At 42.0% G+C, this 72089-nt stretch overlaps 1 protein-coding gene across 1 annotated transcript; it reads left to right on the top strand.

The window, feature by feature from the left end:
* The first annotated feature begins 37782 nt into the window (after window positions 1-37782).
* ABCG7 (ABC-2 type transporter family protein) lies at window positions 37783-71058 on the top strand. Its single transcript, XM_087391511.1, has 11 exons — window positions 37783-38189; window positions 43241-43431; window positions 43540-43690; window positions 43852-43984; window positions 44421-44622; window positions 54618-54900; window positions 55117-55248; window positions 69333-69553; window positions 70093-70305; window positions 70462-70546; window positions 70700-71058. Exons 1-11 carry the CDS (start codon window positions 37980-37982, stop codon window positions 70883-70885), a joined length of 2007 nt encoding a protein of 668 aa, XP_087247637.1. The 5' UTR covers window positions 37783-37979; the 3' UTR covers window positions 70886-71058.
* Window positions 71059-72089: the final 1031 nt, after the last annotated feature.

Genomic DNA, 72089 nt, shown 5'->3' with positions numbered 1-72089 from the left:
GGAGAAAATAATTTTTATTTATTGTTAATGAAAGATAGAGGCCAATAGACCCCTTTTGGAGAAAATAATTCAATATAGAGGCCAATAGACCCCTTTCATCAACGAAAGGGGTCTATTAGCCTCTATATTTAATTAATGGTTCATGAAAGATAGAGGCCCATAGACCCCTTTCATCGATGAAAGGGGTCTATTGGCCTCTACCTTTCATTAATAATTGATGAAAGATAGAGTCCAATAGACCCCTTTCATCGATGAAATAGTTTTTTGGCATATTTTTAACATCATAATTTATATTCAAAAGGTTAGAGATGTGTTGACCAACCATTTCTTGTTCACCACAATTATAATTTATATCTATCTATCAACTTTAAAATACTTATATCAAATTGTCGGAATGAATATGTAGCAATTATAAAATGTCATTGCTAGCGAGAATGGCTTGCAATAACTCCCATATGTGTCAAAGACAGGTTGGGTATTAAAAGGTCTAAGAGTCCATGGTATTATAGTATTGTTATTAACAAATGATGGCTAAAATTTACATCATGGTTCAGTACCATTGTCACACTTGTGCGGACTTTCACAAGACCTATCTTACAAAGTTGTGAGTATAAACTATGGGCAATGTGTGCAAAGCATTTGTGAGCAACTTTTCTTGCGGCACACTCTTGTTTCAAATGAGTTCTTGAAATGAACACTCTGCTCTTGATCTCACCCTTTGGACTTCATCTCATTGAGTTGCACAGCTCAACCATTCCGTTCTTATGGAATCTGTCACAATTCAGAATGAGGATAGATCTTTGCTAATGTTTGTTCACACTTTCGTAGGTAGAGGAGTGTTGTCAGAGATGGTGCTTGCTAGCCATTTTCAATTCACACTTGGTTCCATATCTGTCCATCAGCACTTTGGTGATAATGGGTCTGATTTGACAATGGAGCTGCAATACGAAGTCCATGACGATGGATACAAAATGTTTCACCTTGATGCACAGTTGGGTGATTTTTTAACCCTAAAGGGAGAAAGATTCAAGCTTGATGACAATGAACTTCAGAAGACTCTAGTGCATGAAAACAAAAAAGATTTCTACTCTGTTTGCAACAAAAATGATGAGGCAAGGAAACATGATTTAGCTAGCAACATTGAGAATGACAAACAACATAGTGTCATTGAGATTATTATGCAACTACCTATAAAGAACAGATTGCGTGAGGCCTATGAGAAGGTTGAAATGCACATCACTGTGGATGAGTTGCCTTCTACTTATGACAGTGATGTTTTCTTTGAGTTACTAGCTACTTCATTGAAACATTGGACTAAAGGTACGGAGTCAAAATTTGATGGTCATGTTTGGAGTGATCCTATTACAACAAATATAGTATTTCCTGGTGTGGTTCATAGAAAGGAATGTGGAGGTCACCTCTATTGTGTATAAATGCAAGTTGTGGTTATAAAAAAATAATTGGGATAGAGAATGAGACACAATGGGATGGGAGATTGATTAGAGTGGCCCCAGCAAATGTGTCAATTGAATCATATGGCTCCTTATCATGTATACATTGTGGTCGTCTACCAATTTGCTTGGAGAGATGTTACTGTGAAATGTTACTCTACATGCCAGAATATAGAGATGGTGTGAATCTTACTCATGCAATCATACACCATGGCCATCATAATCATCCCGTTGGAGATGGTTTGACTAGGAGAACAAAGGATGCCATTAAAACCAAAGTTTCTGAAATGGTGAGGGCTAGTGGTGCTGTATGCCCTAAAGGGATACAAAATATAATTTTCTAAGACATTATTATGGAAACTTTATTGTCTAAAAAAGTGCAAGATGGGATTAAGATGTCAGATGTTGAGCTACAAGATTTGCTAAAACAATGTGAACCTTTGCTCGACAAAAGAAGGTAGTTACCATAATATTTGTTATTGCATTGGTTTATTAAATTATGTTATTGACAATGAATATAGACCAACTTTATGTCTATGTATAGATTATCAAGATGGATTGAGGAGGGTCGACGTGACTCTCAACCTATGTCAGATGGGCTAGATGGAATTTTATACTTGAAAAGACATTGTAGATATAATTATTTCCAAAGTGTAGTGTTTCCTAGACAATTGGAACATAGTTCATTTAGAAGGTGTCATGTATTTAAAATGTCTACCCAAGGTTCTAGTTTAGGGGTTGATTTGGTAAATAAAATGAGACCTAGAGGAGAACTGGGTCATTGTTGGGTGTTGTTTGACTTTGTGAAGTGAATGAAAGATTGGACTACCATGGCTTGCCATGTGTATAATCCTTTTATCCAAGAGTTGCAAACAATTGCAACTTGTGACTTCAAGGTGGAAGATACTGACACACAAATTTTATTTTGGGATACTCTCAACAAAGTAATGGTTTCAGAAGGGTTTGACAATGCTGAATTCAAAGGGTTCATGGTAGATGAGGCCTAAGCCAACTGGAGAGTTGTACGTGCCACTTTCAATGGTGGCCCCGATAATATAATGGAAGGGAAAGAGCGTTCTTGCCTTTTCCATTGGGAGAAAAGTCTTCATTCCCATGCAAAGGCATGTATAAAAGCTAGTAGCCAAGAGGAATTTAAAATCCGATGTAGATGCTGGAAGGATGCCTCTACAGAGCAAGCTGCAGAAGTCGAAATGAGAAGCATAAGGGCATGGTGGAATGCAGGCCATGCAAGTGATTCAGACTTGCCACGACTTGAAACTTGGTTTGCATGGTGACATGCTAGGATTTCCCATTGGGGCCACTATATTATAAAGGTTGGTTTTGTATTTCTCTTGAATTTTTTTTTATCATGTTAATAATGTAATTTTGCCATTACAATACCTCTGCAATGCTTGGTTTGCAGAGTATGTTAGATAACGAGAAGTACTTGATACCTCGAACAAATCTAGCAGAGTCTATTCATGGTAGTTAGAGGGCTGGATTGAACCATGTCAAATATGTTGGTCTCTACAATGCCTCTATTAGTGACCTCTCATATGCAATTTTACAAAGCTCTAGATACACATCTTTTTTGAAGGGCCAGTTTATCGAAAGTGGGCTGAGTCTAGAGACCTTTAAAAAAAGATCTTCAAAATCTTAGATTGACATTAGTGCCAAAACAGTTGTTGATCTAACAAGTAATGTTGCAAAGGAAATGGGTGTTGTATCTGAAGTATGTTTTAGTGATGGAGATGGCAAGACTGTGCGAAGGAAAAGGCCAAAGTCAATGCCTTCAAATATATGTGAGGATGATAGTCACCGCCCTGAGTACAGTTATGCAAATAAGAAAAGATACTCCATGTCTCCAAAATTTAGTACTATATTTGCAACAGAGAGTTTTGAGGATGATGATTCCAAGAGTGTACAAGAATATGAAGTGCATGATGCAAATTGGGCATTACGAAGATTTCCTGTAACAAGCCAAGTCCGTTGCCAGGCTTGGCTTGGACAAGGAGGAAAATGTAACAAGCTTGTCAATATAAAGGATCGTGAAAATCGACGTGGAGTTGTTGCACCATCATTCTTTGGGAGGATTCAAACACCAATTGGAGTGCACTCCCAAATGATTTGGTTTTGTGGAAATGATATAACCCACACGTGGAAGCCATCAACTAGCATTATAGGTATTCCAGGACCATCACCAAGAAGGTGGAAGGTTCAATCAGGAACATCCTTGACAAGTGTAGAGATTGCCAGGTTGACAAGCTCGGGGTTTGTCATATTAGGAGTGTCAACTCCGATGGTGGGTGCAAGTTGTGCTTCACCAATTCAAGCCCATGATGAAACAATAGTATTGCATGAAGATCGACCTCGGCGTCGAGATGGCAAAGCAATCAGATGGCGAAACAAAATCTCCAAAGAAATGGAAGATAGAATTCAGAGGTCATTGGTCATGAAATGCATTGTTAAGGATGCAATAGTCGTGAAGGCCATGGAGCATGCTGAGCTCATTGTTTCTACAAAATGATCAATGCAAAAAGATATTGAATACAAGGTTGATATTTCTCCATTTCCTTCTTGCAATTGTGAAGATTTCATTGGACGATCATGCAAATTGGATGCCTATAATCCATGCAAACATATTTATTACATCTTCCTTTCATACCTTGGATTAGATAGCAGAAATAATATGTTTGTTCACCAAGCCACCTTGAGTAAAAAAGAGATATTCGAGGCATTGTCCCGCATGCCTTGAGGTTTAGTTTTTGGAGACTGTACTTTCATGATGGTCAACAGAAAATGGAAGGGCTATTATAATAATCCTTTTTCCATGAGGATTTTGAACCACAAAAATAGTTTTTTTTTGAAGACTGAATCTTCATGATGTTGAATACAAAATGAAAATATATCTATAATAATCCTTTTTTCCATTAAGATTTTGAACCACAAGAACAATGTCTTTCGAGCCTTTTGCATTTCTCCTTGTTTAAATTTTTGGTTTGTTTCTCTACTTGTTGATAATTGTGGTAGGACGCTTTGTAGGAAAATTATTTGAAATAACATGAACTCAACACATCTAGTAGCAAAATACCAAACTATGAGTGTAAAATATTGACTTAAAATTTGGCTATATTTGTTACATTTCCTTTTGTACCTTGGATTGGATATAAGAAATCCTTTTTTCCATAAGTAATTTGAACCACAAGGATAGTGTGCTAATGATTCTCCACTTGATAATTGTGGTAGGACATTTTGAAGGATGATTTTACATCACAAAAGTTTGAACATCTTCTATGTGATAAATCATGTCTTCATTTTCATTTGCATAGGTTGAAAACTTATTTGAAATAATATGAACATGTATTGGAATATACAACAAATAACAAAATAGAAAATATTATGAGTGTATTTGACTTAAAATTGGGCTATATTATTTACATATTACTTCTATGGATAGAAAAGATAATATTTTTGGTCACCAAGCTAACTTGAGTACAAAAGAGATCTTCACAGCATTATCTTGCATGCCTCAAGGCCTGGTTTTTGCAGATTGCACACCTTCATGATGTTGAACAAAATTTGAAAGGACTATTATAGTAATACTTTTTACGATGGAGATTTTGAACCACCAAAATAATGTTTTGGAGTCTTTTTCATTACTCCTTATGGAAACTTTGGGCTATTTCTATACTTGATACTTGATAATTGTGATAATTATGATGGGATGCCTTGTAGGATGATTTTACAATCACAAAACTTTGAACGTGTCTTTTACGTGATAAATCATATCTTCATTTGTAGTGATGTAGGTTGGAAACATATTAAAATTATCAAAATAAAATAATTAGAAAACTATGAGTGGAAAATATTTTGACTTAAAATTAAGCTAGTGTAACAAAGATGCAGAATACTGGATTTTGCTAAGGTCGAACGTAATCTTTTTTTTTTTTGTGGATTATACATCCCTTTTAATCAAAAAAGGGGTCTAGCAACTTCAAGATTTGTTTTTTGGTTATTGGTTGTTGTGGTTTATTAGTTTACAAGTATAACCACTTCTTTTATTGAGCAATATGGACCCTTCATTTACAAAATGGTTTCATAATCATGGCCTCATTTCACGAACTTCAAGAGTTAGAAAACTTGTTTAGTCAGAAATGAGGATATCCATTTCTTTTCTTAAGCAATATGACCCCTTTATTCACAAAAGGGGTCCATACACTTGGATTGTTTTCATAAACTTTGACACAAAAAACCTACATTCTAATCCAATTTGCTCAAATGCTCAAATGTTTTTGCTCAAAAATTAGAAATCCCCGCAAGAGTGCATGTATGCACAAAAGCACTGACTTTTGCTAAAATACCACCTAATATAGAAATGTACACTATAGGAGACTTCAATATTAACTACCAATGTAATGACATGAACATATCAAACCTCTTATAGCTCATGAAGCACAATAAAATGAATCAACTCATCATAGTACCCACAACAATTCATGGATCCATTATAGACCACATATGGACTAGGTCGACAACACCCAATAGTACACATGGAACATATTTCCTATACTGGTCTAACCATTCACTCATAGATACTTCATTATGGGAACAAAAAAAAATGCAAACAAGCAAAAAATAAACCAATGTGACATCATCCTACCCAAAAAAGCCTTGTACCTAGCAACATCAACCCCCACACAAAAAAAGGCAAGTGATTTGAACTCTTTGAAGATTGATCTCACACAGACACAACTTTTTGTAATATAATACTCTCTCTCTCTCTCTGTCTCTCTCTCTCTCCCTCTCTCTCTCTCTCTCTCTCTCTCTCTCTCTCTCTCTCTCACACACACACACACACACACTTTTTTTGTTGTGAAGACACACACCCGCACAAACATACTGCTTAGTAGGTAACTTAGGAAGGATAAGGGGATGGGCTTGGGCAAGTCACCAAGATCATGAGGATCCAAACTAGTGATGCAAGATTTGAAGGAACCTCCAAAAGCAAAAGGAAATAGCTAAATGCATGACATTCAGGTAGACTTTTTCCATATAGATCTTTAGAATCTCAAGCTATATTCTGTTTCTTTAGGCTGTTCATTTTGGAATTGAAAACGTGATATTCAATTTCTTTAGGCCGAGTTGGCAACGTAAGAGTCGATTTTGGAGCAAAGAGTGCTCTCTAAGCATACCGAGAAGGGAAGCAGAAAGAATATGGTGGTTGCTACATGTTTTCATAGATAGCAGTAGGGATTTTCTAAATCTTTTACATGAAGGAGTAGAAAGAATACTGCGGTTGCTAGAAATGTTCATAGATAGGAGCACTTATTTTCTACATGTCTTGTACAAGAAGCTGCAAAAATGTACATGTGTTCATCGTACATCTTTTGAAATAGCAAAGAAAAAGAAAACTTGAAAACATCCTCAGGTCAGTGATCACGCCTGGAAAACCAAGCAGAGATCTAGATGGACACACTTTGTGAGACTTAATCAAAAATTTTAGCTATTAGATGGCAACAATTCATACTCGCAATGTAGCAAGTCAGTTGTGAAAATTGCTCCGCAACAAACATAGCACAATAAGCAACAATTTGTGCATCATCTCGATGTTGATCTCCGTCTTGAAACTAAATGTTAATGGTTCATGAGACTGATAAGTTCACTATCATAAAATAGGTGCTAACTATTATCAAAGAGTGCTAATTACCATAAAACAAAATGCTAACCATCATAAAATAGGTGCTAACTATCATAAAAATGAATGCTAATGATCATAAAACAAGTGCTTACTATCATGAAATTGAATGTTAACAGTCATAAAACTGATAGGTTCACTATCATAAAACATGTGCTAACTGTCATGAGCACACTAAAGGCTAACTACCATAAAACAGATGCTAGCTCAAGTACTAACTATCAAAAAGCTAAAGGCTAACTATCATAAAATAGGGACTAACTATCACTAAAAGTGAATGCTAACAATGATAGAACATGTGCTAATTAGCCTAGTAATGTTAGGCAATAATTTTTCCTAACCAAATCACTTTGTGTGGTAGATAACACCTCAAACTAGTGCTTAGACAACATATAGGTGCTTGATGTAACTTCTTTTTCCCAATCTCTTTTACAAACGCCCTTCGTGTTAAGGGAAGCACATGATTCAAGTTTGAAAAAAATAGTAAATAATTTATTTCATCTCATCCAGTAGTGTACCTCTACGTTGATGCTTCCAACAACACCTATAATTGTATGAGCAATAAATGGTCAAGGCACACTAACACTGGGGCATGTCAGAGTACCAATTTAGGTGAATAACCATAGGGTAGTGGCAAGAAGATTCTATATGATGCATGTAGGTGCCATTGATGAACAGGTAATCCTTGGGAGGACCTAGTGTTGCATCATCAATTTTCAAATTGACTGGTGAGAATGAATAGTGACCTTGACAATTGGTGGTCTACATCTCCCTCTTTGGGGTTTTATTTATGACCTCACTCACTTTAGGAGTCTCAGAGTTGAAGACCTCCCCAACATAACAAGTCCACCTAGGTCTACAAGAAAACCAAAGACACAGTCATCAAGGTTCAAGTTTTATCATCCGCCCCTACCATAGCCATTACTCTACAGGAAAGCCTACACCATGATGATACTTCCATCCCTCAAGGACATCACTACTAAGGCACCCAAAGCAAAAAAAAGGAAGCCACCAACCACTATATCCACAACATTGACGGTCCAAACCTTTGCTCTTCAAGTCACCAGTGCAACCGATGGGAGGAAGGACATTGGTGGCTTCCCAGAGTTACTATCCAAGTCGCCACTACTCAAAGTGTAGGGAGAGAGCCTCAACATCTGGCTTCTCTTCCACCCTTACTTCCCATGCCAAATCTAGTTCAAGCTCCTAGATGAATAAAACCAAATAAGGGAGACATGCAATTAAGTCCACGAACCAAAGAAGTCACCCCTCACCCAATGTGGATCCCTAAGAAATTATTAAAATCTCAAGGCTACTACAAGGAATATATCTACCACATAGCTACTCTACCTTCCATTAATCCCCCCAAGGGCATAAGGAAATCTCTCCCTTCATCAAGCAGCATGGCAACAATAGTACCACAAAAAGCTACCTCTAAAATGGAGGTAGTCTCGCAAGAACCTGCCTGTAAAATGGAGGTAGTCCCACAAGAACCTATTTCTTGCCCATTGAAGGAAAAAACCACTCAAGCAAGGTCACTGATGACCCCTTTATACCCTAAAATCCTTATGTTACAAGGGAGAACTTTGTTAACAACCATGGTAGTCTCACAAGAACCTACTTCTAGAAAGGGGGAAGAGACACAAGAACATGTTACATTGAGAGGCAAGTTGGAAGCCAAAGTAATTGGCAAACCCCAATGGGTTTCCACCGTTCACTATGTGAAGACCCCGTATATCATGTGCATTCAAAAAAAGGGCTTTTAAGTACCCCTTATACCCCCTCTATATGTGTATTTTATGTAACTCCATAAGAAAATAAAACCCCTTCTATTGAAGTCACATGCTATCTTCCATATTATGTGGTGAACTCCCCGGCATTTCCAAGAGCAAACCCTTAAGTCTATCCTTTGATTGGGATTCTACATCAACATCAAGCTCAGTAGCACCACAAGTACCTCGTCCTAAAAAGGGAGTAGTGCCACATGAACCTACCACTGCTTCTACCCTGGAAGCATTGGCTTCAAAGATGGCAATCCACACAGGTGTCACAAAAGATCAAATTGAGCTATGAGTCTACCAAGACCTTGAGGCCACACTGCTTCCAGTGGATGCTCATGCTGGGACCATGCAAGTCAAGGCCAACAAGTTACCAATGCTTTTGGCAATTTCACTTTCCATTCACCTCTATTGGTTCCATGATCCTCTTTATTCCAATGACCCTTAAGTCCTCTCATTGCTTCCAATTCTCTTTACCTCCTACCATGTGCTTCCACAAGCTGTTAGAAACATTTATAAATATTGTTTTAGATCCAAAAGATAGTTGACTTTTAAATATTTCTATAAGGAATGATGTGAAAAATGGGAAAGCCTTCCCATACCATATAGAGGAGTCCATGTGTTAAAATCATTCCATTCTACCAAGCAATCACCTCTCTTCATCATTAAAGAGCCTTCTATCAACACAAGTCAACTTAGGTGACTAGGGTTTGGGATTATTTACAAGTTCAAGTTCTAGGATCCCTAGACCATCCCCATCAAACTTAATGTTATGTTGGTAGTTCTATCCGACACCATGAAGGTCAATCACACTATCAACAAACCTTCCCCATGCACTCACGAGCCCATAGGTGAAGTCTAAGAAGGTCAAGATGCGATTCAAACCCCAAACCAAGCCAAAAAAATCAAATCACCACTTTAAGGTTAACACAGCAAGTACTAACACAATGACCTTGAGCTCGTTGCTTTATGGGCAATGTAGTAACTTCTGACCTGCTACAATATAACACCGACATGGTGCTTTAAGGCTAACCTAGTGATACTTAACACCATGACTTCCTAAAGGCTTCCTAATGCAGTAACCCTATTAACACAATAATAAAGCTTTAAGAAAAATGCATCAACTCTGATCTTGTTATGCTAATAATGCAACCCATTTTGTTAATAATATTATCTTACTTTGCTATAATGCCACCCACTAGATTACCAAATTTTCTATATAAGATGGTAGTCCATTTTGCAGTTGCTACTTCAACCATTGTAATAGGTTGCTACCATAATTTTCTCAAAAAATCCACATCTGGAACCTGCTTTCCAAACCACCTCCCTACTTTCCTAACCTATGTTAGATGACTCCACACTCTCCATGGGGGTAGATTTTATTTTCTTTGTTGATGAAATAGTGTTTGGCTTCAAGCGAGAAATTAAAAGCCGTTAAGCCTCTTCCTTCTTCTCATCCTCTGCTACTGCCTCCAACTCCTCCCACATAATCTCTGCTCCCCTCCCTTCTTAGATGGAGCAAATTATATGTACCACTCAATACTGATTGTACTTCTTAGATGTCAATCATCCATCATCTCTCCCTAGAACTAGTGCCCATCAATGATAGTTCTCTATTGTCATCTCGGGTACCCACATGGGCCATGCCTACAAAGCCCTCTCCATCCCCAAATAATAAGGTGGAAGGCCAAACTAGTTGCAAACTCCCAAAATCACAAGTAGAGGCAGAGGAAAAGAGGAAAGGGCTAAGTAGGAAGCCCTGCAAAAATAAGAGGTAGAAACCTCAAGCTGACAAAAGAAGGAAGAAGAGGCCCTTGAAAAGAAAGCAGAGTTACCTGAACAGCTAAGGGCAAGAGAGCAAGCACTTAAGAAACTAGCCACCACTGAGGAGACCCCCTTAGTAGACCTCTCCCACAACCATGGGCCAAGCTTGCCTCCCCATGCAACTGAGGGTTGTGCAGAGAACCTTACCTTTGAGTAGCTTCGTGCTGTAGTGAGAAGACTCGATAGAGAAGAAATGGGTAGAAGCCCAACAATAGCCATAGCAACATCCACCTAGAGGGGAGAGGTGGAAATGATCAATGGTGTCCCTCACTTAGTGTAGCTCTACTGATTACTCTTCTGCAAAAACCTATGCTCATCTCATGAAGAATGACCGAGAAACCCCCAAGAAAGAACAAGTCTTTATGGTGGCATTGGCAGCAGTGGCCCAAATAGCACAAACTATCATAGCTTGAAAGTAGGAGTTTTCCACCCAACATTGTAGAGAGACAACAACCAATGAGAGCTAGAGAAGGCCCAAGCCCTATTAGAGAAAGAAAAGAAGGAAATAAATATGGTTGAAGCTACAAGCCTGAAGGAAATTGAAATAGCCAAGGAGCTCCACGAAAAGTTGCAAGAGACAGAGCTGCCCCATAATGATCATGGGTGGAATCTATGGATGTGGAATACGAGGCACTCCAATGCCAAACCAACAGCATCATGATATAGTCCAAGATCACAATCTGGAATTAGAAACTCAGCTGAAACAATAGGCCACCCAGATTAAGCAACTCTATTATTACATAACCATGCGGGTTAGTAGTAGTGACTCTGAGGGGTGTGCGAGGGTAGGTTAGCCGCAAAGATAGTCACAAGGATTGGCGGTTCAATTCTCCAAGCAGTTGAGTCCTCAACGGCCACTTTCCTAACTATCAGACAGTTCTTTTATGCATGCTATTACCAGCATTCTGACATTGTTCTATACACAGTTGTTGTGCGAGCTCTTTGCTTTGGAATACAGAGTTCTTCGATGTTGTGACTCTATTGCATTCTTTGTATTTCTTTCCCATAGATGTTGCATGTATCATTTATCTCTATTTCCCCGTCTACACGTAGTTATGACATTACACATTGGTGATCACTATGCGCATTCTTACCATCACATAAGGGATTCACGATCTGGCAATTGATTGTCTTCTGACAAGGTGTTTTGGGCACGCTCGTGTCATCCGTTCTTTACCGTCATTTGGAGGCACTTCACATGGAGGTTTGCATGCATTTGCACTCACTCTAATGGAGATTTGGGAGGAGATTGCTATGTTAAGGAGGCACATCTATGGATTTCAAGATGAACTCCATCGGATGTGATCTGATCTCCAGCACCTTGCTTACGGTCGAGCGAGTGCCGAAATCCCAGTGAAGAACCTCATCCGGTGGTCGTGGCAGTGAATTCTATGGTTGATATCTTTCCAGTAGGCATAAATGCACACACACTTGTAAGGACCTCTTGATTCCTTGACACCAATGACGCGGTTACGGGCGACATAATAATAGTGATCCCGAGCATGGAGACGTCATTTCGCAAGGATCTCCGAGAGGAGTTGATTGGTGTCAAAGTCCGCCTTCTCATTCAATTTCATGGCCAAGGCTATGGGTGCAGGTCTCGCTTGATGCGCGTCGGATGCTAAGTGCATCTTCATCTCCAATAGTAGTTTAGGCTACTTCTCACAATCTCTTCAATCAAGGAGGGCTGTCTAGAGGAGGAGGAGCACCAAACATTGGAGGCACTGTGATGGCAGTGGATCAAGTCAAGTATGCCAAGTTTGCAGGGCAAAAGTCGGATGGCTTGGGTGCTCATGTCTGGTAGTTTGAGAAGGTGTATGAGGTCAACAATCTGCCACGTGGCTACACTCCGACAGGAGGCAGTTTTTTAGTCAACTTTAGTAGGCAAGGCTACACGGTGGTCGGCAGAGTACATGGTGGATTACTTCACCACATATGATGGAGTCTGCGAAGCATTCTTGAGATGGCTTTGTCGAGAAAAAACCATTTTGCAAACTCTCGATAGATTGTAATGCCTGGATCAAGGAGATCAGGATGTGGAAAATTATGCATCCAAATTCAACTTACTCATGTAACGTGTGCCAGTTGGGGAATGGCCTACTCAGGAGGTACTCAATGACTACTTTATTTTGAGGCTATCACAAAATCTACAGACAGTATTGGCCACAATGGATTGGACATAGACAACGCTCACAGTAGTCATGGCGCAAGCAATGCAAGTGGGGGAGTCGTTGCATAGGAGGACATCCAAGAACCACAAATCCATAAAAAGTAAAACCAAGAAGAAAATGCCAAAATCTAAGAAGTCGGATGATAGTGTGAAGATTTAGATGTGACTAGCTCTGAAGGTACCAATTCGAAGGAATCTGACTCAGAAGCAAAGACGAAGACCCGGAGAGTCTCTTAAGGGAGCAAGGGTGCTCCAATGGCTTTCGGAGAAGGATCAATACCTAAAGTCTTGAAAGGTATCTGGTGCACTCATTATTGCAATCCTACTCACTCCTCAGTCGAGTGTGCTCTTAATGCAAATTGGTGCGTGATTTGCTTCGCTAATACACACAACACAGTGGGATGCCACTATAATGGGCACAGCCAGAGAGCGGTTGGTCAGCAGCAAGATGTGGCTGCATCATTTGTGCAAGAAGAGCAACCACATCAATCATTTCAAGTGCAAAAATAATCATTCAACCAAAACAATTGTTCGAATGAGGCGAGGGCGGCGCTGGCCACGAATGTAGATGCAGAGGTGGAGGTCGTGGTCAAAATCAACCAAAAACCTATCTATTTTGCTTGGGCGAAGGCCATTGGCGAAATGAATGCCTGGATGCTCAGGAATGGGATCAGCAACGTCCAGAATAGCGAAAGATGATAGGAAAAATGCCTAGCACTTCGATGGTACACATTATTGATGCTGTTGGTGTGCCCGGAGATTAGCATAATCACCCATGCTGGTACCAAGCTACGAGAGATGACTCCCAAGAAAGGTGACAAGCTACTGGATAGGCCAGTCCAGGAGCACGTACGATGCCAAATCCACGAGTTGGTGATAGCGGAGCCACCATTGATGCAATTGGCAAAGTCCGCAACGATGTCCAGTGAAGCACATAAGGTGCAGTTTGCGGAATTGAATGTCCAACCAAATGTGAAGGCACAAGCCAAGTTCAAAGTTTACTTACCAGGGAATGGTCCGAAGGCGGTCAAAGCAACTCCATTGTTGGTAGCAAACCAAGCCAAGAGGCGAGCAAATTCTCCGCAATGGGAGCTAGGGTTGGAATGCATTCTGGAGGCACCGATCCAGATCTCATTGGGAAGATTACTTAACCTGGTTCTGGGATTCCACCGACAATTGTTGCACTCCCTTCACATGGAGTCCAAACCAGAATAGGTGGATCTATGCCAAGCTAATTCCTTCCCAGTACCGGTAGTTCCTCTAACCAACATGAGAATTTCGGTGATATTTGCAAAGGTACAAGGGCGAACTTTTGCTCAGTGTTGGTAGATGGCGCGGTTCAGGGGTCAATATCATCACTTTGAAGACCTACCGAGAAATGGGATGGATGTCCTAGGAATCGGTGCCATTCTTAGTCCACATGGCTAATCAATGTCGAGTTCAATCACACAGAATCTTGTGGGCCATTGTTCTGTAGGTGGCGGGCATTTCGTTCGTGGTTTCATTCGTGGTGCTCAACATGGATGCCGCAACACCAGAGTATAGCGTCCTCTTGGGTAGGCCTTGGTTGCGACAAGCAAAGGTCAAGCAAAATTGGGAGCAAAATGTCATTTCAATGCATAGAGGAAAGAAGAAAGTGTGGGTCACAATGGGAGTGGCGGCACCTTTGGCGGATGCAATACGACCCATGTTGGCCGAGATGGTGAAGATGGCAGACGAATTGGAGGATGAGGAGGAGGAAGCCTTTCTCAAAGCAAACCTGGAGTTAGTTCCATTCTTCACCATTGACGTGGAGGGCATTACAGAAAGTTACATGCATTAGAGTCTTCTGGCGGGTTTAGCCAGTGCAGTTCCGGAGGAGGTGACGCCCCAACAAGTGACAGCAGATATGGATTTGTGGCATCTCCTGTAGCATGAGAGAGTTTGAAGAATGCATGAGCCGAGTCACGCGAGTGCAAGAAGATGCTCTAGATATGGTATATCTAGGAGAGGATGGAGCATCTAAACCAGTCAAAATCAGCACATTGTTGAATGTTGAATCCCGCAATGAACTGATAGCCCTCTTGCGAGATTTTTTCAATGTGTTCACATGGGATTATGTGGATATGAAAGGTCTGGACCCAAAATTTTACTAGCATCGGGTGAACCTCAAACCAAATGTGATGCTAACAAAGATACAGTGGTATCGTATGAATCCACATGTGGCCAAGCAAGTGCAAGACGAGCTAGAGTGCTTTGGGCTATGGATGGGATTCATCGCACTGATTGAGAATCTAGAGTGGATTTCCCTGATTGTCATTGTGCCAAAGAAAAATAAGAAATTGTGGATTTGTGTCGACTACCACAAGCTATATGCGGCCACTGTGCCCAATCCATTTCCTTGCCGTACATGGATTCTATGCTGGATGAAGTGGCAGGGCATGAGGTGTACTCTTTCTTGGATGGGTATGGCAGGTACAACCAAATTAGAATGGCTCCGAAAGACCAGCCCAAAATAGCATTCATCACATCATGGGGGTCTATGTCTACACAATCATGTGGTTTGGATTGCGGAATGCTCCCTCGACTTTTCACTGATGATGAGCAATGCAGGAGATTTTTGGCTCTTATTTGACAAATTTGATGCGGATTTTCCTGGATGATCTTAGTGGTTTAGAACATTCACCGAGCACCTGGAGCATTTGCCAAAGTGCTTCCAATTATGCAGGGAGGTCTCCTGCGGTCGAAATCCTATGAAATATGCATTTGCAGTCTCTGTAGTGGCTGACTCTTGGGGCATGTGATCTCGATGGGAGGAATTGCGGTGGATCCAGACAAAGTGGCCAAGCACTAGCTCCAACAACACTTAAGCATTGTTTAAATTGATGGCATGGAAGACATCTGCAGTTCCTCGCTCACATGGTGATTCCGTTGAATGCATTCACTCATGTGCAACCGAAGGCATTTGTGTGGACTACAGAGTGTGACCAAGCATACTGGCAACTCAAGATCTAGCTTTCCAAAGCACCGGTGCTAATGTCTCCAGATTGGGAGAAGAATTTTCATGTGTTTGTGGATGCCTCGGATAGAGCTATTGGGAGTGTCTTGAAGTAGGAAGATGCGGTTAAATGGTATCGCCTAGTCTACTATGCAAGCCAATGGCTCTCAACAGCCAAAAAGGATTACTCTATCACAGAGAGAGAAGGATGGGGCATGATCTATTCCGTCGAAAAATTCCGGCATTATTTGTTGGGCCGACCTTTTGTACTCCATGTCGATCATTCCACATTGTTGTATTTGGTAAAACAGCAAAGTCTTACAGGCTGATTAGCACACTAGGTGTTGCTACTATAAGAATATGATTTTGATGTGATTCATCGGTCGGGTTTGTGGCATACAGTAGCAAATTACTTATCTTGATTGGACTCCGGCCAATGGCAGTGGAGGACAAGTTTCTTGATGCGGAGCTGGCGATGATTTTCTGGGCGAATCTGATCAAGGCGAAGGTTGAAGTTGTTCCAGAAGGCCCATGGTCGTGGTATGATGAGATGCTTTCATTCTTGCCTACCAGCATCATGCCCAAGTACATGAATAGAGACCAGAGGAAACGATTGGCATTGCGGAGCCGATCCTTCAAAGTAGTCCTTGGCCAGCTCTACCAGTGACATTTGATAGAGGCCCTACTGCGATGTGTTCAACCTCATGAGCAGGAGGCGGTGCTAATGGAAGCCCATTGTGGGGTTTCGGGTGGTCATTTTGTGGGAGAAGTAACTGCAAAGAACATTCTACAAGCGAGCTTATGGTGGCCAACCATGCAGAAGGATGCCAAATGGTTTGCAAAGAGTTGTGACCTCTGCCAGTGGTTGGGCCAACCCACAGATCGTGACCGTATACCACTTGACCCCATATTGCCACTAGAGCCATTTCAAAAGTGGGTTCTAGATTTCATGGGTCCATTTAAACCCACAGCTATGCCAATGGAAAGATCAAAATATCCAGCTCCAAGAGTAGGTGCAAGCTCACAACTTGCCCCCACCTCCTCAAGAGAATCTCAATGAGCTCCACCAATGGATCTTGTATGCATCCACATGCGTCGCCTCACTTACCTCTACACCATGTACAATTGAAGACACCTTCAACTATTACTTTAACACAAACTCTGCTGCCACCACACATTAGCACAAAATTTTTGCGCACCCCTACCTTCTGCCTCCTTCCAACTTCTCCTCTACCATGACTAATGTACAAGCCCACCTAATAATAGAAATGGCCTACTTCCACGAGGATATCATTTCACAAGATGACTGATATATCATCACCCTTGCTTACCACCCCATTGTATACAATTTATGGCCTAGATTTGAGTACTCCAAAATTCCTCTATTTTTTGACTGATAGGCCTATGCTCGACCTACTCAAGCCAAGTAGCTTGCAATACATACCTTACCATCCATAATCCTTGATTGAAGGTCTAGGGTGGATGCAAACATATGGCCAATAGAATGCCAAATATATCTTTTAGCACCTTTCTATGCACAATAATAACTCTACCAAGTGGTGGGTATTATTTCCCTATTTGATAATAATTTGGAAGCCTTTTAGAAAATTATTCAAACTAGATTTAGCTAGTTTGATGATTTTCATGTAGCTTACCACACTGGTCCACAATAAGTAGATGTCAACATAGCATGGGGAATTTATAATTCAACCTACCCCATCCCCGCCCCCACTAACCAAGGCAGTACACCCCCCACCAATCCCACTTCTACTACCAATATAGCTTCTTGCCCATCACATCCTTCCACCTCACATCACACCACCTCACCACCACACATGCACAATACAATGCAATAGGAGCTCGTTGACCCAGAAGGTCTAGAAGACTTGGGCAAAGCCACATGGATAATCATGCTCAAGCCTATGCTCTTTTCACATGTCAAAGGTCCTTATGAGGAGGATAGAACTGAGTAGGTCAATGGGAACCCCCATGATGAAGAAGATTCCATGCTATAAAAGCCCCCACCTACCCACAAGACTTGGAACCAGGAGATTCATGTCATTCATAGTGATCGAGGATATTTTGATCATAAATAGGTGGCGGGGAAAATTCTAGAGTTTTCAGCTAAGCCACAAAGATGTTATGAAGGTGCATACCCTCACTAAGCTACTCTAAATAAATTTTCATATGTGGCACATGGACCATCCCAAGCAGACACAATGAGGCTACATCCGGCTTGATCCAAATAAGGTGTCAAAGATAGACAAAGAAGCAAGGCTACACCCCCAACGGTGGCTCCCATTTTTGGGGCATGAATCATTTTGGTGTATGTATTGTTTAGTGGGCCTAGACCAACGAGTCTAACCCACCTATATGCCTCTTCAAAGATGGTCGTCATGGAAGGATTTTGAAGCTATGAAGGCCTACACTGTATATAACTTTCCATGGCTCAATTTTCCAACGGTGGGTACCTCCTATGCACTTGTGACACATATGGAGAAGTTTAATATCTACTTTTGCAACTATCCCAGATCTAGCGATAGTAGGTACCATGCACCATGGAGGAAAATCTTCAATGGCTTCGCTCCAAAATTGTCTTTGACCTCAATGCTAGAGGCTAAATTTCCATCGACTACGCACCTCTATTTACATGTCCACAACCTTCATGGTCATCACATTCAAACCTTTGAAGGTATGTTTGAGAGGCATTTTTAGAAGCCTCTCCATCCATTTTGCTGCATCTCCCAATATCTCTTCAACCACTAGTGCATCATGAACAATGCCCTCAAGTCTGACATTATGCATAGACTCTAATCTTTAGATGGATCGTGAGAAGGAAGGGGGACATCTTAACTACCATAGTTAATATTCTATGCAAGGGTGCTCGGATATCTTGCAATACAGAATAAATACAATTTAGAGAGGATGAGAAGACAATAGGAAGTCCATCTTAGAGCTGTATGGCCCCAACTGCTTGTATAAATGAGTGAAAGAGAGAGTGGTAAGAAAGAATAGGGTTGGCCCTCCCTTCAAAATGTGGAATGTATAAATAGCAAAAGGTTTGACTTTGGTCTTCGTTGTGTGACACTTGATACAGTTCATGCTTGCATTTCTCCCACAAGTAGTTAGGAGGCAATGTTCCCTTGCCACATTCCTTTAAGGTCCCCATGACATGTGAGTCACCTTTGGACTACACACTTATGATAGGGTGGGGTGGCTTTTCCCAGAGGGGACCATATGGATGATGGGGTTCTCAAATACATGGATTTGAGGGATCTCAGCTTTGTTTATAGGGAGAACCCATGACATGCTTATTGAGCCTCACATTGAAGAGGCCGTTTCCTTTATGTGCTATATACTATGGGGCTAGCCTCTCAATTCTTTTCTTTTTCTTTTTGTGCCAAAGGCTCTCGGATAATTTTTTTCTTCGAGGTGGTGGGCCTTACTAGGATGTGACAATTAATCTGCCAAGAGGAGGAGAAAATGGGCTCAAATTTTGAACCCCATGGCTCAAAGTCTAGCTTTGAGCTAGGGTTCTTTGTCAAGCTCAATTTAAAGTGACCTTGGGTCCTTTATGCAGTGATGTTGCATGTAAAGGTGCCCTCCCTCTCTCTCTCTCTCTCTCTCTCTCTCTCTCTCTCTCTCTCTCTCTCTCTCTCTCTCTCTCTCTCTTTCATTTTCCCTTCATCTTAAGGCCCAATCATCAAAAAGGAAACTAACTACTTATGTGACATGAGTAAAAATTGCATATTTTTAGCTCAACAATTTGCAACTTGTAGCAAAACTACACTTTTTTAGCTCAAGAGTTCAGACTTTGTAGAGCAAAGGAGGAGGCTCTTAGTCTAGGGTATCTCTTCCCTTCCCCTCCTTTGCTTTTTATTTAGCTCAACCAAGTCAAAAACATTTCTTGAGAAAACTTGCAAGAAATTATTAACATAAAAAATGCAAAAAGGAGAGTTTCAAACAAGCTTCATTGAACCAACATGTATAAAAATGCACTTTCTTTTTGCTAAACTAATTTGTGCAGTCTCAAATTCATGGCATTTTTGTGCTTGTAATAATATGGTCTTATAGTCCTATGGTCTTTAAAGCTTACAAATGCCATGCAAATCAATCCTAAACATAAATAGTGATCAAAATACTTGCCAATTTCAATTTTAAGATAATAATATAAATATGTTTTTTATCATGTTGACAGCAAATATTATATTCACACAAATATGCATATGCACATACTTTTAAAATTATAAGACTTATCAATTTGTCATTCATCCCATAGTCTACAGGTGCTAATGATTAAAAACAGTCTTAGCAATCAATGAAAGATTGCTTTGTATTATTTGTAAGTCATGTTCATACATCTAACAATGCCTCATGGTTAAATGTGGAAACACTGAGGATCAAAGAAACCAGATATTATTAATCTCCATTCTTTGGGACAAAAAGATGGAGCCTGGTCATCATGTTTCTATTATCTCTAGAGTATGTGGGGGACAACAATTCTTACAAAGGGTATTTGTCTCATCCCTATATTTGACTTTTTGGATTATCAAGTCCACAATAATATTCTTGGGGAGGGCTTGATGTTGCCAATAGTATTTCTTCTCCAATAAACTACATGGTCCACTCTTCCAATTCCAACATTAGATCTGGATGTCCTTGCCAAGAAATGAATACCTCAATAAATGGACTATGAGTTCCATCATGCAAATCATCATCCATCACTTCCCATTGTAGGCTTTTCCATCTAGTCCTTCTATATGTGAAAGACATGAAAAGATTTTGCCTTCCAATGAAATACCTACAAAATTTGAAATGTGTCAATAATAGTAGCCTATAGCATTATCCTTTTTGGTACAAGCAAGAATTGTTAGATAGACTTACCAAAATGTCACATCTGAAGTGTTTAATCGACATTGTACCAAGTCTTCACTATGGCATGTTCTTGTTGTCCGTCCATTTTTAAATAATTCACACAACCAATCTAGTTCTAAGCTCTTGCAAGTATGTGTTATCTTTTTTTTCCTCAATTGTTTACAAATTAGCAAAGAAATCAACAAAACAAATATCGTCTATTTTAGATAAATAGGATTGTCTTCCCTCATTTTGTTTGGGTAGACATCAAATTGCCTGTTCTTTAGACTACAATATGTGCATATGCCACAAATGCATTAATACGGTGCCACTTAGAACCTCTCTTTGGACACACCACTAGACCCCATAAAGACCTTAGGCCACCAAACTTGGCCTCCCTTGCAACACATGGTGAGGATCCAGGTGGCCTATACACTGCACATTCATCTGCAAGACATGGGAATCTATCTCCAATTTTTTTTTGTCTAACCACCCTATTTTAGGAAAATCACATAACTCTTGTTTGACTTGAATCAGCTTAGTGATATATTACATAATGTTCCAACCACGGAGATGGCTTAAGACAATCACATTTGGCAGGCTTGGACTGACCATGTTAGGCCTCCTTATTTTCCTCCCATCCATCTGTCCTCTAGCTAGAACTGTACTCACATTTTCCTCTTGGTTCAACTATTTGGCTCAGTCCTTTGATTTTCAAACCAACTCTCTCATGTCAGGCCTCCTTATTTTCCTCCCATCTTTCTATCCTCTAGCTAGAACTCTACTCACATTTTCCTCCTAGTTCAACTATTTGGCTCAGTCCTTTGACTTTCAAACCGACTCTCTCGGTCCTCTATCTCTCTTCCAAAACTTTTTACCTCTCCATGCACTCCCAAAATTTATTCCCACCACTTTCTAGTAGCTTGTTTCAAACTATATTTATTCCACTCTTGATTAGTCATTTTCCCTCTTCTCTATTCATGCTTTTCTTCCACCTATGAAAATCTCTTAGAGAAAACTTCTATTTAAGCTTTGCTCATAAGCTTTGCTCATCCCTCTTCTCTCTTACTCCATTAACTCTTTCATTCCTTCTCCACTTGCTCCTCTCTCTCTTAGAAATGAAAGATTTGACATGACTTTGCTTAGAAGAAGGAAGAAAAATTGGTGTTTATCATTTTTGACCCTTTGTGTGTCTTATTGAAGCTTAAAGACTCAACACCAAAAGAAAACACACATATTTGCAAGGAAATGAAGTGATTTCTCTTTTAAAAATGTCTTTTTACTAAGTGCATAAGTTTTTATGTGACATTTCATCTATATGTTTGTTGTTGTAAAAGCCAGAGAAGAGGGAGAGATAATGGTAGATGATATTTGAAGCTATAACACTATTCTTTCTTCTTTGGTATAGGAGCAACAAAGAGAAAGAGATAGAGGTAGAGGTAAATAAAGAGAGAGGGATTGTATTTCAAACTGGCATGAGTTCTTTTGTTTGAGGGTGATAATAAGAGGAGATAGTGAGAGATAGAGAATGAGAGAGATTGATTATATTTCAAACTACTATGTTTTCAGATTGTGTGTGTGTGTGTGTGTGTGAGAGAGAGAGAGAGAGACCATGTTGAAGTATTTCAAAAAAATTGTTAGTCTATTTGTGGTAGGGCTTAGGTTAAAGGACAGAGAGAGAGAGAGAGAGAGAGAGACCATGCTGAAGTATTTCAAAAAAATTGTTAGTCTATTTGTGGCAGGGCTTAGGTTAAAGGAGAGAGGAAGAGAAAGAGAGAGAGACAGAGAGAGAGAGAGAGAGAGAGAGAGAGAGAGGTCATGATGAAGTATTTCAAAATATTTTTAAGTTTGTTTGTGTCAAGGGTTAGGTCAAATGGGAGAGAGAGAGAGAGAGAGAGAGAGAGAGAGAGAATTGTGCTAAAATATTTCAACATATTTGCTGTTTTGTTTGTGTCCGGGGTTAGGTTAAAGGAGAGTCCGAAAAAGGGGCAAATAAAGAGAGGGATAGAAGAACAAAGAGGGAAGAAAGCTATAGAGAAATACAAAGACAGAGAGAAAGAGAAAGAGAGAGAGTTTGGAGAAGAGAGAGAGAGAGAGAGAAAGAGAGAGAGAGAGAGAGAGAGAGAGAGAGAGAGTTTGGAGATAGACATTGTAAATTCTGAGGGATATATGTTTATGGGTGAGGAAAGAGAGATGAGAGCTATTTTTAATCATATCATATTGGGGCAGGCACTATGGAGATGGAAAATACTAGATTTATGGTACTTTATAGTCTGTTATAGTAAAATACATCAAGGATGAGCATGAAGAATGGGTTCCTCAACTATATAAGAAATATGCTTGGATCACAATGCAACCCACTAATCATGGGTGTTATAAAATGGCTCAAAAGGATTTAAAGGACATCTCCAAACATTGGAAAGCTAGAATCTTTGATTTCAAGAAGTCCCTAACAACAACTAGACAATCGCTCGCATATATATTCAATGTCTTTACCCATGCAGACATATATGTGTATCAAGATGTAGGCCTTCCAAGGCCCAATCATAAGTACTTTACAGTGTATTAGGGTCATGCCTTAAAGTATTTGTATTTAGCTCGAGACATTGACAATCCTTGAATTTGTTTCATGAATTTGTATCCACTCAATTTTAAGGAGTGGGAGCCTGCAACATGCATAACTAGGGTGTTGCATATCCTTCATGCTAAGATTGATAGTCTTCATTATGAAGTCGCACACCATCAGAGTTGAAGAAGGATGGGACATTCTTTTATGACTCTATGTTCATCATGCCAAGTCAGGATGGAAGATTAGAATCTCTTCCCTTGCCTTCTTTTGATAGTCTAGAGTGGCCGCTTCCAAGCACAGAGATCAACGAATCATGCAGAAGTAGAATGTTCAATGATGTGAGAAATGCTATGAAGCCAACTACTAGTGGACAAATTCTAGGCTGATTTGGTTTCTTCCATTCCCAAGAACATGTTAAAGCTGAAGGATCGCAGAAAAAGAGATGGCTACTATCGTATAATAGCACTCAGCTGAGGGAGTTTGTAGATCAATTGGTTCAATCCATCTCAAAATATGTGCTTCACAATCCCACGGTTAGCTAGCAAGATAAGAAGTTTAGGAAGTCCCTTGCCAATTTCCCCAATGACACTATTGTCTATGTATAGATTCTGCAAAAAATTACTTCTTTTCAAGAACAAGATGAGATACAAAGTGCTCATTGGTACAAAAAGCAGATAAAAATTCTAATGTATATCACATACAATCATTTGCTTATGACTAATGCCAATCTACTCATTAACTCATAGGAGTCCAATTCAGTGCAACACACATACCATTGACACCTTATTCGTGGATTCTACTTTGTCTCAAGGTTTAAATCCATGACTGGTCTAAACATGATGTGGAATTTCTTTGGGTCTACCCATGGCAAGGGGAAACATGATGGATGTGGTATTGTTATTAAGTGAGCTTTGCTTAGACACCAATTAACATGCCCTCAATAAAAGTTCAATGATGTCTATGATGCTGTAACATCGTTTATAGTATACCTCTCCACAGGGGTGTAGTCAACATATACTAAACAAAGCCTTAGGAATAGTGTAGTTCATAGAGTGTTCCATGAAGTGAAAGTGAATGAAGTGCCAAAGAGAAGCAAGCATGATTGTGGGGCCTTCATAGTTTGCATAGCATATGGGACTTTTCCAACAATGACCTTCTCAAAACAATAAAACTTTATTGTAACTTCTACATTGCATGCATCAGAGGGGATCATGACAATTGCAAGGACATTGCAATTATGAAGAGATGGGAGCCAGCTCAAGTTTTTCCTCTACATGAAGTTGGAGTGAAAAACAATGGAGAGACAAATGATGACTTGCCATAGTTTGGGGATGTTTTGATGACCTCACAGATTGTCTAGAAGAGGGGGATAACTTGTAGTTGTCATCACTGACTTTGGGGAGAATGAGGAAGATGACCTATACTTTGAGTTGCAATGTACCAAACCCAAGCACGAGGTTGAGGAATCATTTAAGGATTATTGTGAAACAACCTATGAGAAGTGGGATATAGTAGAGTTAGAGCTATCTAGTACAAAAAAACATCTAAGAGAGGCCACAATTACATTCTGTTAGATAAGAGTCTGCAAATATTTGTGTACTCTCTCATTTAGTAAGATCTATTAAGTTCTAGTTTTGCAAGCTATGCCTAGATAAAAGAAGAGCAAGAGTGTCTTCAAAATGGATTTAGAAACAAATGAGCACATCATGGGGTGTTTTGGAGTAGTGACAACTAAGGCAGTACAAGAAAATGTATTCTCATTATGTGCCATGTAGTTAACTAATGAGAATGTAATCCACTTATCTTGGAAAAATAGCAAATGTATTTACAATCATCTTGTACAACCATTTCGATTGTTTTTGGTAAATCAGCTTTAGGGGCAAGGAACATATAGACATGCCACTGGACATATATGATATGGCCCTTCCCCTTAAAGGAGATCTTTCAAGGGCCCATATATCTTGTGCAACCAACTCTATGTTGGTGACCACGTATCCTATACTATCACCATGCTGGTTGTTATGATCTTAAAATAGCTTGTGTAAAGGAAACTTGTGAGACCACTTATTTTATACTACCACACCATGCTAAAAGAACCACCGTGTTGGTTGCAACCCTAAATGCACTTGTTTATACAAAGGAAAATTTTGACAACTTTGGGAATAATTAAAGAGTGGTTTCATTAGTAATTAAATAGATTTATCTCATACATTGAGGTCTTTTAGCTACATCCGGTCACTTGGAGGTATTTTAGCTCCTTGATGGGAGGATTAGCCCTTCTTGCTCCTTTCCTTCAGGGGGCTAGTTCCACATTTTGCTTTTTAATTTGAGCTCCCTTCATTAGGCCACTTTGAGCTCTTTGGGCTATGTCCACTCCTTGATGGGAGGATCGACCCTTCTTCCTACAGCCGGGCTTCTTCCCTTTAAGATCCTTTATTTTAGGGGGGTTGTTTTTTCCTTCAAAGCCCTTTCTTTTTGCATAGCAAGTCCAAATGGCAAATGCTCTTGTAGCATCTATTTTCGCACTATGGATAAGCTACAACAGGTAGGCACAATTGACTTGGGCAGTGGCATATTACAATCTCTGCATCTCGAGGTTGCACCCACAAACACCCCAAAGAAAAATGCATGCAAAGGGTAGCTGCACTAGGGCCATTGGATCACGCACTCGTGCCCACGTTGGACCAAGCACATATGACCCTACTGCATTCAATTGGATAGTCATCTAATTTAACCATTGCGGGTGGCTAGAATACCACAGTCTGACCCTCTACATCAGCAAGATGTTTCTTGATTCCTTCCTACCTTCATTCAAAGGGTGCAAACATTCTCCTTCATCACCTCTTCTAGCTACTTCATCACTACAATAGCTTTACCTAATTATATTATCTGCACTTAAAGCTACTGAAATTATTTAGCAACGTCTATGTAGGCCTCTCCCAAGACATCCACTCTACATTGGGTTTTAGTCAAGATGGACTGCTTTTCAAAACTTTCAAGAGCCATAGCAAGCTTGCGCAAAGCTGCCCTATTCTAATCTAGATTTAGTGAATTGTGCATATCTCATTAAAACTGCATAGTCTCTTTATGTTACTATGGCTACTCTCTACCCGATTTGCATCCTTCCTAGCCTTGGATCTCTCTTGTAGCTCCTACATCAATGCTCTAGTTCTGCATTCTCCCTTTGAGGTTGATGGCTAAGTTCTCTACTAGCTCCAATTGGAGTACAATGATCGCAAGAGATCTAATTTGGCTTCCCTCAATGCTTGTGGCTTATTGTCAGCCCCGCCTAATGATCGTGTAGGCATGGGATCACATACATCTAAATGCACCAAGTCAAGCCTTTCAAGCTCTTTCTTTACCCTTCTTTTATGGGCCGATTTATTATGCTTCCCATGGAGACAATGCTTACAAAATTCAAAATCAGAAAAACTAAAATGCTATACATAACCCAAATGGCATAAGAGTTTCATTCCATTCTGGCTCATGTGCCCCAACCGGCAATGCTACAAAATGGCATAAGGGTTTCATTCCATTCTGGCTCATGTGCCCCAACCGGCAATGCTACAAAGAAGCACTTGTTTGCTCAGTTATTGCAATAGCATGATCAGACATCCCTAACCCTTGAGGCGATGGTATAGGGAATATTCTTGCCTCCTCCAAAAGGCCAGGCGATGCTGTCTACATGCTAGGGAATACACGTTCAATATTCCAGTAATCAGGTCATCATTCTAAGACTATCACAGGCATTGGTTTTAGAGCTTAGGCTATGTTTGGAGTGATGAAAGCATTGAGCCATAAAAACTCATTGTCAGCGTCTAGTATTCTAGAGACTTTCTCTTCTATTAGTATCTCTTTTAACTACCTAGTAGTGAATGCAATTGGAAACATAACCTTTTGAATTAAATTTTTATAATCTGGTTTTTTATTTTGGGGTAGACCATCCCTATAATATGAACCATCTTGTTTGGTTTTTTCTTTGGGAGATGACCATCCCTATAATAAGTTGTCTTGTTTTGTTTTATTATTTTTTATTTATTTAAAGGATTCCATTGGCAATAATCTTGCCAAGGAACTTGCTGCACAGAATTCTATTTTCCTTATCTTGGACATCATTACACTGCCCACGCCTTGATTGTGACCACAAGAACCCTTAATTTAGCCATCATCAATCACAATTTGATCCATAGTATTAGGGTTCCTATCTATGTTGTCTATAGTTTAGAGTTTGAGGGTGCCCATCTATGTCCTCTAAGACTTACGAGTTGAATGTTGTTCAAGTGCCCTGTGCATCCATGGGCTAGGTGCCAAAAGCTAAGGAAAAATAATGTTGAGGATGCGGTTGGACAAATATTTTACCATCAAGTAGACTTTATTCCCTTGACCTATTTAAAAAAGGCTATCTTTGGTATCTTCCTCTACGATGTAGGGGCCTTGCCTTTTTTCTAGGGGCATCCATCATCGGTCAATGTGAGGGTACTTATATATGCCCTTGAATATGGATGAGATATTTTGTATCTTCCCCTTCTTCTTTGACTTATGGGTTGAAAGGTCATGTTCCCTTTGCACCTATGGGATAAGTGCAAAAAGTTGAGGAAAAGTGATGTGAGCATGCAATTGGCCAAAGACTTTATCATTTAATAGTTTTTATGGCAATGGCCCATCAAAAAAGTGCTATCTTTGGTATCTTGCTCCAACATCTAGCAACCTTATCTATTTTTGTAAGAGCTTCCATGATGGGCTGCAATGTCTTCCTTTTCTATCTTATTTATTTGGTTCTCATACCAAAATTTTGCCAAGCCTTCATGAAAGGTAAGCACAATCACTAGCCACTTATCTTTTGTTAGGAGATTTTAAGACACATGACAATGCCTTTTAAAGAGTAATTAATAGTCCTAAGGACTATCATCCATCCTCCCATAGAATAATTTAAATTTTTTCTTTATTAAAAGAGAAATACATTATAGGAGACCACAAAGGGAGTGACTAAAGGCAAGAATGTAGGATATTTGCTAGTGATTTTGAGAAAAAAGGATTATATTATAAGCAGCTAGTGATTTTGCACTCATCTATGCATTAGTTTGTTCAAGCATAAAGTCAAGACCAAAGCAAGAAGATAAATTCATTGAGTATCTCCATTGGCTTCAATCTCCTCAAGCCTTCATGCAATTGTCTCTTTTAGCACTTTGTTTGGCATATTTCCTCTTTTGTTCTATCCTCATCAAACCCCATATACAATGACACACAAGCTCAAAATCCCCAAGCACCTTGAGTTAAGAGATTTGTTGACCATGAGCGTTCTTAAGAACAAATATCAAGTCATACTATTCTACATGATTTATGGTACTATTCTTCACTGAGTCATCACATCAAAATTCTACACCTTGAGAATATATGAGATAGTACCACACCTATAATATTTGTTAATAGTTTATAAGCCCCATCAAATTATAGATCCAAATTGAAATTACACCATAAGAGTGCAAATGCAAGCTGTGAGATCTCGAGATTCCAAGTTGAAATTACACATAATGGTGCAAATAAAAGTTGTGAGAGCTTTGAGGTAAACTGTGAATACTAGGTATGACCTCCAAATAAGGAGGAGAAAAGGGTCAAGTAGTGAGATGATGGGGTCATGTCTCCTAATAATCCAAGACAAGGAGAATAAATGGGTGTGGACATGTAAGAACTTAAATTAAAAACATCCTCCAAGTGCTCAAGGATGGCTCCTTGAAGATGTATTGGAAACTCCAATCATATCTAGTCAGAAGAATGTGATTATTAGAGGAAGAATAATTCTCTTTAGTTGGAGGAGTGTAGCTAGTTGTATGAAGAATAATCATCCCTAGTTGGTTGGAAAGGGTGTATCCTTATTATTGCAAGAAATTAGGGACTTTGCCATCAAACACCATGCAATAAATTAGAGAGTTCAACATCAAACACAATGAAAGAAATCAGGGACTTCACCATCAAACACAATGCAAGAAATTAGGGACTTCACCAGCGAACACCATGTCACAACCCAACCACATCATGTTTGAACTAATTTACCCCATATGAAGAGAAGCAAAATCATTTCCAATGAGCAGCTCTATACTTTCTAGGATTTTGGACTTCACAACTAGGAAGACAATGCAAGTATGTAGACTTTTTCTTTTACAACATCCTTATATAACACATCCTTTCCCTCTTAAGATGGGTTAAGGTGAGAACCTTGTGGAATTCTTATTAAGGGTCATGATAATTACAACATCAACTATAACCATTTACAAGGTCAAAGGAACAAAGAGAATGCAAGTATGTAGACATTTCCTTTTACACAATCCTTTTTCCTCTTATTATGGGTTAAGGTGAGAACATTAGGTAATTCTTGGTAGGCATCAAGATAATACAATGTCAACTATGAGCGTTTACAAGGTTAAAGGACAAAGTCACTAAATCTTTGTGGTAATAAATCATCCTACTCATATTTCAACATTTGAGAGCCATGTTACAACATTAGGAGCTAAACACAATCAGTATGAGCAAAAAGAAGTGAACAAGATTAGTGTGCAAAACAACAATCAAAGGTAAAGGACAAGAAGGTGATCAAATAGATCACTCTAGCATATGCATAGAAATGTGGATATGTTCATAGGTGCTACATATGTTCTTCTCTCCCATTAATATTTAATCTAATATTTGGGCATATTGTTATTGTAAAACGTCAACGCGTTAAAAAGTTGCAATATTCAAGACAAAGAGGAAATTACATAGACATAGGATGGATTTTAAAGTTAGGGCACCTTAAATGCATTCCACAGGGCTCCAGAATAAATGGAATTCAACATCAACTTACCATATCTCATACTTTAGAACAAAATGGAGTGGTAGAATGGAGAAACTACCAAAGTATTGGAAGGAAAAGGAAGAATAGTACTTCACAGTTTATCTCAAAGACTAAAAACACAAGGAGTCACATAATAGTTGAGTTCAAGATTATGGATGGATTTGATGAGCTATTCATATCTCTATTTAAGATTCAACTATAGGCTTGGATGCTACAATGTTCATTGGATGATTCTGTATACTGACAAAGGGACATGCATACATATGAAATAATAAGAAAAAGGGTGACTATAGAGCACAAATTGATCATTAGCAGGATAAAAAACTCAAGCTCAAGCTCTTTTATCTGAGTTTGGCAAGATTTGTTTTTTGTTGTTACACATTCCTACCTACGGGAACAATCTTCTCTTAGCGTACAAAATTTCATGGAATGGCATAGAAAGGCACGTCTCTAGAAGTGAGAAATGAGAAAGTTCCTCTGTACATTGTTTTTTAGATCATGGTCTTGTATGCTCCGCATGTGGATGGAAACCATGAGCCCTAGGACTTGCAAGGAAAGGATCAAAGAGAATATAAATGGTACAACAAAGTTCATCATAGAGGAATTAAGTTTCAAGACACAATCCCTCTACCCCATACTACTAGCTGAAATACTGAAACAAGTGATCATGGAATGAAACATTCATGGATTATGCTAATGATTGTGACAAGAGAAATTTGGGATGCTTAAAGACCTCCATGCTCATAGTGATGTAGTGGGCAAACAAGTAGACTTTCTTTTACATGAAAGCAAACTTCAAAAACAATTCTTTGCATCAAATAGATCCATAGAAATGTGGATATGTTCAAGAACTCTGGCAAAGTGGTTTCATTGAAAATAATAAAAAATAAAACATGTACATCTCATAAAATCCTATAAAACGATGCTAGGTCACCCTTTGCTTGGTTCTCATGTGTTCTAGTGTATTCATGCTGCTGATGCAAGTGCTTGAGCTGCCTCTCTATAAATTCTCTTCTCTTCCTTTCCCTCTCGGCCATTTTTTAAGCTTCTCTTGCTTGGTCCTTAGTGGCTTCAGCTTGCTATTGTGCTTGCATGATCTTTGCTTCTGCCTCCTCTAGTCGATCTTGTACTAGTTCTACCTTGGCCTCTACATCCTTGCTGAGGATCTTCTCGTGTTGCACTTTCCTCATCTCCCTCTCATAATGCTAAAATATTGTTTTGAGGAAAGTGTCCATATGGTGCACTCCAACTCGAGTGGTCTCTCGGACATCAATTTCCACCATTTACCATCCTTTACATTCTTCAAGTTGGCTAGCATGCTCTTGGATATTTCCTTTAGAAATATACTAGATATATGTTCATCCGCTCTACTACTGCTTGAACCTGCCAGAACTTCATAGTTTGTCTCATGTCAAATAAGAAATGCCTTGTCTCCTTCAAAATAGCTTGGACATTTGCTAGCAAGCTTGAAGCCTTGACTCCACCATCTCTACTAATATGAGCATTGGGGAATAAACCTAAAAGGTCCTTTTTCTTCCATGCCTTCTCCAAGTAATAAGGTTGTAAAGTGCCTTTAAGGATGCAGACCACCTTTTCAATCAAGCTTGCATCGGTATGAACTTTTTGATTATGACAGAAAATATATCGCTCCTTCATGTTCACTTATTTTGTCATTGGTGAAGTTGATTAGGAAATCTAGATCAAGCATCTGCAACTAGATGGGACTACGTCTCATGATTTCAAGATTAGAGGAAAGAAGATGGGACCATGTCTCATGATTTCAAGATGGGAGGGTTGGATGGGTTCCATTGGGGAGGAGGGGCTAGATGGTGAGAAAGAGTGGATGGCAAGTTTTGGAACTCATTGTGCCCAAAGGGATCCATTGTGAGAGGGGATTAAAGTTGTAGGAGGGAATGGAACTTGCAATATGGCTCCACTATGGCTGAGTGCAAGGGAGTATAACTATGAGGGAGTCTGCAAGGAAGTACGATGGTTGAGGGCAAGGATTCTGCAAGGGTCATGTTTGATCATTATGCCAATGTGGCAATCAATCCACTAAGAAAAAACCTGGCAAGAGTGCCAGCCTTCCTTGAATTTGGAATCTTGCCAACCAGTGCATCGTAGTGGGCCCCAAAATTATTTTTGTGATTGCCTTTACCCGATCATGCATCGTCGCCCCTCAAATGATTCACTAAAAGTTTTAGACCTATGAAGACTTTTCATGATGCAAAATTTTTCAAGATTATAGCAAGACTTATATTCATGAAATATAAGTCTATATTTTGCAAGATTATAGTAAGAGTTATATTCATACAATATGTTATGATTGCACATGCTTCTTCATTCTGAATTGGCCTAGGAGGTTTTTTTTCATCATTAAGCGCATTTAGCAAACTTTACAACTACTCTTTTCTTGCTTTCATTTTTGTTATGGAGTACATGTACTAGTTAAGTGTGTTTTACTTTTATGATTCCTACAAATTCATATGATTTATATTCATTTCTGTTGTCACAATGAAGGAACTTCATTTACATGCTAGATTGCTTTTGAACAAGTACTTTGAACTTTTTGAAGACATCCAGTACATTTGATCCATGTCTTTTTGGGAAAATATTGATGCACCACAATAAATTCTTTCAAATGATGAATCTTAACAAAATTAATGGGAATTGATATAAGATGTCATAGAAACACTAGAATAAGCATTGAAATAATCATCAAAATAAGCATTAATAATGCTTATTAAGATGAATCCTATTGAAAACTTGTACTTCAATAGAAACATGAACCGCACCAAATAGATTATAATTACATGTAATAATTGTGTGACAAGTTACTTAGTCTTCCATTAATGCATGTACCTTGTTGGGATTTCCATACATGAAATCGCATTGTTGACATACCTATTTTCCATTAGAGTAAAAATCAAGCTCACCAAAATGTAAAGTATTCCCATGCCATGTAAAAAATGGAAAGTATTCTCATGCCATGTAGAGGTGTTGATGTGTTAAAATGATGCCATTCCACCAAACAATCACCTCCCTTTATCATTAAAGTTTCTTCTATCATAAGAGGGCAAAGGATTTGGGAGTCAGTCAACCAAAAGGAGTTGACTAGGAAAATTGACAAGTGCGACCCTAGATTGATGGAGCAAGCACAAAAAGCTTAGAGTCCTATTGCAACTTGGTCAATGCACGAATGTCTCAGGGTCAATGCACGAATGTCTCAGGGCCAATCGTAGAGCTATTTTAGGGGTAGTTTTGGGACCACAACATGATGTGCTAGTGGGTAATATTTTGAATTTGGGGCAGACGCTCGTGCTCTTACTAGAATTTTTTCAGGCATAGGGATTGTTGCATTGGCATAATAATGAGACATAATCTGTCAAAACTTATTGTTCTAAACACTACAGAGCTCGACACACATTACTACATGAGCAGTTATGTCATTCTTTGTGCAGTCTTTGTGCTACATCTTTGTGCATCATACTATTCATAGTCAATCCTATCATCTACGCACAACTCGCCACCTGTCATCTACCTATAGCTCGCCACTTGTCATCTACGCACAACTTTTCTATACTGGTCTAGACTCACAAAAATCCAAGCATGCAAACCTAGACTCACAAAAATCCATGAAGGTCTAGATTCACGACCACCGTGCTAGTCTAGGCTCACAAAAATCCTTAAAGTTTGAGATTTGTGACCACCTCGCTAACAAGGTGGTGATGTTGGCTTGAAGTGACCACCATGTTAGTTCTTGCAGTTATTTTAGTGGTGATTGTAGTTACTCCAAACCAACGAAAAATGTATTTCCTTATGTAACCACCTAGACTTTAACTGGTTGGGTCATGTGAGACTCGCATTAGAGTCCCACAATGATAGAGTTTTTTTGTTCATATATTTCACATTGAGGGGTCCACTTTCATGTTGATATGGCCCTTGAGGGGTCCCCTTTAGGGGAAAGGGCCATATTAGCATCCATATCAACAATTGCATTTTTAATAGCTTTATTTATTTTCTTAGCATGAAATCAACAAGGTTTTAAACCAACCCGATAATTGGAACACCATGTTGTTTTACTGAAATGAGAGTGCAATTAATAATCTAAAATAAGTGGTTAAAAGTTAATCCTAAACCAAGGAAAATGTATTTCCTTGTGCAAATTTCTAATAAATTCATCATTCATCATCCATTAGTGTTCGAGGGCATGCCCAAGGGTGTCATGATGGAAAGATGAAAGGTTAATGATGTTGCTATGCTTGTGACAATCAGTGAAATATTTCTCCTATTTCCAACTTCATATTCGCTTCTCTCTTGAGGGAAAGAAAATACCTTATAAGTGAGCTTGTTTGCATATGCATTTAATGGTATAAAATGTTCCCTTATCCTATCAATGAGAGTCCATGATTTTCCATGTGCTTTAGCTTTAAGTAGTGAATTGATATATCAATCATTTGTGTTTCTTTATTCTTTAATGTAAACATTTTGATATGGTATTCTCATCATTATCCTCTAGTCATTAACATCTAAGGAGTATTCATGACCTTGAGATCTTGTCTCTCTTCCTAGATTTAGTACCATTATCATTTAAAGAATGAAGCCGGAGGCCATTCTCTTAAGAGTGCCTCCCCAAGACCATTATATGAGACCTCCTTTTGGCCTTTCACGTCCTCCTCCTAGCTTAAATCTCACATCATTCTAGGAATAAAGGACAAATCCCCCAAGTGAATTAGTGTATAATTGTTTATGCATGCCTGCTCTTGGATGTATCTTTCAAATTGCATTTTCATTCTCCTATTATTACAATGGCACCTATTTGAAAATCTTCTTTGATCTCTTATCCCTAAGTCACCTCTAGTCAAACAAGCTGAGCCCTCCCCTTTGCTTATCATGTCCTCTAATTAATCCCTTACACCAATACTATCAAGAAAGGAAGAAGCCATTATAAGCAAATTAGTGGGGCAACTTTTCATGCCTACCTTCTTACTCCTCTTAGTTTTGGATTATGTATAAATTTTTCCCATGTACTTGACACAAAGGATTTCAGTTCTGATTTTAATGGTATTTCTCAATGGTCAAGATGATTTAAGGTTTTGTTTTGCTCTAAGAATCCACATAAATAGATTATTTTCTTAAATGAGAATTTATGACTATAAGTACTCATATTGAGAAGGTTTGGAGGCTATTGAACCAATTTGGTACAAAGGCTTTATGCATGGATCAAGACGTTACCACTTTAAGGGCCGTCTCAATTGTGTACTTCTTTTGAGGAATATGAAATTGGTTAGGCCAATTAGGGGCCCCAAATGAAAGAATTATCCTATTCTCTCTACCATTTGCAATCCTGAGCCTCGCAAAGCTATGGGGAGTCCCTTATGGAAATCTATTTGGAAAGCCTTTGAGAAAATAAAGGTCTTTTTGCAATTTTATGGCAAAGGAGCCTATATGGCTATTGACTCTATATGGGTCTCATCTATTTTTTGGAATGCCCAACTCAATAATGAACATTTTTCTCTAGCCAACATTATGTTTAAAAAATGAATGCAAACTTGGGGACAACTTTGGAATAAAGAGCAAGATGGAAGACATGGCAAGAAATCAGGAGAGAATTTGCTTTAACCCATCAATATCAGCTGACTTGAACTCTAGCCAAGGAATACTTCTTGGAAAGGTGGAACCTTTTTAATCTATCATAGAGAGTTTAGCTAGGTAGGAATCTCTACACTGCTTCCAATCCCCACTCCATCCTCTGATATTGAGGATCTTTTCAGAAATTTGAATACAAGATGGTTGCTTCAAGACAACAGAGAAAAGTGGTATGAAAGGCTTGGGAAGATATGGAACAAGCAGGTCCCTGAAAAGATGCCATGCCTAGCTTGGCTTATTTTATATAAAGCTGTGTGGACTAATGCAAGGGGTTTCATAATAGGGAGAGGAGATTGCAAATGTAGAAGATGCCCTGGTGTCATTGAAGACATTTTTCATTTGTTTGTTGCTTGCCCTCATGCTAGAAAGGTGTGGAAGTGCATCGAGATAGAAATTGGGAGGCCATTTTGTTAAGGAAGCAGGAGATTTGGTTTCAAATAAGAGCTCATGCTTTATGGTTCATATGGATATCTAGAAACAACTTCCAATTTAATGATGTGGTGATGCTTACTGATGCTCTATTTATTTCATGGTGGGACAGGAAATAAGGACACTGGACTTCCAAATAAGTGCATATAATCTAGAATACACCAAGTTAAGTAAGGATCTTGCTAACCACATAAGAAAATGCACTTTGGAGGAAGAACATGATAAGCCACCTCACTACTTCCACAAGAAACCACCTTCTCCAGCTGAAGCTGCTCAGGCCTTTGTTCAAGGCAATGCTGCTCAGGGAATTGTTGCTCAGTACCCTTTCTATGCTACAAACCAAACCCGTAGTGTTACTTCTCATGATCAGGATATTTTTATTGACCCTATGCAAGGTGTCCCTTCTCATGTTGCTGTTGTCACCAATGATCAGGGATTCGGTGATTATAATGATGCTGCTCAGAGTTTTTCATTTCAGGTCCCTTCGTGCACATATAGGAGGACCTTAAATGTGTTCTTCAGGCTGTTACTACTTATTAGCTACTGTTGCTCTGAAATTTTGTTTGAGCTTAAAGATTATGGCTTAGCTGGACTGCAAGAATATCTTGTCAAGGATAACTTTTATGATGTACAAAGCTTTTTTATATTAATATAATCACTTTTTTCTGCAAAAATAAAAATAAAAATCAAGCATAGTTCTTTTTTCATGGACACAACTTTCATATTCTGTTGCATTTTAAATCGTCCTCCTATAAGACCCACAAGTGTCACTCTAATGAACATAATGTCCCAAGGATATTGCATTTTTATCATAATAACATCCATGTCCTCCTTGACCATATTATATATAATTCACGTTGTTCTCTCTAGAACTAGACATTCTCTCTTTACACATGTTACCTTCAGAATGCTCCCAATATGAGGCTTTTAAAAATCCGAAGGTTTCCAACACCATTGCCCACACTCCCTACCCTTGCTAATTAATGCCCTACCCTATATCATGTATTTATATAGGTGCACATGCCAATCTATACGAACATGCATTTATACAAGTGCACATGCCAATCTATATCGTGTCAAAGCAGATCTACCTGACACGATCGTCCCCATACATTTTTGCCCGATTCTATGAAGAGGTGCAAGCCAAGAATGGCTTGCCCTCTTCATAAATCAATACCTATCTACACAGAGTGCCCTTCTTGCATCGCCACGCTCACACGCAGCAAGATATCTTGGTTGAAATATCGCGACTTCATCTCCTTCGTGGCCATGCCGAAACCAAGCATTCAAAACCTACGCTACAAAACAAACGTCAACCCTAATCCCAAGCAATTTAAATAAATCCTACCCTAGCCGCGCTGCGAATCCCAAGCAAACAAGAGCTTGAGAGGATTTTTGAGAAACTTGGTACTGTATAGATGATGAAACAGGCCATTTGATCAGCTCAAAGATATTTCATTTGAGAAGAAGTCATGCAGAAGCAATGAGCGGGACCCGAACTAGTGTTAAGTTATCCTACTTGACACACCACAAGTGTCAGTCCAATATAATATATATAGTATTTCTCAAGGATATTGCATTTTTGTCACAAAGACATCCCATGTCCCCCTTGTCCACCTTGCTACTTCTCTGCATCAGTTTCTGGGAGTTGCCCAATTGGAATTTCGTCGTTGCCCAATTCTCGCATCAGTTTCTGGGAGTTGCCCAATTGCAATTCCGTCGTTTCTTCCCTTGTGCCTTGGTTTTCCTGCATCATGGGAGGCCTGGGCAACATGGGTCCTGTCCTCGCTGCTCTGGTAGCTGCCCTTGCCGTCCGCCTCTTCACCTCGACACCTCGTGCCGCCGCTGACGATGCCAAGGATGACAATGGAGAGCCAGAAACAAACAATGTAGACGTCATCGAACCTGTCGATCTGCGGTGGAGGAATATCAGCTGCATTTTGACCGACAAGGCTGGCAAAAATGTCAGCACCTGCAATCACGAAGTTTGCTACATAATTGTTTTGAGTGGCAAATTTTATCCGTATTTGCAAACACGTTCTGAGGCCGGTTAATCATAGGTCCTTTGCAGGCTAGTAGGAGGGACGAAGAACGAGCGAGAGGCGAAATAATAGAAATTTTCGCATAAATAAGATGCAGCGCGAATTAAATAAGAATTGGCCTTCTACGAGTACTACCATGAAACCCTTCTTGCCATCGAAGGAAGATGAGGTTGACATTCAAGAAGTATGCTCATTTCTGAAGATTATAATCTTATCTCTAGAAGCAGCAGAGCTTTGGTTGAGCTAAGAAGCAGTGTAGGAAAGTGAGTTCGATAGATTATTATTAAGTTGTTTAGCAAAACTTTTGACTTGAGAAAGGGTTTATGGCGAGCTTGGTCATAATTTGAATATGGGGCTCAGATGTAGAGAATTCCAATTTCAAATGTTGACTCTGTATGCTCTACACGTATGTTATGGGATTGTCTTTAGATATGCGTCTGAAGTCAGCCTTCCGCCTAAACAGAAAGGGAAGTTGCATTGGCAGGATAGCATTTGGATACAGGGCTCAAGTTCCCTGCAAGCTCCACTTATTGTTGGAGGCTAGGATGAATCTTTGGGCCAAGGGTCGACTTGCTTGTAGAACTGCGTCAGTAGAGATTCCCTTGTATACTTTTTCTGCACTGTAGAATATCATGAAATATAATGTACACACAGCTCAACAGACAGCAGATGGTCGAGGTAGTTCTGATAGGCCGGGGAATTTCAAACTGTAATTAAGCTTTTGAAACACTAGAACAACTTTTGCCTCTTTGGAGGTCTGTTTAACTTACAACTCTAGATGACTGCTTAGTGGCAGGAGTTCCAAATTAGGGGCATAAGGGATGCAACTGTTCACATCTTATGTTCTTGCTGTGTAAGATATTTTATAGTTGTTCTGGTTGAACAGGTTTGAGGCAATTGTGAGTCCATTCTAATTTGGTCAGACGTTTGAGGCAATTGTGAGTCCATTCTAATTTGGTCAGACGTTTGTAGTAAGGCGTTTTCTCATGCTCTAAAAACAAGATGAAGTGGTAATGGAGAATCAGTTTGAGTGTCAAAAGCTTAATTGGAAATAGTAGAATGACTGATGGGACATAAATGCAGCAAGTTTGGCTAGAGTTGCACGTCAGGTGAGAGCGGTTCGAAATGTTAATGACTAAAGAGGTTGATATATGTTGTGAGATAGGCTTTTAATATCTCAGGGTATGTAAATTTTATAAGAGGGCCTTCATGATTTATGTTTCTAGTGTCCTCAGAAGCACATTGGGATCGTAATATCTCAGGGCATGGAAATTTGGCAAGAGTGCCTTCATGATGTTATATTTCTAGTGTGCTCAAACTGGTCATATAAGGATATTGAGATTGTAATATCTGTAGCTTTCTAAAAAGCGCAAATGGATTATGAGACAGTGAATGGAAGGAAAGAAAAAAATTAAATTTTTTTGGAGTTCGGGAGACGCTTGACAAAGAAAGCAGTGCATGCTCAACAATGGAAGTCACAAATATTAAGGTCCTGAGAATACATAAGATAAAAGACTAAAGAATGACTTATGGAGGTGTGAAGATAAGATAGGAAGGCAGATAAAGATGGAGAAGATACAAAAGAATAATTGGAGGAGCTGCAGTCAGCCCACTCTCCTGCCCACAAGCCCCCTCTAGCTGTGGCAGGTGGGGGAACCATTCCTCAGTGCTAGAAAGCAGGTACGATGTGAGTATCCTGAGCAAGGGCTGCCTGCAGATCATCAGACTTGTCATCAGTCTCTTCCTTGTCTTTTAATTTGCCCATGTCCTTTGACCGATGGACATATGCTAATCACTGCGGACCACCCCTTTTTCGGCCATCATTCACACACATGCTAGGCAACTTGGAGCTTTTAATAATCTTTGGCGAGGTGACCTCTCTTCTCACAAGCATAGCACCGGCTGCGTCCTTTCTTCTGCATTGTTGAAACTGCTTGATCACCACCTGGAGTTACCCGCAGCTTACCCTGAGACGAGAACTGATTCCTCCTCCAACAGCAGCGAGGAGAGGTCATCGATATCCCAACTAATTTGTTGTGACTTGGCACCACAGCGCTCAAGAAACCATATTGTACTCAAGGGGAAACTTTGTTAAGATAAGGGCAGCCAACTGAGGAGAGGATAAGGTAGCACCCATGCTAGAAGCTGGTCATGGATGACATTGCCTTCTTTAAGAAACGGTTGCATCAAGCTACCTGGAGGAAGTTCAAGACTGTAGAGCTGACCCTGCAAAGTGACAGGTTGCATAGAGGAATCCTAGGCATAGAGATCCTCCAACTCAAACCGCACTTCGGATGCACTAGTCAAGGTTTGTATTGGCAGGGAGACCTCCTTTGTAATGGGCCGCACCAACGCTGAGTGTGCCTTGGAATCACGGTCCTCCCTCCAATCTTGTAGTTTCTTAAGGAAAGCTTTCTCTTGGTGAGCGTCACAATGGATTCAGATGTTCGGGTTTCTGCTCATACCCCTGAATGACCTCCCAAAGACCCTTGTGGATGAACCAAACCTTCGTATTCAGTTTCCAATGAGCATAATTGGTTCCGTCGAGTTTGTCCTCGTTCACGCATGGGGGTCCCATGGTCGCACTCCAAGCACTATGCATAGTCACAAGAAACGTTTTGTCTGTTTTGTCGTTTTGTCATTTTGACAAGTTTCATTTTGTTTCGTTTCGACTTTTCAGCGACTTCCGAGGAAAGATACCATACATACCTTGATGGCCGTATGGACGAGTATGCAAGGAGACTCCCGTGCAGCCTCAGCTAGGAGGGCTTCTTTCTTCAGGGAATGGAAGGATTCTCCTTTCTTCTCTGAGACTCCTACAGGGCTGAGGTGGAACCTTCAGCCTCAGCCTTGGTTGTTTTCCACCTCATTTTGAGGGGGTTTATTTATCCTCATGATTTCATGATGTATTCCACTGTGAGCTTGCTCTCGCGGGTTTTTTCTCTTACTTAAATAGAAGTCTCTTTCTTGGAAAAAAAAAACACAGCTACTTTGATACCATGTCACACGTTGCACATGCGAAAACGTAAAGAGAGAGAGAGAGAGAGAGAGAGAGAGAGAGAGATGAGGCAAGGAGCTCTAGCTTATAGCATGGAAACTGTGCAAAAACAGTGTGTATGGAATGAGACACCTCCATTGTGGAGGAAAGGCCCTATAAATAGGTTGCCAAATGGCCATCCAGGGGCTGCCAAGTGGCCGACCCAGAGTCAATCAACCGACCCAGATCAGGTCGGCTCACCCAACCTTGGTGGCCTGGTTAGCCGCAACCATCAGGGCCGAAGTACTCGAAAAGAATCCCCAGATACAACCTCAAATAGGCCCCAAACACAGAGAAAATACGAGTCTTGTTCAGGGCGGGCACAAGCATAGAGAACCTCTCACTCATGCGATGGCTAAATTCTAACAGAATCACCAAATTAGAAGGATCTGCTGCAGCTAGAGGTAACTAGGACATGGGATTCACCCACCTTCTGGGGAAAGCCTTAGTTCATCTGAGAGCACTTCCTTCACCATCACCCAAGATGGACATAAGGATAGCTCATGATGCACCTCACATGCTTAACACTTACCTAGAAAACAACAGATATAGTAGTTTTTTCTCCATCAGAGATACGCTTCATACTAAGATATACATTATAGTTGGACTGCCTCAGGAATAGATGACTCATTTATCCACATGAAACCATTGAAGGCTAGCTACGTTTAGTTTTGTACCCTGATCCTAAGGGTCTGGGATTGCTAGAAACAACAATAAAACACTTCCAGATGGGCCAAAGGCAAGAGAATGTGCATCTTTGAGAGACCGATGCAAGGAAGAATGAAAGAAATGATAAACATCCACTAGAGAGTACAGGCATGATATAACAACCATAGAGCAGAGTAGCAGCACCGGCAAAAGAACTGAACGTAGTCTGGTGTGGAGGCACATCTACCAAACAACCAGAAATGCTTGCTAAAAGAAATCCTGGGAAAATGAGCACGAAGATAAGCCCCCAGATTGGGACAAAGATCACGAGCAGTAGGGCAAGTCCAGAGAAGATGCAGGACAGTCTGCCTCGGATGTGAACAGGTATGGCGAGCCAGGAAACTATGTGCTTGGTAGCCAACAAAAAACCCACCGGTAATCCACCAACCAAATAATGCCATAAGGAAACCTGTTGCCTGAGTGGAAGTTTACTGCTCCATATGCACCAGAGATTAGCCTTCCACCAGGTAAGAGACTTATCAAGATGCCAGAAATCATTTCCATGCTCCTTTGTTCACGGCTGTGGAAGTATTATAGGGTAAGCTTTTTTTGGTAGATCAGCAAATGAAATTGGAGAGTAACCCGGAAGGATGTTAATTAAACTTCCAATCTAGTAGGAAGTGTAGACAATAGGCGGGGAACAGGCTGAAACTGTTGGAGCATGTTAGTGAGGATGTGCCAAATAGGTCGGTGATGCAATCCCAACAGCATAGTCTCCTGGCCTGAGGAGAAGATAGTGTACAACCCCAGTCATCCACAACATCTTCCATACCCGAATGATGCAGGAAATACACTTTCCTAGGTTGAAGAGGGGCTAAAGGAGGCCTAAACACACGACTCCAATATGCTCTGTAGATGGAGGGTATTGCCAGGATTTGGATAACGACCTGACCAATGCAAATAATCTAGGAGCTGGTGCCAATCATGGATCAGGCGAGAAGAAAAGGGACACCCTGGAATACAGCCATGAAGTGCCCAAAAATAACATCTGAGATAGTGGGAATCCAATGGCCGAAGGCATCTATACAGAGAGACCCCCCACACGCACACATACATATATATAGACAGACAGGCAGACAGGCAGACAGACACATACATAGATATGTGTGTACATACATAGGAGATGTTTGTTGTCAATAGTTGTGGAAATTTTGCTTGGAAACATTGCCTGTGTTTCCTGCATTTGAATAATATTAGTGATCTTGTGTTTGTGGTCATTGGTTGACAGGTGAAATATCTCTTGAGAATGATCTCTGGGGAGGCAAAAGCTGGGCGATTGTTGGCCATCATGGGACCATCTGGTTCAGGGAAGACAACATTGCTGAATGTTCTAGCTGGCCAGCTTTCTGCATCATCCCGTCTATCCCTCAGTGGACTTCTATACATAAATGACAAACCATTATCTTTTTCATCACACAAGTCCGCTTCCATCTTTTTCCATATGATCTTTCATAATGCAAACTCTATATCTTTTTGATACTTTTCATCTTAAAGTTTTTGTTGAGGAACAAAATAATCCTTTTACAGGGTTGCATATGTTAGACAAGAGGATCTCTTCTTCTCTCAGCTTACAGTCAGAGAGACCATATCACTTGCTGCAGAACTTCAACTCTCAAGCTCGCTGACAATTGAAGCAAGAAAAAGATATGTGGATAATTTACTTTTACGATTGGGTTTGGTAAGAAGTGTTAAACTGCAAGGGTTTCATGTTTTCTTCAAAAACTATAAGGCCAACAATTTATCTGCTGCTGTGATCACACACTTGGTAGACTATTTTCAAAGACATTGAAGACAAATTGTGGATGTAAATTTTGTATTGCGGACTGTGGATTGTGCCAGGTGAATTGTGCAGATAGTCGCGTAGGTGATGCAAAAGTCAGAGGAATCAGTGGGGGAGAGAAGAAAAGGTTATCAATTGCTTGTGAGCTAATTGCAAGTCCTTCAGTAATTTTTGCAGATGAGCCAACAACGGGTGAGTTAGATCTGCATGCGCATTCACTCATTTGTCTCTTTTAAAGAGACTGATGCCTGCTTCCAACCTATTAACGCTAAGCATGCTTGGCCTTGCCAACTTTTTACAGTCCAGATTGTGAAAATTCAATTGAAAGCATTAAAGGTGTTTGGTGACATCTTCTTGTAAGTTTGTCTTATGCCTGAGGAAGTAGTAGGATCTGAGTAGGAGCAAGCAAGGCCTTCTAAGACCCCCTCGTATACGAATGCACTAGTATTGAAGCTTTTGTTTTGTTTTGTTTTTTTTATCCAGTGGTTTTGTCCTTCAACCTCTTCTCTCTTAATTGTTATCTAGCCTCCATGAGATCTTTCTTATATGTACAATTTTCACTACATTAGCTGTCCAAGTCTAGTGTCTCGACCAATGACAATAGCTACCTAGTCTATCGAATGTGCAGGATTGGATGCTTTTCAGGCTGAAAGGGTGATGGAAACATTGCAAAAGCTAGCCAAGGATGGACATACAGTTGTTTGTTCCATACATCAGCCTCGTGGTTCCATATACACAAAATTTGATGATTTGATATTGTTAGCAGAGGGATCACTGGTGTATTCTGGACCAGCGCAGGATCGTGCTTTGTCCTACTTTGCTGAACTTGGGTCTGTTTTCCCTTCATTTTTAGACTTGTCAAATTTAATCATTTTGAAATGTAAACATATATTCTCGGTGCAGTGTCACAAAGGTAACAAATAGACGTCTAGCGTAGAATTTATTGAAGGAATTTAAGTTATTTTGAAAAGGGACTGAATAAAGGAGCTGGGAATTAAAATCAGAGGTTTAAAAACAGGCTCTAAGCAGGCCGCCTTTGCTGGGAAATGCATTGGAGTTGCAGCCCAAAGCCCTAGGAACAGTCGCCTATTTTGGAGAAGCCTCCACGAGCGCTTACTGGGTCAAAAACAGGCTGCTGTACTGAAAAACGACCTAAGACAGTGATTCCCTTGCGATAAAAGACCAAGTTCTCGCTACAAAAGTGCTCTCAAAGGTTGGAGAGGGTGACGGGAGAAGAGGGGAAGTGAAGAGGCTGAGGTAGGTTGGAGGCAGGTCTCGAACTTGCTCTGATACCATGTTAGAAATATGGTTTCAAGGGGCAAAGCAAGAGAGCACACAAATGAAATCCATGTATTGCATAATGAGAAAATGACTCAATACAATGACTTATATAGGTTAGGGTTACTAAACCCTAACCCTAGCCCTAGAAAATTAAGGTTTGGGACATAAACCCTGAAATGACCAAAACACTCAAACTCACATAAACTCCTAGTTTGACACCTAAAACTCCGTATATCAAGCATTACGTGTTGTAAGAGGCAGGCTTTCCTTTCCCATAGGCTTGATGAGGTGATCTCTTTTTTGAGAGGGACCCCACCATTGCATGGGGACTTCTATTAGAGGGGAAGCCGCCCATCCCCATCACGGACCCTCGTATGCAAGTATGCTCGGGACATTTGATCGCAGCAGTGGGTCTCATGCCGCCTTACGCGCCGCCTTACGCGTTGTAAGAGGCGGGCTTTCCTTTCAGATAGGCTTGATGAGATGATCCTTCTTTTTTGGGATGGACCCCACCATTGCATGATGACTTCTATTAGAGGGGAAGCCGCCCATCCCCATCACGGACCCAACGATCTAACACGCATACGCCACGTTGCTCTACACTGCTCTCGACGAGGCACCACATGATATGTCCTCCCTATCTAGACCCACCATATCCACCTTGTTTACCACATGGGCTGCGCTATGCCAACAATAGAAGGGCCCATGACCACAGACTAAGCACTTTGCACATGGGCAGGAGGTGTTCCCCCTTGCTTGGAGTACCCATAATACTGATGCACAAAGCAAGTGATGCAATGGATTTTGGGAACTATTGCACTTGGTGACACATTGGCCAAGATCTACGAATCTATACTAGAGAGGGATCAACACTTTCACAGAGGCTCGAGGGCAACGGGCTTTGGGACAGGCCGGGTTCTGGAGACAACAGTCTACTGTAGATCACATCTTCACGTATGGGCCATTATTGAGGAGGTGCGATCCAATCTCAAAAAGTGGACAAAGGGGTGGTTGTTTGTTACCTTGGTGTGGTCGACTGTCATGTATGCAACACCCTTTCGGGGAGTGATCTCTTGATTATTGAGTGGAGGAGATTTGAGAGGCTACATGTGAGTATGGGGTCTCGGACGATTTGGAGCAAGCCCTCAACCCCTCATCATATAGCACAGGTAGAGTTCACTCTAGATCGACGCATTTTTCATAGTGACATTTTCTCGAATTTGGGCTTTGCCCAACTGGAGACTACTGAGGTTGGGTCTAGAGTCATCCAAGCGACTAGCGGACAGAGGGATTAGCACAGCTTGGTGAGTCCAATCCACCTCGATAGGTTTGGGCACCACCATTGATTGCCGTACATACCAGTTGGGTAGAGCAGAGCGTCAAAGAAAAGATACTTGGTTCTGGGATTTGGCAGGCCGAACGGTGATACTTGTGTGTAGTCTTTGTTGCACTTGAAAGATTCTCGAAAGATGTGCTAGATTTCGAATTGAGTTGGTGGCATGATGCCTTACACTCATATTATACCAGCTATTGTAGGGGACTGAGCCGATAGGTGGCAGATGAGTTAGTGTGTGGTGTGGGAAGAGGTGTTGAGGGCAGCATTGTGGAGGCAGCAGGTGATTAAAGCAGCACGATCTTCAAGACGTGAGATTTCCTTAAGATTTGTGACTAGGGTAGAAAGGTGGGCGGCATACTTAGGGGATAAACTATGATGGTTGAAGTAAATGTTGTCGTGGTAGTGTATGCGGACAGTGTCTAAGTGTGTGTCATGTGGTGGAAAGAAGTGTAAGTATGATCAGCTCTGAGAGGTAAGGGGGAAACAGAGAAGCTAGTGATGTGTGAGGCTAAGGCAGGGGATTTCGTGAAGTAGTCAACTGTACTAGAGCCTCCTCTGTGTGGAAGGCAGGTGAGCTCCACCTGAGGAAAGCCATCAGTCCATAGCATTACAGATGATGAAGTCATGTATCCTACCCATGTTCAAGCAAGAGTAGCTATACGAAGTGACAAGGGCTCATCTGTTTGTTTGGAGATAGTCAAGATGCCCCTACCCCATTTAGGTCAACATCAGGTACCAAAATAGAATCATCCCAAATTCAATGAACAGTACTTGACACGCTGTGGTCATCGCATTGAAGTCCTTGACAAGAAGGAATCCCCAACGGCTCGGAAAATCCATGATATCCGGATGTAGGGTTGCGTATGGTGAGGTCTCAGTCTCCTACCGGAGATCCGTAGCGCAATGAGAGAGAGAGAGAGAGAGAGAGAGAGAGAGTGCATCCATGACAAAGCCTTTAGAGGCAATCTAACTATCATTGAAGCTGATCCAATGGTGATGAGGGTGATTTGAAGTAAGATGTCATGTGCTCTCAGTTTGTGACCCCTATCAAAAGGCCGGATGGGCCATCAAAGTGGGATGATCCCCCCATTGGCCAAGTATAAATCTTTCCCTTGGTGTTGGGCCAATGTAAAACCTGACAGATGCTCGTTGGTTGCGGAGCATTGGATCTTCTTTTACAAAGGGTGGTAAGAAATTTGTGATCTGAAGTTGAGATCTCCGCTTCACTGTTTGATTGTGACAAGGATTTGAATAATCATGATGTAGCAGCATTTAGAAAGGTATCGTGCTCATAATCAGCTTTTTGATTGCAGAGAGAGAGAAAGAGAGAGAGAGAGAGAGAGAGATACTCTGATTTGGTTTCAGTAGGCTATTCAAACTCCCCGATTCTAGACTTATTTTGTAGAAATAGAAATAATACGCGTTCGTAGTTCTACACAATTTTCTGGCCTCAGGTGGGTGACAGTGGCTGAATATCTTGCACTTTTCTCCAAAGTATAGCTCCCGTGCCACATGATGGGAGTTAAATGGATTGCTCCTTGCTTGGAGGAACAGAATACAGGCTTGATATTACATAGATAGGCCTATACGTTTTAAAAACAAGTTGATTCTGGCTTCTAAAATCCTTGCTCCTGATCCTTCTACGAACACTTTCTATCTGTATGGAAGAGATTGTTGGAGGAGGGCTTGGTACCCTTGGACTAAGTATTGAGTATCGGGGCTTGGCTGATCGTAAGAAAGGTAAACGTTCTGAAAGTATTTAGACTGCAGGCTTAGAGGAGACTCCCTGTGAGGGACCTATTAACGTCCATGGGAGGCCTCGCGGGCCCATGGGACAAAGTACACAGAAAAATGAACTCATACAAGCCTTAGTGGGCTAAAGCAAAGGGCACGCTAGGGCCCTTGCTGAGTACTAATCTATGCTAACAAGATCATAATCATGAATAGAAATAGTTAACTGCAAATGCATAGTGGACCAGATCAATCTATCCAATCAGGTACAAACGGAAAAACAAGTCAGTCTTGGCACTAGGACTCGGAAACAGAATCAGAAACTGTAGCCTGGTACAGTGATGGCTCTCTGGTGGGCTGTGAAGATGTCTCGTATCTGTGTCTGTCGAACTGTCTCGCGCTGTGGTGGGACACACGGTCTCCTCGCTCTCTAAACTCTATGAGCTATGTCTAGAGTGATTCCTCGTCTCTGTCGGCCCCCCCTGAGAAAGCTATGATAGGTCGGACCACAATAGAGTGCACTATGGGGACTCTCTGTCGTGTGTGTGGTCTCTGCATCCCTCTCTCGGTGGTACCGTGTCGGCTGCTAATCCAGATTGCTCTCATGTCGGCTAGCTCCTCCTCCTCCACTCATTGTGTCCTGGGGCTGACTCAAATGTATAGAATTCCGCGATGCGTTGCTGTGCCCAGTCATCCTCTATGTCCTGTGGTGGTTTGGCCATCCCCTACTGCTCTCTGATCTGTCACAGTAGTGTCTCCCTATGCCAACGCATCTCCATCAGATAAAGCCCGATACAGACCTGGTCATGGAAATGGATGAGTTGTGAATAAAGGGCCAAAGCCACTCCCCTCTAGGTAGAGACAGTGGTAGCGCCCCCGGATCTTGTAGTAGGCTGGGCAAACACACAGAAAATGCTCCTATGTCTCAACCGCCCCCAACGTACATAACGTGCAGATCTGCTGCTCTCCCTGCCTTGATCCTCAGCTGATGGGACAAAACCCGCATCTGACCAATGGCAACCCTCAGTGCATGGGAGACTCCTTTGTCCTCGAGATACTGGGGTCTGATGATGAATCCCTCCTCTGAAACTATCTAACCATATGATACGGTTGATCTCATCTTGTGGGATCGACTCAGGAAGCGCATCCATGTTGTATTGAAAGGGGGGAAGCCTGTCCATCTAGATACCATGCTTGGCAAGCCATGTAGATATATATGCATACCATGTGTCTGCCCCGCTCTTTGCTAGCTGTCTTGATGACTCTAGGGCCAACCTCGGAAGTCTCCAGTGGGGTAAGTCCCAGACTCTGTTTATGAAAGTCACTGTCTGAAAGATGGCATCAACCTGGAGAGGTGTCATGGTGAAGTCTGCCTGTACTATCTCATCTGGGACTGAGGGTTTACATCGGATTATCTTGGACCCCATTGTCACCTGTAGCCGCTCGAAGCTCCTCCAGTCTGTCCTCGAAAGATCACATCCCCAAAAGGGTACTGCATACATGGTAGTCGGTCGCACCAGTGTGTCAAAAAGCCAGCCCTTCATCGGTGGATCCTGGAAGTGCACCTAGACGCAGTGTCGCTCTAGTCTAGCCAAAGCACTACGCCCTCGTGTGAGCCGTGCTTGGGCTGCATGGGTGGGTCATCATGAAGATGGGTCCTGTGAACACTGCTCCCAAATATGTGTACGACTGCACCATCGGCTCGCCACGATAAGTGAAACTAAGTCAGCGAATCACTGCTCGTGAGGTGTTTAAGATCATAACCTTAGTTTTCCCAAGGTTGATCGTCAGGTCTCTCTCTCTACAGAACACCTCTAATGCCTCCAAATCTCTCTGCAGCCCCTCCGTCGAAGAGGATATAAGGACTATATCATCAGCGTATAACAATATTTGTATGAGGAGATTACCTAGTAATGAACCCTCGCCCCCTAGGTGATCTATGAAAGATGTGATCTCATTGATGTAGAGTCCAAAGAGAGTCGGTGAGAGAGGGCAGCCGTGCTTCACCCCAATTGCGCTCTCGACCCAATCCGATAGACCGTCTGGAGCATGGACCCTACCTCTAATTGACTCATATAAGCTCATCATACCCCAGATCAACGTTTCTGGGATCTGCATCTCCTGTAGTCTCCTGATCATACGGGATCGTGGGACAGTGTCGAAAGCCTTTTGAAAGTCTATGAAACATGTGTAGACTTTCTGATGTCTGAACCTCACCTCAATGACAGCCCTCAGAGTGAAAATGTAGTCTAGAGTAGAGTGTTGCCTCCTGAATCCTGCCTGTCCTAGTGCTCGTTGCCCCCGTGCCTCTGTATGACTGCTGATCTCCCTCTCTAGTACCGATCCATAGATCTTGGCTAATGTGTGTCCATCATGAGGGTGCAATAGTTCCCAGTGTCCATGAGGTCTCCTGCTTTGTGTATCGGTACGATAGTGGTGGTGCTCCATGCTGGTGGGAAGCCGTGACAAACTGCAAGGTTAAATATATGTGCAAGAATTGGGGCAAGAACCTCCTGCCCATGTGCGAAATGGTCTGTCTAGAGGTCTTCATGATCTTGTGCTTTCCGGTTGTGGAGCCGGCGAAGTGCAGCCCACACATTTTGCATAGTGAATAGATGGCAAGTAGTGGGCCTGGGCATAGAGGACATGTCTGGCGAGTGTCTACCTCGGGACATCATATAGGGAGCATGCATAAGTGTGCCACACTCCTGGATCAGTGATGGGGATGGGTGGCTTCCCCTCCGAAAGAAGTCCCCATCGAGTGGTCGGGTCTCCTCCTCGAAATGATCTGATGATCTCATCCATCCTATGTGTGAGGAAGGCTCGTCTCTTGCGGTGTGTCAGCCGTTGAAAGATCCGTTGTGCCTCATGTGATGTCAACTGACCCAAGGCTGGCTCCAGTGTGAGGTGGGCTTGCATCTCTCTGCACTCAGGGCTTATGAGACAAGGGTGGCTGAAGCGTGGGTGAGGTCTAAATCACCCTCCAGTAGGGCCGGAAGCTCTCTGGCTAAGTGACACACATACATTGGATCAAGGGCACGGTCAAAGTGGATCTGGGTATGGGCTGCGGTAGGAACTCTCCTTGTGATTGGCGTAGTAGCAAGAACACCGAAGGCCAGATATGAGTGGTCGGCTTCGAGTGGGGGGGGGGGGGGGAATACAGTGAGGTCATGTGTCCATGAGACAAAAGCCAATGGGCCCAGTAGGTAGCCCACTGTGCTAGTCCTGCCTCCATGTGGGAAACATGTGAATCCCCTAGATGATGGCCATCTCTGAAGGCAATTGTAGATGATGAGATCGTGAACAACTCCCAGCTCAAGCAGGTGTCTCGTCCGTATGCTGTCACATGTGAGGTATGTGCAGAATTTCTTCGAATCCCAAGCTTTGCTGCATCTAACTCTGGCATCATGTGGGGGTCTCTCTCATATGTGAAGTCAAGTAAGCCCACTTGCCTATCCCTTGTCCTTGCATTGAAATCCCTAAGAAAGAGGGTGTCTCCCTATCTGGAGAACTCTATGATATTGTCATGTATCATCTCATAAGGGTTGTGTCCCTATGTAGTGACATCATGACCATATGATGATGTGTCTGGAGGGAAGTAGCATACTGCAATGAAGATCGGTCGGCATCTAGCAGCTGTACTCGTATCCACATATGACGTGCATGTTCCTCTCTTCGTACCACAAATATGAGTGGTCTCAAGTGTCTTGAAAAGGACAGCTACGCCTCTAGAGCCTCGTACTCCACTATCTCTTCTTAGTTCTCTCCTATGAGCTGACTCCCAAATGTACCCTATCACTGTGGGCAGCCCTCTCTCTGGGCTCTCATGTGTCTTAGTGTAGAAGACGATGTCTATGTCTGTGAGAAGCCACCTGGGTCGGACCAAAGGGTCCCATGACAGTTCCATACAGCCATACTCAGCTTGTTTTGTGCACTCCCCTCCCAGATCTGACACTGTCATAGCTCCCCCTCTTCCTTTTCCCCTTGTCGCTTATCCCCTCTGTCAGCTCTTTCCCGGATAATCACTTTGCCATCCCTGTAGGTAGCCCATTTCCCTGCTTCCCTTGCTGCCATTACCCGTGTCATGCCTTCCCTTCTATGTTCCTGCTAGAGAAGGGTGAGGTCATCACCCAAGTAGATTTTGGTCCCCTTCAAGGATGCTCGCATGCTCATGAGGTTGGACCTATCTATTGCAGTCCAGAGTTTCAGCACTAATGGTCTTGTTGGTATCTCCGTCTTCCCTACCCTCCAAGCTGCCTCACATGTAAGGTTGACTCCCATTCTACTTTGAGCTCATCCATAACTTTGCTGCCTCCATCTGATGTTATTTGCTTGCCCTTCATGTCTTGTAACTCAGTCCCCAATGTGTGTACTTTGTCTTGTAGCTTGGTCTTCTCATTTTCCCATTCTGCTCTCTCCTTCTCCCATCCTTCTTTCTTGGCCTTCTCCTTCCTCCATTCTTCTTGTACCTTCCCACCTTGTTTCCTAATCTCAGCCAGTGTTTTGTCCACATGCGCTTTCTCAGCCAATAGGGCCACTTTGGTGGCCTCCAAGCTGTCTATTTTTTCTATCAACACGAGGCAGATTTTGTTGAGGCATGTGACTACCTCTGTAGTGCCTTTGTGAGCTGTCCCTGTAGAGAGGGCTGCCATGGCTGTCTCCAAAGCTAGTTTGCCCCATGTGTCTTCTACTCCCGCTCTTGTAGGCATGGTGTTTCAGCCAATTAAAAGATAGTGCAGTAATTATTGGCTTACATGGACTGTGTGTTGCTGATCTCCAAGCGTGTTGCTTAATCTCCCTCTCTCTCTCTCTCTCTCTCTCCTCTCTCTTAACCTCTCTCCCCTCTTCTCTCTCTTAATCTCTCTCTATCCCTCCTACTCTCTCTCTCTTTCTCTCCCTCCCCTCTTCTCTCTCTTAATCTCTCTCTCTCCCCCTCCTCCTCTCTCTCTTTCTCTCCCTCCCCTCTCCTCTTCTCTCTCTTAATCTCCCTCTCTCTCTCCTCTCTCTTAACCTCTCTCTCCCCTCTTTTGTCTCTTAATCTCTCTCTATCCCTCCTACTCTCTCTCTCTTTCTCTCCCTCCCCTCTCCTCCTCTCTCTCCCCTTCCTTCACATTTCCTCTTACGTAGGTGCATTCTAATGTTGCTGAAGCTTTCCTTTTCCTGTTTCTTGCAGCCTGAGGCACTTTCTTGGAGCAGCCAAGGACAACCAAGTAGGTCGATGTGGAGGCGTAGCACCCAGCAGCCTCCGTAAGGCTTTGTGGTGCACAACAGGGCTTCCATGCAGCCAGCTAGGAGGCTAGGGGCTTAGGCGTTAGGCTGGCGGGGTGGTCTAGGCTAGGCGCTAGGTTGTAGGTAGGTGCTAGGGGTGGTGGGGTGAGCTGAAGGCTGGGGAAGGTGACTGACGGATGGTGGGGTGAGCTGAAGGCTGGGGGAGGTGGCTGAGGGGTGGCAGGGTGAGCTGAGGGGCTGGCAGGGTGGAGCAGCGAGCTGGAGAATGGGGCGGGGCGGGGTGGAAGGGCAGGGCAGAGGGGCAGCGAGCAGGAGCGGAGGAGCAGCGAGGCGGAGCACAGAGAGAGAGAGAGAGAGAGAGAGAGAGAGAGAGAGAGAGGCTTATTAGCATTAGCAGAAGGGCAAAGAGGCCTATGAGACCAGGTCAGATTATATTCTGCGGAAAAACACCACTGATAGGGGTCTAGAGGTTTCCAGCACACCCCTAACAGTCCAATGTCAAAATCGGAACTGAATGTAGGAATAGGAATACACTCCATGTGCTGTAGGTATTCCTGTCACTGTGTCATCCATGAGTAATCTGATCTGCATGCAGGCCTGACTGGGGTCCCATTTGGAGTCTTGGTGCCTCTGGAACTTGTACAAATCTCCTGCTGTCATCATCTACTCCTTGCATTCGTGGGTATTGTGAAGCAGCCTGATTTTGTGATACGGCAATGAGATTGGCTTGAGTGGGGCGGGAGCTTATTGAGCCTATGTCCCATCTCCTGCTGATCTGGCACCTCTGGAGGGTAGGCTTGGGTCCCACGATCAATGATCCCTAGTCAACGGGCCAGATCTTTTGTGAAGAAGAATCTTGTGACTGAGAGAGAGAAAGCAAGAAAGAAAGAAAGAAGTTTATTAAAAGTATTGGAAAGACCGAAGGGTCTATGAGACTGAAAGAACTTGATACAACAAGCTGAAGGGGTGAGCCTCTAAATGGGCGTCAACACCCACGACGATTACAAAAAAGAGCCATAATCATAATGAGACCAATACATAAAAAGAGAAATCTGCAAAAAATTTGATCTCATGGAGAGGATGGGGACTGGTGACACCATGGTGGGCGTCTGGAAGCAGGCGGGTATGTCGGGCCTAGGGGGGGTCATCGCTGTGCGAGAGTAGAGAGAGAGAGAGAGAGAGAGAGAGAGAGCTCCCTAGTTATGTATTTATGAGAGCAAAATCTGCCACCAATGATGTACATTTCAGGCACCAATGTCCACAGCATGTGAATCCGGCTGAGTTCTTTGCAGACCTTATCTCAATTGACTACAGTTCGCCTGAGAATGAAAGTGAAACACGTGAACGTCTGGACATATTAATTCATACATTTGCCAAAAAGAGATCTGAAGATTACGATGTTGAATTACAAATCCAAGATGGCTCAGATAAGGCAGTATCAACTGACATAGCAAAAGCATCAACGATTTCTGTCAAGAAAATTGGTTGGTGGAAGCAGTTCAGATTGTTGCTAAAGCGTGCATGGCTCCAGGTTTGATACTCTTGCTATACTGACAAAATCTGACTAATTGTGCATGGAATTTGTCAATTCTGCATATATTTGCACCTCTGTCAACATTGACACTAGCTCTGATGGTGAGCAACTACTGTACTTGATGATTTTGTGGTAGTTGAATTTCTTGTACTTTACAAAGTCCCTCTTTTTGTCCTTGTTGCTCAAAATATGTGTTGTTTTGTTTTTTGGCAGGCAACTCGAGATGGGCCTACAAATAAAGTCCGTGCAAACATGTCCATCTCATCTGCGATCATATTTGGGTCAATCTTTTGGAGACTGGGGCTGCTTCAAACATCCATCCAAGATCGGATGGGTCTTCTTCAGGTTGTTGGAAGTTCTGATGCTAAGTCCTTTTTCTGCAATGGTCACAAGAATACACAAATTTGAAATGCCCATGCCCATGTTTGATAAGTGTATTTTCCCTATTCAAGTTTTCAAATTCCTTTTCCCTTATCAACTGAGTCTATGATGGCTTCATTTTGCCATAAATTACCTTATTTGCTGCCAGTGTGAATTTTTTCCAGCCATTGATAAGCCATATAGTGTGTGAATTCAAAATTTTCTCTCTTGCATGCAGCCTTCTCTGGAATTTTACTAATGTAATTACATTCAGGAGCATGTGAGTGCTTCAAATCTCACAAGCTATTCAGATTGGAAGCGATCCAAGTAATCAAAGGACCTAGGCTATTTGGGGAAGATGGATGTCTGGGATCTTTGTATTCCTACTTATTTTAGAGGACTCTTTTTTACTTCATGAGGGATCTATCATCTTTAAGGGCTTTGATGTGGAGAGACTTTGCAATAAGAGCAATTGCTGGCATTTCATTTCATACTGTTAACTCAAGAAGTCAATTTATTCATGGCATTTGCTCCTGAATTATGACGGGAGGACTCAGTCCCAGCCCTTTTCTATGTTTTTCTTCATATGTGACTGGCCCTGAACCATGATGTGAACCTTAGGGACATGAGGTTATCTATTGTGAGTTTACTTCTGTTGTGATGGTAGGTCTTTGACTGACAGAAAGCAGACCAATTTGCAAGGGAGAGAGAACTTACCTCCAGAAAAGTTTTCTATTTGAAAAAATAGCATTATTGTCAACGTCAAACTCAGTAGCTGTTGCATGTGAGGAAGAGGCCATGAGTTCATGCCTGCATTAATTTTTTGTGGCAATGTACCTGTGAGTAATCATGTCTAGAACTAGCCTCCAGAGGCTGGCCCATAGATGGATCCGTGTGGCCTTGGGAGTTGATTTGCCAATATGTTAATGGAATGGGCATACCGGTATGGCATCCAGGCAGGCACCTATCAGAGGGTCAGTTCGTTTCGCCTAGTGTTACCAGTGTGGTGCTTCTAAATGAACATTGTGCAATAGGGAAGCTGTTGGCATGTGATCCTCTAGGGGCATTCTCTGTGACAGGTTTGAAGCTGCATGAGACGTTCCAAGTAATTCCTTTGGACCATGCAATTGGAGGAAATTCTATTGGCTAATGCATTGTGGCGACCATGTGGCGAGAGCATACAAGACGATCCCATGCATGAAGACTGGCTCTCCTTTGTAATCAGACGTTCTTGAGCTTTCGAAGTCTTTTCGGCCTGCGCCATCTTGGTAGAAGTATGTAGAGGCTCTCAGAGTCAGTAGAAGGTGTGAGTCACCACGATGTAGTCGTGAGTGTCTTCGCCAGCAGCTTAGTTTTGTCCCTGGAGCTTTGTGGCAGGAAGTAGGGTCCCTAGATAGAGTCACACTTTCTTGTAATCCTGCAACAAAGCCCACAGGCATGAGCAGGAAGGTCCATGTCTGTATCATGTTGATTTTCATTAATAGAAGTCGTTTCTCTTATTCTCTGTGTCGCATAGCTTACCTCTAATTCACAACTCTTACATGTGACTAGTCGTGATAAGTAGTAAATCTGTGAGCATATGTTGGTGTTCGAATTCGGATCAAGCACGCTGAATTGCTCTTGTGATGTCTTTATCATGTAAGCAAAATATCACGGCTGTATGCATACCTAATTTCTAACAATTGGTATCAGAGCCAAGCTTACCGTGAGAACCTGTGAGTACTTTGTGTGATGAATTTGTGTCATAAAAACTTGCCGAGGTGTCAAGTTAGTTCGAGAGGTCTTTGAAGAACCTAGAAGCACACTGGTTCAACGACTTTGTACGATTTTGATAAAGTTGGGTCTCGGTCGGTACTAGTGGACCTGAGAAGTATTGCGCTCATCAGTTATTGATCAGATGGAGTCGTGGAAAAAGGAGAAGACTGAAAGTTCCTTGCTGAGATTTGATCGCAGAAACTTCGCTACTTGGCAAGTGTCAACACGCCTTCATCTCATGCAGAAGGGTTTATGGGGTATCACCGCAGGCACTAACAAAAAGCCAAAGGATAATGAGCCAGACAAAGTTGCTCTCTGGAAGCGAAGGAATGAGAAAGCTGTCGGTATCTTGGGTAAAGCTTTGGGCTCTGATTACTTTCATGATCTGGATGTGTCGAAGAACGCTTCAGACAATTGGACCACCATAGAGACTTTGTTTGGCAAAAAAATGAGACACTCCAAAATCTTTTCTCATGCAAGAGCTATTCAGCTTTCATATGGGTGAAGGTGAGAGTCTAGGTACGTGTTTGAATCGATTTCATTAGGCTCTAAAGTAGATGATCACGACGAAAAAGCAATTCTCTTGAAGGCAATCTCTGAGAGGTATCCAGATTTAGTGCAAATTATCTGGGTCAGCTCAAATGATTTGAGTTCGATGACTTAGTATCACTTCTTCTGAGTGAGGACCGGCGTTTAAATGCTCAAGAAGCTGTCGGAGAGCCAACATATGTGGTCACTAGCAAAGACAAGAAATTGGGAGGCAGCAAGGTTGGCACAAAAGGCAAAGAAGTTCTAAGATGATCGTATTGTGGAAAAGAGGGTCATGCCGATAGACGCTGCTACAAAAAGGCCTATGATTCTCAATCTAAGCTGAAAGAAAAAGCGTGTGTGGCTGAGGAATCTCCTCCGACAGAAGAGTTCGCAGGGTTTACAATGGAAGACAATCCTCCAACAGAAGATGACTGGGCATTTTAGGTTTATCTGTTTGAGTTCTTGTAGTTATTGGATTATACCCTGTGTGGGTAGTCCTGTATTTATCCTGTGCCCTTTGTGGGTGGCAGCTGTTTACCATGCCTTGTGTAGGTGGTAGCGTTTTTCAAGTTCTTGACAGTACGTTGCTCAGTCTTGTTTCTGTTGATTATCCCCTATTCGGATCATGAGGGGGATTGTTAGGGGCATTCTCTGTGACAGTTTTGAAGCTGGGTGAGACGTTCCAAGTAATTCCATTGCACCATGCAATTGGAGAAAAATCTATTGGCTAATGCATTGTGACGAGAGCATACAAGACGATCCCATGCATGAAGACTAGCTTTCCTTTGTGATCGGACGTTCTTGACCTTTTGAGGTCTTTTCGTCCTCTGCGCCATCTTGGTAGAACTATGTAGAGGCTCTCAGAGTCAGTAGAAGGTGTGAGTCACCACAATGTAGTCGCGAGTGTCTTCGCCAACAACTTAGTTTTGTCCCTGGAGCTGTGTGGCAGGTAGTAGGGTCCCTAGATAGAGTCGCACTTTCTTGTAATCCTGCAGCAAAGCCCATAGGCGTGAGCAGGAAGGTCCTTGTCTGTGTCGTGTTGGTTTACATCAATAGAAGTCGTTTCTCTTATTCTCTGTGTCGCATAGCTTATCTCTAATTCACAACTCTTGCATGTAACTAGTCGTGACAAGTAGTAAATCTGTGAGCATATGTTGGTGTTCGAATTTGGATCAAGCACGCTGAATTGCTCTTGTGATGTCTTTATCATGTAAGAAAAATATCACGTCAGCATGCACCTACTTTTCTAACAGAAGCCACTTGGAGCAAGTATGTGTCACTCATGGGAGCCCCAATAAAGGTGACGGGATGGATGTAGAAAGAAAGGAAGAAAGAAAGAAAGGTCTATTAATGTCTGTGGTAGACCAAAAAGTTCTATGGGAACCAAAACCAGCTATTACATCTGATTTCCTAAGTCAATGGAATGCATAAGGCAGCTCGTGGAGTGCGTAAATCAGCTTCAGGATTATTACAAAACATAACTATGTTCTAGTCCTATCGTAGGATGACTGTCATTACATCAGTTTAAGACTGAGTCCTTAGGCTTAGCACTTCACTTTGGTAAGTTCAATGGTCTTTTTTTTTAGCTGGGTCGCGGTGATCTCCTCAGATATACAGATCCTTCTGCCTTTCAGCTAATAGGAGAGACAAAAAGAAAGTTTATTAAAGACTTGGAAAGACCAAAAAGCTATGAAGACCGGATGCAACGAGCTGAATGGGTGGAGTCTTTAAGCAGGCATCTGCACAGCCGGCAAGTACAGCATATAACATAAAACACTAGTACAAAGTATTCGAGCCCATGGAGAGGGCAGGAGCCGCAGTGTGGCATCACTGTGGTGGTCCTCTGTATGCTGATTGGCAGTGGAGCTAAGTCCACAAGAGAGAGAAGTAGAAGTAGAAGTAGAAATTATTATCGTCCACGGGGGGCCGAAAACGACCCATGGGACCCGAACGGTGTACAAGAAAAGTCTCCTCCGGTGTGGAGGGGTCAAGATTTTTCAAGTTCTTGACGGTACAAAAAGAGGCGGGTAACAAAAGATCCTAATGCTGCCGGCGAGGCAGTGGAAAGGACTGATGTTAACTGTGTGGAGTCTCCCAGTAACTTCCAAGAGAGAGAGAGAGAGAGAGGTATATTGGAGTCTACAAGAGGCCAAAGCGGCCTATGAGACCAAAACCAATACATCTGTAATTGATGGAGTCTCATCAGTGAAAGAGAAAAAGACAATACTAGAATCAACTCTATTCTAACTAGCGGTAGAAATGGAATGAAGAGAAAAACTCTATAGATCTAAAGTATATGAGATATTGCTCTGTAGGCCACACACACACACTTTTTTTTTTTTTTGGTAACACACACACACACACACACACACACACACAGAGGACGTCACATCAAAACGTACATACACAATGAGGGAACTAGGACTTATATTGCTCCCCCCCACATTATTTCCTTTTTAGCCCTCTCTGCTCCCCTTTTTGCCCCTAGGCTACGAACTATGCCTTTTCTCTGTTACGCTCTAGCCGAGGTAGCATGACCTCGGAAGAATAAGTCGACATTTCCCTTAAAGGATCTATCTCTGTAATATATGTGTTTGCGCTTCATGTAAATGATCGGGAGGGATTTAATGTCAAGGTCCTAGGTGAGGGCTGATAGCACCAGACTAGATAGATCTAAGACCAAGGGCCTAGTGCTAAGATTGTGCCTAGGGGCAAGGAATTAAATGCATCCCAAGAGAGGGGTGAAATGTTGCATTAGGAAGGCCCTATATAGATGACATGTGGCATCTAGATCTATCTAGGGAATTGGGGTTTGCTAAGGCTAGAGAGAGAAGAGAAGAAAATGATTCATGTGATTTCAACGTAGATCTCTGTCTGGCTCGTGAGCCTTAGTGAAATATGGCTGGGAGGAAATAAATGGTGCTACTCCCGTGATCTTAGAAGAGAGAAAAACAGAGAGTGTTTTACAATTGGTATCAGAGCCGAGGCTACGAAGTGGAAAGGCGTGGAGCGTTGGTGGCAAATCACCCGACGGTGACCTTCACGTGATGTATAGCGTGGGATCGTCGAAGTACCTGTGTGCCGTGACGACGAACAGCGAGGATTCGTGATGGTGCCTGAATCGACGCAGTGTGCTACTCGTCCAACGGTAGCCTTCGCGTGATGGATAGAGGAGCGTAGGGCCTTGAACAGGCTAGGCAAGTGAAAAGGCCGCACAATTACAGACCAGCGTCGAGGGAGATCCAACGCTGCTGACGATGCCCGTGATGATTGGCGCTCACGTGGAGATTCCAGACTGTTGGTGAGGGGACGCGTTGATCGCAGCGTGCTGACGACGAACGATTGGCACTTGTATATGCAAGTGTGTCGTAGAGCGTTGGAACGGAAGGGTCCTGTAAGGCCTTGACGATTGTAGTCCGTGATCGATCGTAGATCAATGGAAAGTTCAAGGGGAGGTGCTGGAACGAGCAGCAGCAGCTCGTGAGCGGCGAACAGGAGCGCCAGTTGACGAGCAGTGGGCCCGTAGTCCAGATTTGGCGCAGCGAGCACGTAGGCGGTGATCGGGAGCGGTTGACAGATTGGTGTGGTTGGTTGGAGCACGAAGGCATAGGGCCCACAGGCTTCGGGATATCTGGCTACCTCGACCCGTGACAGTTTTCGATTGATTCCCTTAGACAGATTTCGATCAGAGTTCATAGACCAGGGGGCTCTCTGTCGCTTCTGTCAATTCTGTGTTTTCTTCTCTTGATTTAGTTTGTTGATGCTCCGCTTGCATAAGAGTTTACAGTCTACGATGCTATAGGGACAGATTATGCCTGTGCAGATGCCTGTATACTTCAGTCTGAGTTAATTTGCAGGAATTTCCCTAGTATAGGGAAAAGCGGGATTTGGATATATGCCTGTGTCAAATGCGTAGTTAGTGTGCATGTCAGATTGCAGGTATTCCCTAGTATAGGGAATTGTGTTAGAGTGTCAGTACCCTGAATCGTGTAAGCGTGTAATACAGTGTTCTAGCGGTGTTTATTATATTTAAAAAAAAAAAAAAAACCCCAAAACAAAACACCTATTGAACTGAATGGAAGCAGAAGAAGGGGCTTCCAGAAGGGACCCTGGTGAGTCAGGAGTCCGGCCGACCCAGCAGGGATCGCGCCCAGTAGCTCACACTTTATCTGGCAGGATTGCATTGCTGGAGGATGCCTTGCAACAGTTGTTAGCGCAGCAATTACAAGCCAACGCAGGGCAATCTGAACTTAGGAGAGCGTTACAGAGTATGTCTGCCAGACCTTCTCGAGAAGAGAAGGGAAAGGCTCCAATGGAACTGGAGTCTAGTGTCCATACGGTCGAGCCTAGGAAGGCTAAAGTGCCAAATATTGCCAATTACAGACCGGAAAAGTATTCTGGTCGGATGAACGACCGTAGCTCCGATGTCATTGAGACCTGGTTACACAAATGGGACGAGGCGTTCGCCATTTGTGAGATCAGGAATGACATCAAAAAGATCCGCGAGGCCACCCATATGTTTAGTGAGGCAGCGGATCGGTGGTGGATTAAACAACAAAAAGATGGCATAGCATCCACTACCTGGGAGGGGTTTAAAAGAGAGTTCAGGAAACACTTCTTACCTCCTGACGAGGCATCCCGAGCTTGGGATCAATATAGGAACCTTCGTCAGAGAAATTTATCAGTGGCAGAATACACTGATAAGTTTCGAGAGAGTGTAATGAAGGTTGATGAACCCCTGCCTCAATCAATCCAAGTGAAAGATTTCATATTTGGATTGAATGATCGAATAAAAATGGAAGTTCGGGCTAAGTACGCGAACACTCTAGATGATGCAATAGCTATAGCCCTGAACTACGAGGATGCCAAGGGCAGCAAGCCAAGTGGGTTTGCACAGGTCGGAACCCAGTATGGGTATCCGAAGAAATCTGGGTTTAAGAAGAAGTGGGCTAGTAGAGGGAGTGGTTCGCAGCCGAGTGGTCAAGCCAAGCAGGCGAGACCGGCTGAAACTCCTAAACCAAGTACCACCATTGGAGTGAAGAGGAAAGTAACCCCAATGGCAGCCCGGGCTTGGTCTAAATCTCCCTTGAACCCAGAACAGCGGGAAAAAGCGAGGAGAGAAGGCTTGTGCTTTGGTTGCCTTCAACCTCATCAGTGGAGAGATTGTCCACATAATAAAGATCGTCGGATGGCTGAGATGGTGATCTCAGAGTGCGACATGGAGATGCAGGGAAGTCCCAGAGCGGAAGAGATGCAGATTCAGCTAGCAGAATCTTCTCAGAGGTTAGTACCTTGTTTGTTCTGTGTGTCTGTTGCTAAGTTAGTGACGAGTGCACCTGATAACATCCTATCTAAGCCCGCAGCAACAGGGTATACAGCCTTCAATGATACGGAGTTAATTAAAATGAAAGGGCAAGTGGCCAGTCATGATGTCATTGTGTTGTTTGACTCAGCGTCAACTCACAATGTGATTAACTCCAAGCTCGTGAAGAGGCTGAAACTAAAGACAAGTCCATCTGACTATGCGTACACAGTCAGGATGGCAGATGGAAGTTCAACTGAAGTATGGGACCAAAGGGTTACCCAGTTGGAGCTTCGGATTCAGGACTATGCTGAGAAGCTTGATTTTGAAATGACCAAGCTTGCTCATGCGGATATAGCCCTGGGAATGGCGTGGCATTCTAGGAAGAATCCAGCCATTGATTGGAAAAAGCACGTATATGAATTTAAGATGAATGATGTGCTTTATGTCTTGCGAGGTGAAAAAGATATACCTCAGGGACCGTTGGTTTCCGTGATGGAAATCAGAAAGGCTCAAGTAGAGTTTTTGTACCTTTGCACAGCATCGGTAGAGTCGGTGGATGATTCTTCGACTAGCACTGATGTTACGCAAAGTGGTGAGATGGCCAAGCTGGCTAATCTTATTACAGAGGAGTTCTCTGAATGTTTTAGGGATGAACTACCTTATGGGTTACCTCCAGAGCGGAAAGTTCAGCATAAGATTGAACTGATCCCGGGGGCAGAACCTGTAAATAGACCTCCCTATAGGATGAGTTTTACTGAAGAGGCGGAGGTGCGTAGACAACTGGAAGAATACCTCAAGTTGGGGCAGATTCAACCAAGTTTCTCACCTTTCATGCTTATGAATGATTTACTACGTCCGTATATCGGAAAGTTCGTAGTACATTTCATAGACGATATCCTGATATTCAGTAAGAGCGTTACTGAACATCATGAACACTTAAGGATAGTGTTCAGTACTTTGAGGAAAGCCAGTCTTTATGTGAATAAAAAGAAAACTATACTGTGTATGGTTAGGCTTGAGTATTTAGGGTTCATAATTACTCCACAGGGGGTAGAAATGGATCCGAAGAAAGTGGCTGCGATACTAACTTGGCCAATCCCTCAGAGTCTGACCGCGTTGCGATCATTCTTGGGATTTGTCCAGTTTTATAGAAGGCATATCAAAGGATATTCCGGAATAGTATCGCCATTGACTGGTCTGACCTTAGATAAAGTACCTTTTATTTGGGGACAGAATCAACAAGAAAGTTTTAACACCATAAAACAAGCTGTGGTCTCAGGACCGGTGTTAAAAATAGTTGATCCCCATAAACCATTGTTCCTAGAAACCGATGCAAGTGGCATTGTGGTAGGAGCAGTCCTCCTTCAAGAGGGAAGGCCAGTAGCCTTTGAAAGCAAGAAGCTTTCTCCCTCTCAAAGGAATTGGCCAACTCATGAATTGGAGTTGTATGCAGTTATCCATGCTTTGAAAACATGGAGGCATTATCTGTATGGTTCAGAGTTATGTGGATGTAGATCATGATACTCTGAAACATTTTTGTAAACAACCTGACTTGAGGGGCCGCCAAGCTAGGTGGGCAGAGCTCATGCAGGAGTTTAATCTAACGATTCGGTACCGAAGAGGAAAAGACAATAAGGTTGCTGATGCGTTGTCTGGCATTATACACAACCTGAGTTTCACGGTATTAGAGAGTGCTCTAATGACCGAGATAAGAGAAACTCAAAAAGTGGACGAGTTTGTCCAGAGCTTATGGCCTAAGGCTCATGTGTTAAAACCCGGGAAAAGTGAAAAGGATGACCTGGCATCCAGAAAAGGCCAAACTTATGCAAGATATACCATAAGGGATGGTATGCTAGTTAGAAATGGCAAGGTTGTAGTACCTGGTCAGAATGATCTCAGGCAGAGAGTCATTCGACAATGCCATGATAACCCGTGTGCGGGACATCCAGGAGTCGAGAAGACATATGATCTCGTGAAGCGAGATTTCTTTTGGCCAAAGATGAAAAAGCATATTCATGAATATGTGACACGGTGTTTCTCGTGTCAAGTAAGTAAGGCCGAGCGGGTGAAGCCACCCGGACTTTTACAGCCCTTGGAAATACCACTAAGTGGGAGAGCATTTCCATGGATTTTATTGTAGGGCTACCTGCAACACAAGGAGGATACAATTCTATCCTTGTGGTGGTTGATCGTCTAACCAAGATGGCTCACTTCATTCCGACTAGAGAGTCTGTTAGTGCCCCGCAAGTGGCGGATTTGTTTATTAGACATATATTTCGTCTGCATGGATTGCCTAGATCCATAGTGTCAGACCGAGATGTCAGATTTACCGGTCATTTCTGGACTGCGATATTCGAGACACTAAGGACTGAGTTGGGAATGAGTAGTGGGGATCATCCTGAGACGGATGGTCAAACGGAGAGAGTCAACCAAACTTTAGAGGATATGCTGAGGGCATATGTGTCATTGAGGCAACATACATGGGACAAGTGGTTGCCATTGTTGGAGTTTGCCTACAATGATAGGAAACATTCATCTACTGGGTTCAGTCCGTTTGAACTGAACTATGGTCATAGACCAGCTAATCCAACTATAGTTGGAGTACCTCAGAAAGTGCCTAGTGCCGCGAACTTTGTAGTTCAGATGCGGGAGATGCTAGCACTTGCGAGAGCCAATATCCGCCAGGCTATGGATTAGAGCCAAGGCGTATGCGGATGAAAATCGGTCTATAAGAGTATTTGAAGAAGGAGAAAAAGTTTTTCTCGGAATTCCTTCGCACTCGAAGTCGTTGACTTCAAGAGAGTGTGCTAAGTTATCACCTCGATACTGTGGGCTGTGGTTAATTCTAAAGAGAATAGGCAGTGTAGCCTATAAACTAGAATTGCCACCAGGGTGTAAGGTGCACCCGGTTTTTCATGTTTCACGCTTAAAGAAATTTTTACATACAGGTGACTCACTAATCGAAGGTGTGGTTTTGTTTCAGGAGATAGAGGATATTGCAAGGCGCAAACCAACAAGAATCGTGGACCGAGGAACAATGCAAATACGAAATCGAAAGATACCCACGGTGTTGGTTGCATGGCATGGTCAGCCTCTATCCGAAGCTACCTGGGAATCCGTATATCAGTTGCGGAGAGTGTTCCCAGACTTTATCATCGAGGACGCTGATGTCTGAAGAGGGAAGGAATGTTACGCTCTAGCCGAGGTAGCATGACCTCGGAAGAATCAGTCGACATTTCCCTTAAAGGATCTATCTCTGTAATATATGTGTTTGCGCTTCATGTAAATGATCGGGAGGGATTTAATGTCAAGGTCCTAGGTGAGGGCTGATAGCACCAGACTAGATAGATCTAAGACCAAGGGCCTAGTGCTAAGATTGTGCCTAGGGGCAAGGAATTAAATGCATCCCAAGAGAGGGGTGAAATGTTGCATTAGGAAGGCCCTATATAGATGACATGTGGCATCTAGATCTATCTAGGGAATTGGGGTTTGCTAAGGCTAGAGAGAGAAGAGAAGAAAATGATTCATGTGATTTCAACGTAGATCTCTGTCTGGCTCGTGAGCCTTAGTGAAATATGGCTGGGAGGAAATAAATGGTGCTACTCCCGTGATCTTAGAAGAGAGAAAAACAGAGAGTGTTTTACATTCTCCCCCTCTTATTACAGCCATCCCTTCCCATACAATTTTGCCCTCAAAATTTTACTCTGTGGGTGTCATAGAAGCGTGCCAGAACAACAAGTGCTGCTGTTCAACCTTGCAAAAGTTGGGGTTCTCCTGCACAATGCTTTCTGGCTGTCATAGTTTTTCATTCTCCGGGAATCCCTTCCACCTGATAAGGTACTGAAGGTATACCTTATTACGAAGTACCCGATATTTGAAGCCCAAAACGCACCCGGGGATGTAGAGGATATGGCCTTCCTCATCCCATAGGTGGCGACTCTAAGAGAACATATACGTTTTGGCCCACACGTGGTTCAGCAATCATACATGGAACACATTGTGGATCCTGGAGGAGGGTGGCACCTCTAAGCTATTTCTCCAACCCTGCAGTGATCCTGCAAGGGCCTTAATATCGATGAGCGACAGAGCTAGCTTGTTATTGGTGATCCGTTAGAGAGGCATAGCAATTTTTTGTGGGGATGTAAATGCACAAAATCCCTTTCTTTGAAAACCTAGTAACTCCTATGTTCATCTGCATACTTCTTCAGCTTGGCTTGGGAATCGTACATGTTCTTTTTAGCCAATGGAAGAGCATCCATCCTTTCCAAGTCATCTCATGCTTGCCGATTTTGCAGCCAAGTCTAGAGGCATCCATACATTGCTTTGAATGGGCTCATCCCAACAGATAAGATGCTTGGTATTCTTGTACGCCCATAATCCGAATCATTCATCCAGAACGAAGTATTGTGTTGTGATGTTGACAATGTAATGAAAAAGAGAGGTTTGGCATCTATGTTAGGTTGTTCATCTATATGATCTAATAGAGTGACAAGATAGCTACCATATATTTTTTCTAATAGAGTGATGAGATAGCTACCATATATGTGTTCTAGGGAACGGTCCAAGTCATATGGGTAGTATGTGGATGGTGTGGTCCCTTGTGAATCCTAGATACATTGGGGAAGTGTTAGGACAGCTAGGATAGATGAGCAGTGCATCCAAGACACATCACACGGAATATACGTCCCCCCTAGATGACTCTTCTCAGTTACTTGGCTTGGATATCCCTAGTCCAAGTAGGAAACCACTACCGCATCACAATGCATATCTACTTGTGCCACACTTGGTGGGTGGAGTCCTATCATTAAGGGTCATACTTCAGTCTGTCTCAGCTTTGGTGCGCTTGACCATCGCAAGTGGTTGACGTGGGCCACTGTGCCTACATCATAATTTTAGCCATCGCGATGGTCATGTACAAGACAGCATGGCGGTTGTAGTACATCTTTATCAATACAAGCTTGTTAATATATATACAAACGTGTTATGAATTTGGGTCTTATGAAGATAGTCCTTGGACCAAGTTGGCGTCATAGCAAGCATTCTTACGACGTGACCCTCATAGGTGAGGCCCGAGGGCTTGTGTATGAGACACATGTTGTTACTCTAGGGAGGAGCCTAGCTCAAGATGGTAGAGCCTATGGCTGAGAGGTGAGACAACTAGCTCTCCCTTATTGTATCGTGTTGATCTATGAATGTTGTTTCAGGATAAAACAGTGCTTAGGGAAGGGGCATCATGTGTTTCATGAGATTTGTATGTGTTGTCAGGGGAGGGCATCACATGCATAGTTGCTAGGGAACGCCGTTCCATAGCTATGGAACGTTGGAACGGCGTTCTCTTCACTGAGCTTGAAGAGAACGTCTGTGGAACGTCTGGTCTATGGAACGCCTATGGAACATTCCACATCCCCTGTGGAACGTCTAGGGAACGTTCCCTAAGCCGTTCCCTGCATGCAGATCATCCAGATGATGGGGATGATGAAGAGGATGAAGAGGGCAACAACCACAATGCTGCAGATTTAGATTGATAATTGATGTTGACAGTGTTGAGTGGATCATGCATGTAGCAGCTAGTTTTTTAAGTTCTAAGGGCTGGGCAACAGAGATTCTACAAAAATGTCAAGCAGGCTTGTAAATTGATATTTTTGTTTCTGATCCATGGTTTCCCTTGAGAGTGTCATTGAAGGAGATTTTAATGAACGAATCATGTGGGCTATTCTAGATTAGGATAAACCTTTGTAGGCTTAGGGCCAGTTAAGCTGAGGTATCACATATGGTAAAGCTATTGGGGATTTGGTCATCATGGCATATTATCATCATTTAGTGCTAGGTTAGTATTCAATATAGAACTTCCAATCTCTTCCTTACATTGTTGGTGGCTCAGTTTCAGGTTTTTTCCACCTTTGATGTGCTCCCGTCTCACCTTAAGTCGCCAAATATTGTAGAAGATGCATCCAGTTAGCAAAAGTGCCATGTGAAAGATTGTAATTTGTATTTTAATTTCAAATTGGTCTAATTGAGCTTTAGCCAGTAGTTCACATATCACACCAAGAAGCTTTTAAAAGCATACCTTGGTTATAGGCTAGTCTTTTCTTATCGAATGTATCTAGCCTATTTGAGCTTCTTTACAAACTGATGAATGCATGTTTTTCACAGAAAGAGAATAGGGCTTCTTTCCTGTTCTTGTTTTAGCTGCTGGAAGAAACTGAATGACATCACCTGTAAGCAGTGTGGTTTCCTCAAATTTTGTAGTGCATTTTCTCATAGAAGATTATTTTCAAGTCTATGCAATAAATTATACACACTGCTGGCAAGGGATACTTGACATGTTCTGCCAAACGGTGTGCTTTGCTGAATTGAAATGTGATATTCTGGTTAAGAGATTGATTTGTCTTTAGTAGAGCATAATCTGTCTTTTAATTGCTAAGGTAATTGGGTAAATTGCCACAATAGATGATCTAGAACTATGTTGATATTACAGGTAGCAGCAATCAACACAGCAATGGCAGCTCTTACCAAAACTGTGAATGTATTTCCTAAGGAGCGGCAGGTTGTTGACCGTGAGCGTGCAAAAGGCAGTTATGCACTGGGACCTTACTTGCTTTCCAAGTTGATTGCAGAAATTCCTGTTGGTGCAGCCTTTCCTTTGGCTTTTGGGAGCATTTTGTACCCTATGGCTCGTCTGAACCCAGCTTTGGAGAGGTATGATAAGATCCCCACCAAGTTTTGTGAAATTTACAAAATGCTTGTTTCTTCATGCACTTCTCTAGAGTCTATGGATCGCCTCAACCCAGCTTTGGAGCGGTATGATACGATCCCCACCAAGTTTTGTGAAATTTTATAAGTATTGGTTTCTAGAGTCCATATTCACACCAAGTACAAGCATGCAAGTACAGGACTACTTGCCTGCCCACATTGTCCATACATGCATGCGGGTATTCTTCCATTTTTCAGTTTCTACATTACATGTTATAAAGGTGTGCTAGACACACCTAGTTCCCCTACAAAGGGTGAATGATCTTGATGTTTCTGATAATTTGGTCTCATAGGCCTTTTTGGTCTCTCACAGATGTTAATAAATCTCTCTCTCTCTCTCTCTCTCTCTCTCTCTCGTCCCCTGCCACATGGGTCCCATGTATTTCTTGGGGAGGGGGGCTTCAATCTGCTATTAAACTGAAGGTCTGTATGCTCGTTGGTTCTTGACCACCCAAATACTGATGTGATCCTGTGGACCAAAGCAGATTCGGGCAGTTTTGTGGTGTAATAATGGTGGAGGCTTTTGCTGCATCTGCCATGGGTCTGACAGTTGGAGCTATGGTCCCCACCTCAGAAGCAGCCATGGCTCTCGGTCCATCACTTATGACAGTTTTCATAGTTTTTGGTGGTTATTATGTTAATTCAGAAAACACTCCTGCGGTGTTTCGCTGGATACCCCGTGTTTCTCTAATCAGATGGTAAGACGGTAGGAAAAATGGTCTAGAATTTGCTGGCAATGTCATGTAGCAGTTCCTTGCTTCTGATCTGGATGCTTTGCTATAAGTTGTTCTAGAGGAATTTGAATGTGATTTTGAAGCTGAGACAGACATTCCATTCATTCTTAATGCGAACAGGGCATTCCAGGCATTTTGCTTAATTGAATTTAAAGGACTGAAGTTTGAGCATCAAAATTCTTTTGACCTTGAGACTGGGGAGCAGGTCAGTTTATCTAGATATCATTGGCCATGACTGTCTTTGTTCAGCACTTAACGTTTGTTCTCAAATTTCTCTGTGTAAAAATTTGGTGAAGACCTGAAAATAGTCCACTTCTTCCTCTCCTTTCATCTCGGGACAGTGAATGTTGTTGTGCAGGTTCTGGAACGTCTGTCATTTGGAAAGAGTTCTGTGAATGAGGCAATCATGCAGGAACTACGGATCTTACTTTTTTTTTATTGGATGTCATACATTCTTCTTAAGAAGAACAAGCCAAAGTATCAAAAGCTTGAGCCTTCTAATGGCAGCAGCTCCTCTGTAAAAATTGAGGAGATCAAGGATTAATTAGTATGTAAGTCCAGATATTAGCTTTCCTAGCATTAATTCACTAGTTGCAGGAGGGAGACAGTTACATTCAGCACACAATCTCCTCATCTTACATGGAAATGTGGGAATAACATTTCACTCTGAATGTGCCTTGTTCATTTGATATCGTAGAATCTTGTCGATTACATTCAGCAGTTTCGATGATTCCCTTGCAATCAGGCTCCATAACAAGTGGCATGATTGTTTAACAAAGCATTCACTTCGCTGGAGTATACGCTCAGTTTCCTTCTCCGTTAGAAAATTATGCTTTCAAGTCCATTTAGGTCCTTTGAAGCGCAACTATTTGTCCACAGAAGATCCTATTTTCAACATAATTACACAATCACATCTGCTCTAGTTGGAACAGTCACTGGTTATGTATGGAATTTGTCCACCACAGTCCATGTAGCTCTACATTGGAGCATGCCCCGGATGTTAGAAGGCATGTATTAGGTTTGTGACATCACACACACATGTGCACATGCCCACGCAATGCACACCCATGCACATGCACGCCTGTGCCCTTTCGCATGCAGATATATGAAATATATTTATGTGTCTGTCTGTCTGTGTATCTATCTCTGTGTGTGTGTGTGTGTGTGTGTGGAGAGTAGCCTGCTGTGTGGGTTTGTGGGCTGCAGTTCTTTCTTTCAACTGCTCTTCTACATTTATTCTCCTTGTGAAATATTTCGTCATACAGCTCTTTCTTTTTTCTTCTTCTAAGCGTAAGGGTTTTTTCCCACTTTCTCTATGATATAAAGCTTCTTTTGCCGTGTGTATCCTGCTTCCAACTCAAATCTCTACTCGATTTTGGGACTTCCCTTTTTACTTCAGATACGATGGCAGCTTATGAGTTTGAAAAAACTTTCAACGAATAAAGACTAGCTCAAAACAAGAAGCAAAAGCAGGCTTTGGGGTAGGATGACCCTGTCTTCAACTCTCAAGAGGCACAATTGGTTTTTGATGTTATGCATGAAAGGAAAGAAAAAGAAAGAAAGAAATTTTATTAGAGTCTTCGGAAGACCGATGGGTCTATGAGACTGAAAGAAAACCTGATACAAATCACAGTAAGGGTGGAGCTACTGAAACGAGCATCATCACCCGTGATGAATCCTAAGTCTGATCATACATAATCAAATACATCTGGATGTAACAATGAAAAGAAAAGGACTGGAGCGGAGCG

Source organism: Dipteris shenzhenensis, chromosome 20 (genome assembly GCF_047967505.1).
Source record: "Dipteris shenzhenensis isolate YYH24624 ecotype China chromosome 20, Dip_SZ_1.0, whole genome shotgun sequence".
Taxonomy (NCBI): domain Eukaryota; kingdom Viridiplantae; phylum Streptophyta; class Polypodiopsida; order Gleicheniales; family Dipteridaceae; genus Dipteris; species Dipteris shenzhenensis.
The sequence above is the reverse complement of the archived record's forward strand: the minus strand, read 5'-3'. Positions and strand labels throughout refer to the sequence as shown.

What these genes read in the sequence shown, in the direction of transcription:
- ABCG7 (XM_087391511.1), top strand. Translation starts at nt 37,980, where the DNA reads ATGGGAGGCCTGGGCAACATGGGTCCTGTCCTCGCTGCTCTGGTAGCT. An exon ending in TGCAGATGAGCCAACAACGG is followed by an intron (nt 43,985 to 44,420) that starts GTGAGTTAGATC and finishes TCGAATGTGCAG; the next exon opens with GATTGGATGCTTTTCAGGCT. An exon ending in ACCTTGAGACTGGGGAGCAG is followed by an intron (nt 70,547 to 70,699) that starts GTCAGTTTATCT and finishes GTTGTTGTGCAG; the next exon opens with GTTCTGGAACGTCTGTCATT.